The sequence below is a fragment of the Budorcas taxicolor genome, chromosome 1 (genome assembly GCF_023091745.1).
Source record: "Budorcas taxicolor isolate Tak-1 chromosome 1, Takin1.1, whole genome shotgun sequence".
Taxonomy (NCBI): Eukaryota; Metazoa; Chordata; class Mammalia; order Artiodactyla; family Bovidae; genus Budorcas; species Budorcas taxicolor.
The window spans coordinates 209,721,294-209,792,082 of NC_068910.1; the positions used below are offsets into that span (position 1 = coordinate 209,721,294).

The window sequence follows — 70,789 nt, forward strand, 5'->3', positions numbered from 1 at the left end:
CCTATGCACGCTCAGCACCGCTCATCCCAGAGGTGAAGCAAATGTGGGAAAAATGGAGACGAAACGTGGACTCAGGCTCAGGAGGGTGGCCCACTAGACCACTGGACCAGTTTCCACATTCTCCAGCCTCGTGGGGAGCTCGCCAGCCAGACTCCAGGCCGGCGCCATGCCCCACCCCCACCCTGCTATCATTACCACCCCCACCCCCCAGCTCCCACCCTGAGTGAGGAGGGATTTCTCTGGGCAATTTTTGAAGCTGATGTGGCTGGCCCGAGGTCACACAGCAGGGGACAGGGCCGGACCTCTCCAGTCCGACTGTGCCAGCTCCTGGGGTTTTGGACCTTGGGGTAAACTGGCTGGACACCAGCAGCTTCCTAGAGCTGTGGTTCGGTCAGGCTGAGGGTCGAAAGGGCTCAGTGGCCCTCTGCAGATGCTTTGGTCCTGGGACTATCAGGGCAGGAAGCAAGGAGAGGGGCTTGCTGGCCAGGGGCCACAGTGACCCAGGGCTGAGGTCATTCTGCACCTGGCCAATGGAGGGGGCTCCCTCCTTCTTTGGGATCCTCTTTTGTGTACTGGACCATGGATATGGGGGCCTCGCCCTTCTGGAGCCTGGTTGTACCTCCAAGAGACCAGGACAGGGCTGGCCACCCCACAGGGCCTTTACCTTGGGACCCTGGCCCAAATACCAGCAGGGCAGGAGTGACCTTTGTCTGCAGGAATGTTCTGGCAGCCGGGGCCCTAGCGGGTGGGCTCTGGGCCCATGGGAGACGGTGGTGGACGGCCGGGTCCGTCGCTGCCTGGGAAGCCCCTTCCCCCTGGGTCCTGGCTGGGCCTCCCACGGGCCCCCAAGTTCTGTCTAAACCTTGGCTGTCTCCAAGGCAGGCGGCCAAGCTTCTCCCGCAGCCTCAGAGCCCATTAGAGACATTTTATTGCCAGATGTTTTGCTTTTTCCACAGAACCAGAGGCCAGCATGAGGTAGCCGGGGGAAGATTAACCCCTCCAGACCTGCAGCCGGGTCCTATGTCTCAGCCTGTCCTCCAGGTCCTATGTCTACCCTCCCAACCCACTCAGGGCAGGGCGGGGGGCACCCTCCCCAAAGACAAGAAGCACCCCAGCCGAAGCCCCTGGGAACTTTGTGAAACAGACGGCTATGGGTGCTCAACCAGCCTCGGATGGGGTCCCCCGTGGTCCCCCATGCCAGCCCACTCCCCCACTGTCACAGCCGTGCCACAGCGTGACCCGGGGGGGCGACCCTCAGCCACAGGTCCATCAGATGGGCAGTGGTCCCAGGCCCACCCCCCAGGACGCGGGGGCAGCCCCCATACAGAGTCCATCGCAGACAGTCTGGAGGGTCCTTCCCTCTCCTCCCCCTCCCTTCCACAACCTCCTTCTCCCCTTCCCCTCTCTCTCTTTCCTTGCCTTTTCACTGTTTTTTCAAACACAACCACAGCCTCTATCTGATTCCAACCGACCAGAGGACCCGACTCTTGGCTCTTGAGCAACATGACAGAGTAAATCAGGCCAGGCCAACGCATGTCTCTGGGATGCCGGCCAGTCAGACTCATGGGTTTTCTCGGGGCAGCTGGGGTGGGAGGGGTGGGGCAGCCTGGTGACAGCCCCTCGGCACGGTTTCACAGGGAAGCACACGGCCCCATACTCATGATGAACAGGGCAGTACAGAGGGCCGTGAACGTAGGCGAGATGAGGCTGAGCCCCTCCTGCCCAGGGCCCCGTTGGCCAGAGGCTGGGTGTCCAGAGCCTCCCCTGACAAGTGGGGAGCCCTGCTGGGTCTGCACAAAGGGGCTGCTGTCCCTACCCCTGTGCCCCAACACCCCCCACTGCCCACCCTCCTCTTGCGCCTCTCACACCAGGCCTGCATATCCAGTTCCGTTCTCTGCAGCTGGTGGACCTCAGACAGTGAAGGGCCCCATAATTTTCTGAACAATCCCTATTGATTTTTCTGGGGATGTTGCCACATTTTTTCAATTAAAACCCATCGTTTTTCTGTTGGTTTTACAAACATGTCTGTAGGATGTCTTCCTGGTAATGAAATGGCTCTAATTCACACTCCCTTGCGGGTGTGCCCCACCCACTCTGCAGGCTGAGGCCCTGGGGGCCTCCTGTTATCCAGAGTGGCCAGCACGCATCGGCATCAGTGGGCTAGCACAAGCCCCTTGTCAGTTAGGACGTGAGTCACTCCTCGAGGGGTTCCGCCTGCAGGGCAGCGTGACTCAAATGCCCCATCTACCAGCGCTTCCTCCTGGGCAGGCAGCCTGGCCGTAACCGGTCCACATCTCTGAGCCCCAGGAGCCTGGAGGGAGAGGCTGCTCCACGCTGGGGGCGGGGACAGGAGCCGGGCCAGTCTGGTGCCCCCAGTTCCAACCTCTGCTCAGTCGCACCGCCATGGAAACCACATGTGTAGCTGCAGAAAACGTTTTGCTTGATGAATCATGTTCTAAGTTGGGAGGGAATTCACTCGATAGTTGAGGCATTAAAAAGAAATCAAAAGGGTTTTGTTCAACAGATGCTAAGAAGGTTTGAGTCTTTGGTGTTTATAAATGAAGGCAGCTTTCCATCACCCACGCCCAGGAAGGAGCAGGACATTCTGGAAACACCCGCCATCATTGCTCAGGAAGCCAGGCTCCTAGGACACTCTTCACGTCACTCTAGAGTCCCCATCAACCCATCCTCTGGGCCCTTCTGGTCTACAAAGTTCTAGCAGGAGGAATCTGAATTTTTGGAGACTGTGAAAGATGGCTTACCCTGGTGCGGGTCCAAGTGGCCCTGGGTGGGGCCAGACAGTGTACATTCAGCGGTGAGGGCTCAGCAGTGGGCAGCGGCCTGGGTCTGTGTCCGTGGGTTTCTCATCCACCGTATGGCTGAGACACCCCTCCTCACTTTCCCCACCTGGACAATGGGGGTAATCTCTGCCTACCTACCCCAAGTCAGAGGAAGCCTTGAACCAGGAGACATAGGGAAAAGCCCTTTCTGCCTTGAAAAATAGTGTTTGCGATTATAAATGTAGTTTTTCCCAGAAAGCACCATTTCAGACCAAAGAACCAGCATTCAGCAAAGTGGACTTTGCTCCCAAGGGCAGTGCCATCCGACCCATCAGCTGACTGTGGCTGTGGGGACTCTCACCCCAGTATAGGACAGAGGAAGGCCCTCTGGATTCCATCTGTATGGTTGCTTCAGACCAGAAACCTCACTGCACATGGCCTGGACCCTGGGCCTGCACAGAGGCAGGTGGAGGTAGAAGGTAGACAAGAGGGAGTCAGGTGGGGGCTCTGGAGCTGCACAGACCATCCAGGGAGGACTAGCCCCCACGAAGGTCCTGGGCACCGAGAGTGAGAGCCAGGCCTGAAACAGTTGCCTGTGTGTTATGGACATTACACCAACAGTCTTCCCAGAGAACTACCACTTGTTTAGTGGCTTGGGGCACAACATGGGGTCACCCGCTGGCCACCTTCACTGTGTGGACACAGTGCTGTGAGCATGTGGAGAGGAGGTTCTGGGGGATACATTGCCCATGGCAAGGCACGCTGCCTGCCTCATCCTCTGTAGGTGTGAACTTGTTCTAACAGCCGAGGAGCAAAGACCTTGAGGCCTGATGGGTGTCCTCACAGCCCACAAAGCATGTCCACATTCCTCACCTGCCCAGGCCAGATGGTGCTTCACCCATCTGGGAACATCACGCATCTGGGGGTATCACCCATCTAGGGCCATCACCCATCTGGGGGCATCACCCATCTGAGGGCATCACCCATCTGGAAGCACTGCCCACCTGGGGGCATCACCCACCTGGGGGTGTCACCCATGGGGAGCATCACCCATCTAGGGGCCATCACCCATCTGGGGGCATCACCCATCTGGGATGTCACCCATGGGGAGCATCACCCATCTGCGGGGCATCACCACTGATGCACCCATGTGGAGACCATAGTGGGAAGTGGTCTGCTCTGCTCTCCCCTCCTTGCCCCTGTAACCCTCTCACCCTCCATTCATAAAGGCCCTGGGCTGTTGCTTTGCTGTCCTTCCTGGGGGTGACTCTGTGTCTATGGGGCCTCACCCCTAGCTGGGGCAAGCTGGTAGCCCCCCCCCACAAGATCCTGGAGAGGGTCCCACAGCTGGGGTAGGTGGGGAAACGTGCCCTAGGGATCCTGGCACGACCCGGGCCCTGACTGTGGCTGGAGGGGCTGCAGGAAGTCACCTCCATACTTGCTGCCTGAAAGGGTGGGAAGAGAGGGGAAGGAAGATAGCTGAGGAGAAAAGAAGAGTATTAAGCTCAGATGGTAAAGAATCCACCTGCAATGCAGGAGACCCCAGTTCAATTCCTGGGTGGGGAAGATCTCCTGGAGAAAGGACAGGCTACCTACTCCAGTATTCTTGGGCTTCCCCGGTGGCTCAGCTGGTAAAGAATCCGCCTGCAATGCGGGAGACCTGGGTTTGATCCCTAGACTGGGAAGATCCCCTGGAGAAGGGAAAGGCTACCCACTCCAGTATTCTGGCCTGGAGAATTCCATGGACTGTGTGATCCATGGGGTCACCAAGAGTTGGACACGACTGAGCAAAATCACTTCCCTAGAAAAAGGCCTGCCCTGAGCTGTGGTGAAGACGTCCGCAGGGTGGAGGGGGCGCTGTTGCTCCACGGAGGGGAGGGAGGGGGCGGGGAGGTCTGCTGCGCCGCCGCCCCCCACCACCCCCATCAGCACGGCCTGGGCAGCAGGCCCTTCCTGGCTGCACTGCGGCTGCGGCTGCGGACGCCAGCCATTTCCTCCCAGCTTCCACCCACTCCATGGTTGGGTTTTAACCCCAACGACCGCCCTGGTGGACTTCCTCTTGCCTCACACCTACTTTTGAAGGCTTCTGGTGACTCAGGGGTCGGGGAGGCGCAGGAGTCCGTTCGGAGGGTCTCCCGGAGGGTCTCCCGGAGGGCTCCTGTCAGGGCCCGGGGCCCAGTGCTCCAGGCCTGAGACCAGGGAGTGAGTCGCGCGGCCTCTGGGCTCCAAGGGGCACAGGACACTGCAGGCCGCACCCTGGGGCTAGTGACCTGTGCTTCCCTGAAGCAACCACCCAGCATGGGTGCGGAGCTCCTATCACCACCCTGCCCTTCCTGGGGACAGCCCTGTCCCCAAGCCTCCTGTCCCGAAACCTCCTAGCCCCTCTCCAGGGCCTTGACTCCCCCTTGGAGACCTCGGCCGCCTGAACGGGGTCACGGGGTGGTGGGTGGGTCCCTTCAAACCTGCAGGAGGCCTGCTACCTGCCCCACCCCGCCCCTGGTCCCAGTGGATCTCGACCTGTCTGTCGCTCACCTCTCACGGATGCTGGATGCCAGGCACAGTTCAAGGGCGGGGTGGGGGGGGGGGGCGGTGCTTGCATCCTTGGGGCCGAGTATGTCCCTGTAGCACCCCCCTCATGACCCTGGAGGTGGGGGATTCTGGTGCTCCCACCTGGCAGCCTCCCTTGTGGTCCTTGTAGTGCTGTGGGGAAGGCCTGCGCCCTCAAGGCTCCTCTCAGACTTCACATGAGTGACACCCCAACCCTGGGGAGGGGTCAGCAAGGCCCCTGGGGGAGCGAGAGGAAGAGACAGCAGCACCCAGCTGCCTGTCCTCTCTCCTCTCAACAAGTTGGGGACCGCAGAGCCCTGAGCCCCAAACTTCCTCCCTTACACCCTGGCGGACAGTCCCCCAGGGCAGCTGTGCTGTCTGTCTGGCTACCGGGAGCCCTGCAGGGATGGGGCAGGGGCCTGCTGGGCCCTGGGGTGGGGGTGTTGACGCTGCCAAGGCCGGTCCACCTCGTGTGTTCAGAACCACCCAGACTCACGGTTCCTGGTTTTGTACAATATGGTTCGATTTCTTCTCCAAACCTGCAAGAACCTAAGAGTTGCTATCTCTGCAGGTAAAACAGCTCAGACTTGGAGAGGCCATGGCAGGTAACAGCCTCGCATGAGGAGCTGAGGCCCTTTGTTTGACTTGGAAGCTGGGCGCCTGTGGCAGACCCCGAGGCACAGAGAGAAGGGCCCACAGCAGGGCTGGTGAGGCTCGGGCAGGAGAAACCACCCTGGTCAGTCCACAAGTTTCAGAAAGTAGGTACGGGGAGACGCTGGAAGAGACGCTACAGCAGCCACGAAGACGCACGGTCTCCAAAGTTCTCCCAAACTTCTTACGGTTACACGATTTCTACATGTCTTAAACTATAAAACATTTCGGCTGGTATTAGACCAGTGTTAACAGCGTCAGCTCTGGGGAAGATCTAGAATGTTCTCTGGGGCTGGGGTGGGTGTGGCCTCGCCCGGAGCCCACCCCCAGCAGGCCCCAGGGTGGGGCCTTCACACCTGTCCCCAGAAGCAGGGCCTCGGCTCCTCCCTGCGTCTCTGTCTACACACGCTCTCCGGTTTCCCCAGTGGCTCAGCTGGTAAAGAACCTGTCTGCCAATGCAGGAGACTCAGGAGATGCGGGTTGGATCCCTGGGTCAGGAAGATCCCCTGGAGAAGGAAGTGGCAACTCCCTCTAGTATCCTTGCCTGGAAAATCCCACGGACAGAGGGCCTGGGGGGCTACAATCTATGGTGTCACAAAGAGTCGGACAAAACCGAGTACACGCACACACACAAATGTGTGTGTCGTTATTGTTCTGCGCTTCCCTAGAGCAAAAGCGGAAGATCTTTTGTCAATATGTATGTGACTAAACCGTGAAGAGGTATTTATACGACAGCTCGAAAGTCAGACAGATCCACGGAGCTGAAACATTTAAACAAACAGCACCACTTTGTAGAAATTGGTTAGTGAGGGGGAGGTGAAGAGGCCGGTGGATCCCATGCAAAGACTGGAAACGCCCAAAACATGTTTCAGGGAAATTCATCTTGGGTTATGCACTCTTTTTCAGACTTCTTAAACTCAACAGGAGAATTGTAAGCAAATAAAAGTCCTCATAAACCAGGGAGGTAAATCCTCTAGCTGAGGGCTCCAGTGGGAGGGGAGAGGGAGTGACTCACCCAGAGCTGGGAGAGACGCCCCCCACCAGGCTCCTCCTCCACCCTCTCCTCCCTCCACCCCTCCCTCCCTCCTGGGCTGAAACTCCGGAACGAGAGCAGACAGGACTTCTCTCTGCCCGGCCAGCATCACGGTCACTGCAGCCCACCCTGCCCGCGGCCCTTGCTCCATGGTGGCACGAAGGCCGGTGACATGAGGCTGCCCCGCGCTCTGCTGCCCCTGCTGCTGCAGGCCTGCTGGGCCTCCGCGCAGGACGACCCCGTGGCCTCGAGGGCCATCGCCTTCCAGGGTGAGTGGACTTGCCGCGTCTGTTGGGCGAGGCCGGCCTGGACCAGACGCATCCGGTGTGAGGTCCAGGGGACCCCGGCCCCTGGCAGGATGCTCAAGTGCTTAGATGCGGCCCAGCTGGTGGGGGACCCTGGGGAGGAGGATGGGCCTCACCAGGTCTCAGCCCCTGTGTCCCCTGAGTGTCTGTCCTCAGCGGGCACTGCACCAGCTCTGCCTCCATCATCAGCTCCTTCTGATTCCTTCCTGGTGGTCAGTCAGGAAACACAGTCACCTGGTCCTACCCACCCTCTCCTGAAGGTCAAGCCCCTCCCTGGTAGTTTCAAATTCAACTTGGAAACACAATGAGAAACGTCTCCGTGCTCTTTTAGGAGTGTTGGGGCCTGACTGGGTATAAGGGGGTGACTGGCTGGGGAAGGGGCCAGGGGGGCTGGTGGGGGCTCCCCTGGGGAAGGGGGAGTGCAGGGCTGAGCCTCTCCTCCTGTCCCTGGCCCAGACTGCCCTGTGGACCTATTCTTTGTGCTGGACACCTCCGAGAGCGTGGCCTTGAGGCTGAAGCCCTATGGGGCCCTGGTGGACAAGGTCAAGTCCTTCACCAAGCGCTTCATTGACAACCTGAAGGACAGGTAGGACCTTGTCCTCTTCCTTCCGTCCACCATCCTCTTGGAGGGCAGGGGAGACAGGCTGGTGTCTCCCCTGCCACAGCCAGTGGGCAGGGCTGGGCCTCAGTGTCCCCATCTGAGAAGGGCAGTGTTGGCCAGGCCACTCGAGTCCCTTCCCCTGGGGCTGTGTGGTTCAGATGGGCTAGAAAAAGACTGAGTTGAGATGGAGCCGGCTGTTTAGCCAGGAGGGCCGAGGGGGACAGTGCTACAGCCTGGGCTCCCCAAACGCAGTGTTGAACAGCTCCCCTCCCCCACCCTGAGCCGGCTTGGGAAGCTGGCCTGAGGCCCTGTGGGTCTGCCTGGTACCTAGAGGGGGCGCCCCTCACCAGCCACCTGGACACTGACGTCTGCCCAAGTAGACGGTCACAGCCCAAGTCTCAGACCCGAGGTCTCAGTGTCCCCCGTGTCCAGTGTCCTGGACAGAGGGGCCCCAGCCTGGAGTTGGCTTTGGGGGCAACATGCTCCATCCATCCATCCATCCATCCATCCACTCACTCACACATGGAGAAGCCCCTGGCAGCGGGTGTGGCGGAGGACGGGACACGCCTGCAAGGAGGCGGGGCCGGGCCAGGGGGCGGGCTAAGCTCAGAACCAGGCTCCACCCCATCTCCCTCACCCTCACAGGCCCCGCCCCTCCTCCCACTCTGACCCACTGACCGGCTGACACAGGCCCCCAGCCTCCCACCCACCAGAAAGTCTGCAGGGAAGGAGGAACTTCTGCCAAATGCAGGGCACGGTGGGACCGAAACCCCAGACCTCCTGAAATGCCCGGGTTTATGAAGGCCAGGGAAGACCCAGGTGTGGACAAGTTTCATAGAGTGGGCACGGGGCAGCCAGGTGACTCAGCATCCCACTCTGGGGGGCTTTGGCCCCATACCTCATTCACTCCAGTTGTGAACTGGGGGCTCTTCCTGCCTTTGGGTCTGTTGGCGCCCCACGGAGGCCTCTGTCACCTGTCTGCTGATGGGCTGGAGGGGCCTGGCTACCCCCTGAGATCCTCGGCCAAAGTGACCAGGACAGAGAGAAGAAGCCACTCAGATCCAGGGGTCCTATCCCCTCCCTCCCCCGTCCCCTGTCACTGGCTCCACTTCTCTCTATGCAGGGTCTGTCCCCCACTCCATGGCCCTGGGATAGGGTCTCGCTCACGGCTCCTCATCTGAGGCCTTGGAGATCAGGGGATGTGGTGGTCACTAGCTGGCTGGGCCCGCCCTCCTGGCCACCGCCATCTATCCGCCATGTGCCCCCGGCGCGGGGACCAGTGTCTCAGGGCTGCTCACGGGGCCACAGGCTCCTCCCTCTCAGCGTGAGAGGGGACCGGCCGTCTGTCCACCTGTGACCCTGCTGAGCAGGGGAGGAGAGCGGGCCGGGGTGTGCGGAGGCCCGCTCACCATCCCGGGCCCGCAGGTACTACCGCTGTGACCGCAACCTGGTGTGGAATGCGGGCGCGCTGCACTATAGCGACGAGGTGGAGATCATCCGCGGGCTCACGCGCATGCCTAGCGGCCGCGACGCACTCAAGAGCAGCGTGGACGCCGTCAAGTACTTCGGCAAGGGCACCTACACCGACTGCGCCATCAAGAAGGGTCTGGAAGAGCTGCTCGTGGGGTCAGTGCCTGCCTCCCTGTGGCGCCGCCCCCCACCCCCCGATGCCCCGTAGCTCTGCCTGGGGAGCGCCCAGCGCTGCCTGGTCGCTGCCCACTGGCCGGCGGACTTTGGTGCCTGAGGTCCCCAGAGCAAACCTATGCCCCAGGGGGTCATGCTGGTGACCACCGCCCAGCCTGCCCCCTCACTCTCCACCAATCTGTCCCTCCCTCCAGCTATCCACTGTCTCCTCAACCACTGAAGGCAGAGGGGACCTGAAATGTGATCCCACAGAACTTTATTTTCTGTTTTAATATCCTTTCCTATGTTGTTGAGTCGCTCAGTAGTGCCCCACTCTAAACCCCATGGACTGCAGCACTGCCAGTCTCCTCTGTCCTTCACCACCTCCTGGAGCTTGCTCAAACTCATGTCCATTGAGTCAGTGATGCCATCCAACCATCTCATCCTGTCAACCCCTTCTACTCCTGTCTTCAACCTTTCCCAGGATCAGGGTCTTTTCCAGTGAGTCGGCTCTTCGCATCAGGTGGCTAAAATATTGGAGCTTCAGCTTCAACATCAGTCCTTCCAATAAATATTCAGGACTGATTTCCTTTCAGGTAGACTGGTTTGATCTTGCAGTCCAAGGGACTCTCAAGAGTCTTCTCCAACACCACAGTTCAAAAGTATCAGTTCTTCGGCGCTCACCTTTTTTATGGTCCAACTCTTATCCCTTTCTGTAAGCCCACCTTGTGGCCGGATCAGCACAGAGAAACTGGAAACAGTGCTCTGAGAGCCACCCTTGGGTCTGCATCTTCCTCTGGGGTCTCTAGCCCCCTGCCCCTCACCTCCAGCCTCGGGGTCTCAGCGATGTGGTCCCAATGGGGCCCTGGGCTGTGAGGGTCAGCGGTGGCCTGAGGAGGCTGGGCCAGGTGGTCTCACCTCCTCCACACCCTGCAGGGGCTCCCACCTGAAGGAGAATAAGTACCTGGTCGTGGTGACTGACGGGCACCCCCTGGAGGGCTACAAGGAGCCCTGCGGGGGCCTGGAGGACGCTGTGAATGAGGCCAAGCATCTGGGCATCAAAGTCTTCTCCGTGGCCATCACGCCTGACCACCTGGTGGGGCATCCCCCAGGACCTGCAGTGGAGGGAGGGGGTACCCAGGGACTACACTGGGAGAGGGGTACGGACATAGCCCGAGGGACTGGGGCTCCGGGGGAGCAGAGGAGGGGAGGCCCTGGCTTTCTCACTGTCACTGACGTTCATCCTCGCTCTGGTTGCGTCCATGGCAGGAGCCACGTCTGAGCATCATCGCCACGGACCACACGTACCGGCGCAACTTCACAGCAGCTGACTGGGGGCAGAGCCGCGACGCAGAGGAAGTCATCAGCCAGACCATCGACACCATCACGGATATGATCGTGAGCGCTGCCTGCAGGCCCGCCCCCAGCACCCCGCCGAGTCCAGGTGCCAGAAACCCTGTGCCCAGGAATGGAAGCTAATTTGACTTTTCTCTCTCACTTTTCAGAAAAATAATGTGGAGCAAGTGGTAAGCACCTCCCCGCCCCCCTGCCCCCCGCCCTGGCATCACCAGCGCCCGTTCCTCCACCAGCAGCCTGAGCGTGGGCGGCCGGTGTGGCCGTGCCCACACTCCTGACATGCCCCTCTGTCCTCCCGTCCCGCAGTGCTGCTCTTTCGAGTGCCAGGTGAGTGTGGCCCTTGCCAGCCCCCACCCCTGGGCCGCCCCAATAGTGCCCCCACTGACTGTTCTTTTTGTGTCTTGTAGCCTGCCAGAGGACCCCCTGGGCCTCGAGGCGACCCCGGGTACGAGGTAAGTGGCCACATCCTGCCGGTGCTTACCTTGATGAAGGGGGAAGCCTGGGAGAAATATCCTGCAGGCTGGTGCCAGGTCTAGGGGTGCAGCTGGACCCCAGGCAGCTGCCCTCAGCACCCACCGCCCACCTGCTGTGCTGAGCAGGTGTCTCCCCCCATGGGAGAGTGTCTGGGCGTGGTGCCCCACAGCCGACGTGGTGGCCATGCTGCTGTGGAGGGGGGTCCGCTGCCCCAGCCTCCTTCCCGTGGTGGAGGGCATGGCCTTCCTAGAGTGAGTGTCCCTGTGGCTCTGCTCCTGGAAGTGGGCCTGCCGTGGAATGGAGCAAACATGGGCCTGAGGCCGGACTGGAAAACAGAATTTGTTGCTAGTATTCACAATCCAGGAGCTCACTCGTGAAATTCTAGATTTCTGGCTTTTCCTGGAAAGTGTCAAGTCCAGTGGCCATGGACCCATGTGGCCACCTCCCACAGGGGGCTCCCAGGCTGTGTCCACCCTGCCCTCCCACCCATCCCCGGGGGCCCAGCACGGCAGCAAGAACAGGCAGACAGAAAAGAGTCAGGGTTATTTTTGCTGGTGCCAGGCAGTCCCAGGGCTTGGCGGAGTGTGTGGCAGAAACCCTGGGCCTGGCCTCACACCCTGGGCCACAGGAAAGGTGTCTGGAAACCACATAGACGCTGGAGATGGGATGGAATAGCTTCATAGACCTGTTTTTGTTAGCAAGTAGGGGCTTCCGTTCACCAGCTTTTTAGAAATAAATGGAATCTGTCCTCTGACCATGATCTGCTCTCTGTTCTAGGGAGAAAGAGGGAAGCCCGGGCTCCCTGGAGAGAAAGGAGAAGCTGGAGACCCTGTGAGTGCCGGGTACCTGACTGAGGGGTTGGGACGCTGAGAAGCCAGAGGCCAGGGAGCCAGACTGCAGAAACTTCCAGAAGGATGACTGGTTTCATGAGCATCATGTGGCCTGATCCTCAGAGGACACGGCTCCTGTGGGTGATGAGGACTCGGGGGCAGACAGCACAGCTGGCCTTCCAGCACCCCCACTGGGGCAGACCCCCACGCCCCTCAGCCGCCCGCCACAGGCCCACCTGCTCCCAGAGGACAGGTGGCAGGGATCAGCCAGCAGGTGGCCTCTGCTTCAGCCATGGTGGTCTCCGCCCCGGGGGGACCCCGGTGTTTCTCCGTCCTTGGAGCTCCACTGAGAGCCCCCAGGGGTGGGGTTGGGCTTCCGCTGCAGGGCGCTTCTTGGACACAGGTCAGTGGTCAGCAGGCCGGGTCTCTCTAGCTGACCAGGCCTGAGTAGGGTGGGGAGTGAGGGAGCTGGGTGGGGGTTTCCTGCTCCCAGGGCTGTCTAACACGACCCCCTCCTCTGCTGCAGGGAAGACCTGGGGACCTTGGACCCGTCGGCTACCAGGGCATGAAGGTGGGTCTCTCTCCTCCCCAACGCGGCCTTGCCCTGGGCCTCAGGGCATTAGGCCTCCGGCACCCCTCACAGCCCCTTCTTCTCCTCTGTTTGCTGTGTAGGGAGAAAAAGGGAGCCGAGGAGAGAAGGTGAGTGACCTGCGGCTTTGGGACGTGTCCCTGGGGCATGGAGTGGCCCCCGACTCTGGACAAGGACAATGCTGCCTGTTCCTGGCGTGGCGGGGCTGCAATGAGCTGGGGGTGCCTCACCCCACGATGGGGAGACCAAGTCCCTCACCCTCCCTTTCTATCTCCACAGGGCTCCAGGGGACCCAAAGGCTACAAGGTGAGATGCTGGAGGGGCGCAGCCAGTGGAGACACTGTCCTGTGGGGGTACAGTCTGACCTTCGTCTGACCTTTGATTTTTTCACTTCTCAGGGCGAGAAGGGAAAGCGTGGCATGGATGGCGTGGATGGCATGAAGGTCACCCTCAGCTCGGGGAGGGTGGAGGCGGGGCATATATTTCGGGGAAGGGATGGTGGGCCAAGCTGGCTATCCTCAAGGAGGTGGGTGGGTAGGGGTCTCGTGTGTGGCCACCCTGGGCAACTCTGAGGTAGCATGGAAGGCAGGATTCCCATTCTGCTTCTAATTAGAATCTGTTGCTGATTCTTGCCAAGCCTTAGGTCCCAGTGGACCCTAAGCTACCCAGCCAAGCTCAGAGCGTCTTCCACTGGGGAGAACTTTCTTGGGAAATGGTGGATGAGCCAGAGCTGAGAGGCTTGACCCCCAAACCCACCTTCCTCCTTACAGGGGGAGTCAGGGTACCCTGGCCTGCCAGGCTGCAAGGGCTCGCCCGGATTCGACGTAAGTCACTTTCTCTCACCCACATCTTAAGGCTGTAAGCTCTCAGAAGTGAAAATTGCCTCAGCTCTCCTGCTAACGATGCGAAGTCACATGCATGCCTTGTGGCTTGGGGACCTGCCCTGCTGGCTTGTCGCTCGCCAGCAAGTGGCTGCCAGTGGCTGCCGTTTCATACTGTGGTCTGACTCTGCGACCTCTCCCCAGGGTGTCCAAGGACCCCCCGGGCCCAAGGGTGATGCAGGTGCCTTCGGACTGAAAGGAGAGAAGGTCAGTGACTTGAGCCCACAGGGGTGGGCCCGGCTGGGGCTTCATGACCTGCCTAGCATTGAGGAGAAATTCCTTCTGGAAGCAGGTTCTCGGCTTTAGTGTGGGGGCCAGGCCCCACTGCCCTTCCCGGGCTGGCAGGGATGGGCATGGGAACCTCTGCCCAGGAGAGCACTGGGTGCCCAGCTTTGGGTGTTCCCCCCCCGCTCCCCATTGCACTTCCTGCACCTGCCCGTCCATCCAAGGCCTCTCTGGGCACCTCAGGACCGTCCCTGCAGCCTGTAACCCTCCGGTCAGCCCAGGATCGACCTGCTCACGTGAAATGTAAACTCAAGAATAAGCAGGGAGATACTCACACTGCAGCGGGCAGAGCAGTGAGGCCTGAGGATTCGCATTCTGCCTCTAATTCGAATCTGTTGCTGATATTTCTTTGGGTTTTCAGCAACAGGAAATGCTGGAAAAGTTGGAGGAGTAACACGGATTCTGTCCCAAATGCATTCTAGCAACATGGATGTCCTGGAGTGTGGTTGAGGTCTGAGGGTGCCAGCCCCCAGCCTGGTAACCCCAGGCTTCCACTCTCGAGGGCCCGGCTGGCCCCTGCCATGGGCAGTGTTTGAACCCGGGAAGTGGGTTTGGTGCAGAGATGTGGGTGGCTAGGGTCGTCAGGGACCACGGCCTGAAGCCTGGGTGAGGAGGCCAGTGTGGGGCCACGGGCCCCCAGGACAGCTGGGCACGACCTCCTGAAGGCTGACCCTCAGGTCTTTCCAGGGTGAGCCCGGAGCAGACGGGGAGCCTGGGAGGCCAGGGAGCACGGGGCCCCCTGGAGATGAGGTGAGTGTGCATGTTTCCCTGATGCAGTGGGGGTGCCCATGCCTGGGAGGGCCGCAGGATCAGAGGAGACAGTCTGCGCTGTTGTTCTCAGGGTGAGCCCGGAGAGCCCGGTCCCCCAGGAGAGAAGGGAGAAGCCGGCGATGAGGTAGGCGCCCTCCTGCCCGCAACGCCCCAGACTCAGCAGAGATCCTGCTGCTGACGAACTCATGTCGATTCCTCTTACTCCAGGGAAATGCAGGACCAGACGGAGCCCCCGGAGAAAGGGTGAGCGGGTGCTCTGAGCCTCACCAGTCAGTGGCCGGTGTGACTGGTGTGGCCCACGTGGCCCCAGGTGGACAGGGCAGGGCATGAGACGGAGAGACCACACATCCTGGCATCTGCTGGGGGGACAGCCCCGAGCCCAGGCCCCAGGCTCCCACCCCACACCTCACCGCCTCTGCTCCCTCCACACAGGGCGGTCCTGGGGAAAGAGGACCTCGAGGGACCCCAGGTGCGCGGGGCCCAAGAGGAGACCCGGTGAGTCACTGTCCCCAAGCTGGGACCCCCATGCCCTCGGCAGGGGGTTGCAGAGACCGGGCCAGACTGGGGTCAGGCCATCAGAATCAAGGACAGGCCACCATGACCCTCTGGCCCTGAGATGTGGGTGACCCACACACAGGACTCCCATGTCCCAAAGATCCCCCTCTCCTGCCCACTGCCTGTGTGGGACCTCGCCCCCCTCCAGGCCCCAGGCTGCAGAGAAAGGTCAGCAACAGATTTGAATTAGAGGCGGAACAAGAATCCTTAGGCCTCCCTGCTCCACCCACCACGGTGTCAGCATCGCCTTGCTTGTTCTTGAGTTTACATTTTAAAGAGGGGAGTGTGGCCAGTGCCCCCCCAACCCCTGCCAGGGGGTGGGGGGAATGAGCTGCCTCCAGGCCTCGGCAGGGGTATCGGCCCCTCATCATGGCCCCTTGAAAACACGAGTCCCCTGACGGCCAAGCACGTGCCACTTTGGAGGACTGGGGTGAGAAGGAAGCGAGGCCACGCGCAGCAGATGACAGAAGCTGCTGGACCTCAGCCGGTGGCCCCCAGGGCAGCCGGCCTCCTCCGTCTCCTCCTCAGTGGCTTTTCCTCCCCAGGGTGAAGCTGGACCCCAAGGTGACCAGGGACGAGAAGGCCCCGTCGGTGTCCCCGGTGACCCGGTAGGAAGCCTGGCTGGCAGGGGTGGAGGGGTGTGGTGCTGCCAGATGGGAGCAGCTCACAGATGCAGGGGGAGGTCTCTTCACTGCACACCCAGGTGCTTCCTTGTGGGGGTGTGGCCTGGAGACCTGGGGTGTCTGGGGTTGGGGGGACGGTGGCCAGGGGGCTGGTACAGATTGGCAAGGTGGACCAGTGCTCACAGGGGGAGCCCTGTCCCTGGGTGGGCACTGCCAGGATGCAGCCCTGAGCAAAGATCCCTTATGCTGCCCCTCACGCTGCCCTCAGAGTGGGGAGGGTGCCTTGGTGTGGCTAGTGCTGGAAGAGGTCACTGAGGGTGGAAGCCGGGCAGTGAGCCATCAAGACCAGTGGGGGCAGGGCTGGCAGCAGCAGAGGCATGCTGGAGCCTGGGCCCTGGGGACCCCTCCAGCCTGGGGAGCTGGGCGAGGTCTCAGAGGACTGAGCCCAGACAGGCACCACACCGCAGATGAACTGTGTAAACCTCCCTCAGGGTTTGGAGCCCCGGGGGTGAGATGCTGGCAGGAAGTTGACTTGGGAGTGTCAGTCCAAGGAACATTCCAGAATTCCTGGGCGTGACCTTCCAGAGGCCATGCTAGGGGAGGGGAAGACAGTGGAGGCCTGAGGAAGCAGTGGGCTGGGCGGGAGGAGCAGTCAGGGAATAGGCTGGAAGCTGTGAGCGGCTGGATGGGAGGGAGAGCTGAGACTACTCCCCCAGGGAGCATCGTGCCCGACACCCCCCCTCTTCGCCTGCTGGTACTCTCAGCCCGTCTTCTCCAGACCCTGACTGGGTCCTGCCACAGGGCTCGCAAGTGGAGGGCATGTGGGGTGACAGAATGACACAGAGCCGAGGCAGGTTGGGTGGGCTGTCACCACTGAGCAGGCCTCGGCCAGAGGGACAAGGCAGGAGCCTGGCTGTCGGGTTTGTCGAAGCTGCCACACCACATTGATGGGTGGTCTTGGCCAGGCCATGCTGGGGCTCCAGTGGTGTCCTGGCACTCCTGGTGGCCAGTGGGTCCTGGAAGAGGTCTGCAGAACCCACTTGAACTCCAGCCCGCCCTGGGGAAGCACTGGAAGGGGGGCACACAGCCTGGTGCCACCCTCATAGGGCACGGGTGCTGGCAGTTCAGTGGGGAGACAGACCATATGCACGTGAACGCATAGCAAATGGACCAACGTGCGTGGTGAAGATGCATGGCAAGGGAGCTGGGTCCTGCGAGGCCCCGGACTGCACCTGCCACCTCCCGTGGGGTGAGGGCTGCACCCGGAACCCACAAGCCCCTGAGGGCCCCTGAGATGCAGGGTACAGCCTGGGCTGGGCGCCCTTGGCCTGCGATGGGGCCTCTTCCTTGGCGTCCTTGGAAGGCTCTGCTTCCTGCCCCTCATCATTCGCATGGACTGTGTAGATTGTCTGCAGTGCTTTGCTTTAGAGAAAAATACTGTCAAAAATATCGAAATCCATCTGTTGTTCAGTCAGCTCATCCGTCCGTCCGTCCATGTGTTTATCCATCTTCATCTGTCCATCCACTCATCACCTGTGTACAGGTGTCAGTTCAGTCCATCTGACATATGTGTCCATTCAGTTCAGTCGCTTGGTCCTGTCTGACTCTGCAACCCCATGGACTGCAGCACACCAGGCTTCCCTGTCCATCACCAACTCCCGGAGCTTTCTCAAACTCATGTCCATCGAGTCAGTGATGCCATCCAACCATCTCATCCTCTGTCATCCCCTTCTCCTCCTGCCTTCACTCTTTTCCAGCATCAGGGTCTTTTCCAATGAGTCAGCTCTTCGACTCAGGTGGCCAAAGTATTGGAGCTTCATCTTCAGCATCGGTCCTTCCAATGAATATTCAGGACTAATTTCCTTGAGGATGGACTGGTTTGATGTTCTTGCAGTCCAAGGGACTCTTAAGAGTCTTCTCTAACACCACAGTTCAAAAGCATCAATTCTTCAGAGCTCAGCTTTCTTTATAGTCCGGCTCTCACATCCATACATGACTACTGGAAAACCACAGCTTTGACTGGATGGACCTTTGTTGGCAAAGTAATGTTTCTGCTTTTGCATATGCTATCTAGGTTGGTCATAGCTTTTCTTTCAAAGATCAAGCGTCTTTTAATTTCATGGCTGCAGTCACCATCTGCAGTGATTTTGAAGGCCAAAAGAATAAAGTTTCTCACTGTTTCCATTGTTTCCCCATCTATTTGCCATTATCTTAGTTTTCTGAATGTTGAGCTTTAAGCCAACTTTTTCACTCTCCTCTTTCACTTTCATCAAGAAGCTCTTTAATTCTTCTTTGCTTTCTGCCATTGGGTGGTGTCATCTGCGTATCTGAGGTTATTGATATTTCTCCCAGCAATCTTGGTTCCAGCTTGTGCTTCATCTAGCCCGGCATTTTGCATGATGTACTCTGCATAGAAATTAAATAAACAGGGTGACAATATACAGCCTTGATGTTTTGGAACCAGTCTGTTGCTCCATGTCCGTTTTAACTGTTACTTCTTGACCTGCATACAGATTTCTCAGGAGGCAGGTCTGAGATGGTCTGGTATTCCCATCTCTTTCAGAATTTTCCACAGTTTATTGTGATCCACACAGTAAATAAAGCATAGTAAATAAAGCAGAAGTGTATGTTTTTCTGGAGCTCTTTTGCTTTTTGTATAATCCAAAGGATGTTGGCAATTTGATCTCTGGTTCCTCTGCCTTTTCTCAGTCCAGCTTGAACATCTGGAAGTTCTCCATTCATGTACTATTAAAGCCTGGCTAAGACAATTTTGAGCATTACTTTGCTAGTGTGTGAGATGAGTGCAATTGTACAGTAGTTTAAACATTCCTTGGCATTGCCTTTCTTTGGGATTGAAATGAAAACTGACCTTTTCTAGTCCTGTGGCCACTGCTGAGTTTTCCAAATTTGCTGGCATATTGAGTGCAACACTTTCACAGCATCATCTTTGAGGATTTGAAATACCTCAGCTGGAATTCCATCACCTCCACTAGCTTTGTTCATAGTGATGCTTCCTAAGGCCCACTTGACTTCACATTCCAGGATGTCTGGCTCTAGGTGAGTGATCACACCATCATGGTCATCTGGGTCATGGAGATCTTTTTTGTATAATTCTTCTGTGTATTCTTGCCACCTCTTCTTAATATCTTCTGCTTCTGTTAGGTCCATACCATTTCTGTCCTTTATTGTACCCATCTTTGCATGAAATGATCCCTTGGTATCTCCAATTTTCTTGAAGAGATCTCTAGTCTTTCCCATTCTATTGTTTTTCTCTATTTCTTTGCATTGATCACTGAGGAAGGCTTTCTTATCTCTACTTGCTATTCTTTGGAACTCTGCATTCAAATGGGTATATCTTTCTTTTTCTCCTTTGCCTTGAACTTCTCTTCTTTTCTCAGCTATTTGTAAGGCCTCCTCAGACAACCATTTTGCCTTTTTGCTTTTTTTTTTTTTAATGTGTACACATGTGTGTATCTATCCATCTCTCCATCCACCCATCTGTCTAGTCATCTGTCATATATCCATGGATGTATGTATCCATCCATCCATCTGTCTGCCCACCCACTTGCTCATCCATCCATCCTGAAGAACTTCCAAGGCAATATCCAGAATGTAAATTCTTAGCAGCAAAATGTCTTAGCCCCAGTGTTGTGTGTATGAGTTGACATTTGCCAAATAATCCTACCTACCTGCCCATCTGGCCCCCACTCACACTCCCCGAAGAATATAAAACAAGCTGCGCACACACCTCTGCCAAATGAGCTATGATGAGACTCTGGCTCTGCACATTTACTCGTCTCCCGGTTTGACTGTTGGTGTGTTTGTGGGCTGAGTGGTCTCTGCAGGGCTGTTTATGCAGGTGATCACTTCCCGCCAGGGTCTGTGTTCCCTGTGGTGGTGGGGGATGCGGGGCTGCACCCATGGTGCTGACGTTGTTCTCATCTGTCCTGAGCTTGTCTGGGGTGCCGTGCAGTTGAGGTTGTCCTGCTTGTGCACAAAGGTTCACAGATGCACTCACCCCTTCCAGTGTGGTTTTGCTCACCTCTGATTTGTCAGGAGCATAGACTCCAGCAGTAGAAGAGGGGTGGGCTTGCCCTGCGTGGCTTTTTCAGTGAACAGCCAGCCCATTGTCACAACGCACACGAGTGCAGTCTGTCTCAATGATTGAAATGCGGTTCCATCAGGTTTAAAGTCCCTCATCTCTACGTGTCTCTTTCTGGAACGACTGTCACCCGCCCCTGCTCTTTCCGTGTCCACCCCATTCCCACAACTGACTCTTGTGGCCTCAGGCTGAGCAGGCCCTGTTGCCAGGCCACCTCCCCGGCTGTGGCCTTTCCTGGACGGTAACTGAGGAGCTGTGACCGCTCCCGGCCAGTGGTGCTGACACATTCTGCCCAGGTTCTTCCTGAGGCACTGTCAGGAAGTCATTAACTCTAAAGGCACAAACACTGGAAGCAGGACCCGGCACAGGGTCCTGGGTGCATCCCAACTGCGTTAGTTTCCAGAGTAATTGGTCGCTGCAGTAAAAGGAAGCTGCCGAGAGTGTGGGGCAAAGGGAGGCCCCTCCTAGGCCGCAGGAACCCTGGACACTGCTGGGAATAGCTGCCTCCTTTGGGAGGGGGCCCTGTGTCCCCCTAGCCTGTGACCAACTGGGGATGGTCGCCCCTGGACCTGTGGCTCCCAACCCAGGTGGCACTTGGTCACCTGCACATTCAACTTCCCGGCCCCCAGGTCTTCTGCTTCTGAGCTCAGCCCCACCCTCCTGACCCTGTTAGGGGTCCCACAAGCCCCTCCTGACTCCAGACACAACAGGTCGGCTCCGACACCAGGGTCCATGCGGAAGGTCCTGGGAAATGTGTTTTCCCAAATCGCAGGAAAAGGCCACTGAGAAACTGAGGATAGGGTCCCATTCTCCTGTCGTGCACCCGGCCACCAGGCCTCGCCCATCCCGTGTCCCCCTGCAGTGGGCACCCCCGTCCCCCCGCAGTGGGTGCCCCAGGAGCTCCACCCAGTTTGGTGTTTCCATGTCTCAGGTAGTTCCTTGAGTTCCCAGGATGCGCTACTGGGGACCAGGAGGCATCACCACACAGGGCCACTCCCATCCCTTTCCTGTCCCAAGATAGGTCAGGGATCTGTGGAATCCTTGGGGGACCAAGAGCCTGGACGGGAAGGCAGGCGATGGCCCCCAGGGAGCGGCAGGATGGAGCAGCCAGCAAGGGTGGGGTGTGGGGCCGGGGGCCACTGTGGGTCAGAAGGGGCCCATCGGGTGTGTCCTCTCTCTGCAGGGCGAGGCTGGCCCCATTGGGCCAAAAGGATACCGAGGTGATGAGGGACCCCCAGGGACCGAGGTGAGTAGCCCTCCCTGCCACTATCCCAGGAGGGACTAGCCTGACCCCCGTCCCCGCCCCCTACCCAGACTTCTTTGGGAGAACCCACTGGGCTCCTACACATAAATGTTTCATTTCACTTCATGGAATGTGTGACTCTGATGACATTTAGAAAATGCAGAAAAATATTAGAAAGAAAGAGAATTGAAATCTCAGCCCCCTCCCCACCTCAGAGAAAAACAGCATCAACAGTTTGACTTCTTTCTTTCCAAATTCCTTTTTTTCTTTCTTTGCATGTTATGCCTTATGAATTTGACTTGAGAAAGTTTTTTGTTGTTTTTCTCATTATGAACTCAGACCTTAATGATTTTTCAACTTTGCTGATGTGCTGGCGCTGGCCACGCCTGTGGCATGTCTGCTTGCTCCTCCACCCTCTCTGGTTGTGCTCTTGGGTGTGAATCTCCCACAGTGACCCCATGGGTCCCTGTCCCTGTTCTGGTCATCTCTTTCTTGGGTCACTCCCTCGGTGGACATGGGGCAGGTGTAGCTTCTAAGGCCCAAAGGTGGCATGGCCTCCAGGATTTCGGGTTTAAAAACCTTTCTTTGAGTAATTTATGTGCTGCATGAAAACATGTTACCTTATTTAATTCTCTTTGCTCCAGGAGGCCTCGTGCCTCTGAGCCTGTGTGGCTTGCTACCCAGAGACCACTTCATTTTCTCCTCCTTAGGGTCCCAGAGGAGCTCCAGGGCCTGCAGGCCCCCCTGGAGACCCCGGGCTGATGGGTGAGAGGGTGAGTGACACAGAAGGGTACATCCTGGGCGGGAGGTTGCCTGTGGCCCAGAGTCTGGAAGCAGCTGGCCTGGGCGAGTCCTGCAGTAGCTGGACTCCATCTGCTCTCCCAGGGTGAAGACGGCCCCCCCGGGAATGGCACCGAAGGCTTCCCCGGCTTTCCCGTGAGTACCCTGAGTCCTGCCTGACGCCCTCTTAAGCCAGTGGGGCACATGGCTCTCTGGCTGGGGCTGCCCCTCTAGTGTGACTGGTATGACTGGTGTGACTGATGTGACTGTCCCGCCTTTCCCCAGGGCTATCCAGGCAGCAGAGGTCCTCCTGGGATAAATGTGAGTACATGCCATCTGCTCTGTTGGCCATGGGAGGTGCACACGGGCACACACGCTCGTGCAAGTGCATCACTCCTACACCTGAGCACACGTGCAGACACACACAGGCCTGCTCATCGCCAAGGCCCCCACCCGTGACTCTGTCTCCCTAGGCTCTGCTCAGCCCCGGGTGCCCCTGCTGGCTGACGCTCCCCTCGGGATCTGTTCTCTCCATGGCCCACCCCAGAGGCCTGCCCCCTAGAAGCCCAGAGCCACAGCACCCACCCCAACCCTGGGCCGGCTCCCCCTAACTATGTGCTCTCCGTCACCTGCAGGGCACCAAAGGCTACCCTGGCCTCAAGGGGGACGAGGGAGAAGCCGGGGACCCCGGAGATGACGTGAGTGCAAAGCCCACCGCGTTTGGCAACATCCCTGGTCAACCTCAGCCTCGAGGGCCCAGAGCCCACAGACCATGGGGGAGCGTGGCTCCAAGGGTGGCTGAGCCTTCTGGGGCTCAAGGGGGTGGTGGCCAGGCTCATAGCACTTGGTCTGGCCATGCGTGGCAAGCCTACAACACTGCACTGTTTCTTTCCAGAATAATGACATTGCTCCACGAGGTGCCAAAGGAGCAAAGGGCTACCGAGGTCCCGAAGGCCCCCAGGTGGGTCCATGGGCGAGCGGGCACCCTCCCTGAGTCTGGTGTGGTGGGAACCTGGGAGCAAGGCTCTGGAGATGGGCTCCAGGAGGATTGGGGGGACATGCAGTTTCAGGGCCTGAGGGGCTGAGCATGAAGGGGTGGGCAGAAAGGGAGGGCAGGTCTCCAGGCAAGCTGTGAAGGCATGGCAGGGCCTCAGGTGGTGCCTGGGTGAGGCCGGGCACCTTGCCCACCAAGGTGGTGCCATTAGACCCACCGGGACACTCACCTGCGGGGGGTGAGCTCCCACTGACCACCAGGAAGGGACAGTTGGACAGTGGCCACCAGGTGGACGACAGTAGCAGGTTCCCCAGCCTTCAAGGTGCAGAAGCCTCGGCTCCCCCTAGGGCTGGGAGACCCTGCATGAAGGGGGTCAGCCAAGGGCTCCCGTCAGATCTGTGGCCCAGGAATCAGCATGGCCCCAGCATCCATCCTGACAATCCTTCTCCCATCCTTTCTCTGACAGGGACCCCCAGGACACGTGGGACCTCCGGGGCCAGACGTAAGTATTGTGAATATCCTTGTGGACTGACCACTCTGGCCAAGGCTCCTGTCAGGGTGGGGAGCCTGACAGCAGCAGAGATGGCCACAGGGAGACATGTGGAGGTCATGGGGGCACGTGGAGGTCACAGAGGGGCACGTGGAGGTCACAGCAGGGACATGGGGAGGCCATGGGGGCACATGGAGGCCCCAGCATGGACACATGGAGGTCACAGAGGGGCACGTGGAGGTCACAGCAGGGACATGTGGAGGCCACAGGTGGGAGACATGGAGGCCACAGCCACCACACAAGGGCCTTGGGGGCATGTGACAATCACAATGGGGATGTGTGCTGGTCATAAGGGAACATACAAAGCCATGAGGGGGACACGTGATGGCCACAGTGAGACACCTGTGACCACACATCAGAGGCCACATCAGATGTCCATGCCCGGAAGGCAGGGGCCTCACAGGTAGAGCAGGGCACGCCCTGGGAAGGAGTCACCCTGCACAGCCCAGCCCAGCCCCTCTGGGGTCCCAGCTGGAGTCCCAGGGGAGGGGGACCTGGAGGGCTGGCCTCACCCCCCGAGCCCTGGGAAGCCTCTCACCCCCCAATTCCATCTCCTGGGAGTATCTCTTCCCTCATCCCCAGGAATGCGAGATTTTGGACATCATCATGAAAATGTGCTGTGAGTGTCTCCCCCTTGATACCTACCCTGATGAGAAAGAGCGTCCTGCCATATGCTGACTGGGGGGGCTGGGCAGGCAGGAGGGCAGGCATGGGCCCCTCCTGAGAGGAAGTTGTGGGGAGGGGTGAGGATGGCCTTGCTGAGGGGTTGAGTCCCATAAGAAAGTCAGGAGGGGAGAAGGGGGAGCTGGCTGGGGGGTTAGTCTTGACACCATGTGATTGCCGTTTCCTTCTCTTCCCAGCTTGCTGTGGTGAGTCTGACTCTTCACCTTGGGGGGTGGACTCACCCCTCCCCACTGGATTGGCCCTGGGTGCTGGCCTGCCGGTCCTCCCCTGGCCATTCACACAACCAGGGATGGGGGGGCCAGAGTTCTCTCCATGACCCCCAGTCCTTGAGCCCCCACCCCTCTCTGCCCTGCTTTGGAGGGGTCCTGGGAGGGGCTCTGAGGCTTACCACACCCCTGCCGCCTGCAGAGTGCAAGTGTGGGCCCATCGATATCCTCTTCGTGCTGGACAGCTCTGAGAGCATCGGCCTACAGAACTTCGAGATCGCCAAGGACTTCATCGTCAAGGTCATTGACCGACTGAGCAGGGATGAGCTGGTCAAGGTGAGGCAGCCGCCCTGGCCTCATTCGAGGATGAAGGTTCCCAGGGAAGCAGGGGTCTGTCCTGACACCAGAGTGGAAGGGCCGGGTGCTGGGGGCTGCAGGAGAGTTGCCTTGTTTTTCAAAAGCCAAAGCCCCCAGCCCAGCAGAGCACAAGAGCCACCTGGGGGCCTGGGGGCCAGTCCAACCTGGGACGGGAGCGGGTGGAGGCACGACCTGAGCAGGGAGAAGCACCAGCACCCTGGGGATCCCTGAGGGTGCTCCTCATGGTGGCGGCTCTCTCGAGCAGTTTGAGCCTGGGCAGTCGCATGCAGGCGTGGTGCAGTATAGCCACAACCAGATGCAGGAGCACGTGGACCTGAGGGACCCCAACATCAGGAATGCCCAGGACCTCAAGGAGTGAGTGTGGCTGCTTGGTGCCTGACCCCTGACCCTGGCCCTGCCCTGGCCATGACCTTGACCCCTGGCCCCCTAACTCCTGGTTCCCACCCCAATGGTACTGTTGCCCTGCAGGGCCATCAAGAAGCTGCAGTGGATGGGCGGGGGCACCTTCACGGGCGAGGCCCTGCAGTACACCCGGAGCCGGCTGCTGCCGCCCACCCAGAACAACCGCATCGCCCTGGTCATCACCGACGGCCGCTCGGACACCCAGAGGGACACCACCCCACTCAGCGTGCTCTGCGGCCCTGACATCCAGGTGGGGCGGCCTCCATGCCACGCTGTCGCCCTCATGCCCAAGGGCTTGGGGGACTGTCCCCACCAAGGGCTACACCAATGCTGTCCCTCTCCCCAGGTGGTCTCTGTGGGCATCAAGGATGTCTTTGGCTTGGCTGCGGGCTCCGACCAGCTCAATGTCATCTCCTGCCAAGGCCTGGCACCCCAGGGACGGCCGGGCATCTCACTGGTCAAGGAAAACTACGCCGAGCTACTGGACGACGGCTTCCTGAAGAACATCACCGCCCAGATCTGCATAGGTGAGCATGGCAGGTGGGCCTTATGGCTCTGCTCTCCGCTCTCCACTCGCTGTGACCTCTGGCTGTGGCAGCAGACGCCCATGGCCAGCAGCGTGTCCACTCCCCCCTGAGCTGCTCCCCATTCTTACTCTGGAGGCTGTGGCCTGACTCCCTTGTGGCTCGGCATCCACACAGGTGTTCCCCGAGTGCAGGCTGCACCGTGGTCCCCCACTAAACACATGTGCACTGGGGTCTGAGGTTTGGTGCACCTAAATGTGTGGGCAGGGGTGGGCCTTGGAGCCTGACACCCCTCAGAGGTTCCCACATAAGGGACACATTTGCCATGTCCATCTGGGCTTGGCCCAGGATCAGAGCTGAGTCCACACTGCAGCTGCTGGTCAGCAACTGGTGAGTGCTTCAGGCTCAGACTCAGGGCCCCAACTGGCGCAGTGGAGTCAGCATTATCTGGGGCCTCTGGCATGGGGCCTGTGCTGTAGAACACCCTTCCTCCACCCTGCGCTTGGTTTCCCTGCTCTCAGAAGGGCTGGTGCCTGGAGGACCCTTCTGTCACTCAAAGGCCCCCTCTGGAATAAGGGACACGCCTCCTGTAGGGTGGAGACAGTGGTGGCCGTGCCCTCCACCTCAGAAGTGCCAGGCGTCCTCTGCTGGGGGGTTATAGGAGGAACAGCGGTCCCTGTGATTGCTGGGTCATGCTATGGGGTTTTCTCTTTTACAGACAAGAAATGTCCAGATTACACCTGCCCAAGTGAGTACTGGGGGGTGGATGGGGCACTCTCGGGGTGGGGGTGCTGGGTAAGAAGGTCTGGAGGCCGTAGGGAGTGAGGCAGGCCCCAGGGCCTGCGCTGCACGCTCACAGCTGCTCTGCCTGCAGTCACCTTCTCCTCCCCGGCTGACATCACCATCCTCCTGGACGGCTCCGCCAGCGTGGGCAGCCACAACTTTGACATCACCAAACGCTTTGCCAAGCGGCTGGCAGAGCGCTTCCTGACAGCGAGCCGGACAGACCCGGGCCAGGACGTGCGCGTGGCAGTGGTGCAGTACAGTGGCACGGGGCAGCAGCGGCCGGAGCGCGCGGCCCTGCAGTTCCTACAGAACTACACTGTGCTGGCCAACACCGTGGACTCCATGGGCTTCTTCAACGACGCCACCGACGTCATGGACGCCCTGGGCTACGTGACCCGCTTCTACCGCGAGGCCTCACCCGGCGCCGCCAAGAAGAGGCTGCTGCTCTTCTCGGATGGCAACTCGCAGGGCGCCACGCCAGCTGCCATCGAGAAGGCGGTGCAGGAGGCCCAGCGGGCGGGCGTGGAGATCTTCGCGGTGGTGGTGGGCCGCCAGGTGAACGAGCCCCACGTGCGTGTCCTGGTCACGGGCAAGGCAGCTGAGTATGACGTGGCCTTTGGCGAGCGCCACCTGTTCCGCGTGCCCAGCTACCAGGCGCTGCTGCGGGGCGTCTTCTACCAGACGGTGTCCAGGAAGGTGGCGCTGGACTAGTGGCCTGGCCCCTGCCACCGAGACAGAGGCAAGAGAGGACCCAACATTCCTGACCAACCCGACTAGCTAGGATTTTTTAAAGGGAAAGCTTGAAAAGCCGTGATTCGATGCTCTATGCTTTGCCCACCCCCCAACCCCCAGAGCAGAGTATCGGTGCTGGGGATCTGCTGGCCCCCTCCTGCCGCCTGCCTGAACCTGCACCCAAAGTGCCCTCCTCTTGCTGCCTGTCCATGTCCCCTCTCCCCAGTCAGAGCCCCGGCACCTGGTTCTCTGTCCTTTCTAGGGTCAGCTGTTGCTGCCTTCCCTCCCCACCCCCCCCCCCCACCAACACCCAGAGCTTGGCTCCCCTCTGATCCTAGAGTCCTTCAGGAAACCCTCGCTCACCCCAAAGTCAGGTCTCCCAGGGAACTGGCACGGGAGCGTGAGCCCTGGAGAGCTGACCCCCCTCACGAGGTTCTTGTCACTCACGCCTGCCAGCAGAAACCACGACTCCTCCTTGATGGCAAAGCCCAGACCGCAAACCCCAGAGCGAAGGTGCTATCCTGCCCCACCCCACCCCAGGACCAGAGGCCTGGCCGCACCCCCTGGGGCACAGTGAGGCATTCAATCAGAAACAAGCCGAAGTCCTTTCCCCTCAAGGAAGTGATTGGTTCCACATTTTATTGAAGATTTTCTTGGTTCTTTAGTTTTACTTTTACTCCTTTCTGTGTTTTTTCTCAACTGTGTTCATGTGGGCGACTTTTCCAAATAAAGGTTTTCACCCTCCTTTCTGTGGTCGTCATTCCGAGGAGTTAAACCCCCATTGTGCTCGCCCTTTGCAGCGACAGGAGGACTCAGAGGGGCTGAGGCATCCAGGGGCCTGAGCGGTGCCTCCACGGCCAGGCGCCGCCCATCCACATCCCTCTTCCAGGTCTGGAGGAAAATCGGGAACTTGAAGGCCATCCCCAGTACTTGGGGAGGAGCTGGGAGGACGAGCCTGGCACCCTGACTATAGAATCGGAAGCAGTGGGGGCCACTGGGAGATAAGTCCCAGCAAATGGCCTGCATTCCAGCCCCAAAACCACCCCAGGATGTCTGCAGGGGCTGGGCAATCCAGCCTGGATTCAGAGCAGACTGCAGAGAAGCCCCACCCCCTGCCCCACAGCCCCCACCCCTGTCTTCAGGAGAAGCCCCCCGTCTGAGGAAGGGTTAAGGCAGGTAGAGGGCTGTGCGGGGAGGAAAGGGGAGATGTGTGGCGTGGGCTGCAGCTGAAGAAAGAGGAAGGAGTTTGGGCAGGAGTCGCCCAGCGGCCTCCACATGGGCATGGCGGGTTGGGGAAGGGACCCTGGAGTATCCTCGGGCGGGGCCCCTGGGGGTGATGGCGCCCCCCCCCCAGCACCGCACAAGATGGGGCCATGATAGCAGAGCACCAGGCGGTGGGTGTCCTGACTCTGGGGGGGCAGCACCCCTGTGGAACGGGGGGATTCAGTTATCTCCTGGGGGCTCGACTCTGACCAATGCCACACTCAGCTCCGTGGGAACCTGACCGCTGCTGACGGTAAGGGTCCACCGCTCACTGTCACCAGGAGGAGCCCTGGTTAGAGGGGTGACCCCCTCCTCAGCACCCCCAGTGGTGTGACCATGAGCTGGTCACCTTCACCTCAGTGTACTCAGCCATAGCTGGGGTCATAACTTGGAGGCACCCGCCCAAGGGACAAAAAGCGTGCACTTCTCTGTTTGGGGTCCAGGCAGCTGGAGGCTCTGTGTGTGGCCACAGCGGAGAGGCCAGAGGACTGACAGGAAAGGGCAGCTTTAGGGGGTGAGCCTGGTTGGGTAGGGGGTGCCAGGGCTCCAGGAGTCTCTGCAGGACCCCTGCACCCCCACCTTCCACCTCCACAGTCCCCACTGCTTTGACTGCCTCCTAGGGATCCCAGGTCTGCACCTGGATCGGGGGCTTTGGCACAGGCCTGGGGGCTCTCCCCTCCTGGGGAGACCTCCTCCTGATGGACAGTGAGAAATCAGAAACTTCACCTTTAAGAAAGGATGAGCCTTAATTGCTGAATCACCTCTAACTGGACTCCCGGCTGGGACCAGGCTTTGGGATCCTCTTCCCAACACCTCCAGATTAGGATGAGGGTCTTCCTTCATTCTTTAAAACTACGGTGAGGGAACCTGGGGCCCAGCACGCCCATATGTTCTCCATGTGTGTAAAGGAAATGTCCCAGACCCTCGCTTGAAGTCCCGCAAACCAGGGCAAAACCGGTTCCTGTTCCTGTTCCTGTTTGTGGTTGGGCTCCCGTTCTTTCTAGGCTTTGGCTCATGGCTCCAATGCCTGCTCCCCTCGCTCTGTGCACAGTGGGAGCTACAGGGCACCCTGGGGTGCGGCCACCCTCTTTGACCTGACCCATAGCTGTCAGGGGCGACGTCGGCCTCACTCCTCTGAGCCTCGGCTTCAGCTTCCTCCTCCTCCCAGGAAGCCTGGTCCTTGAAGTGGGATCTGGAGGTGCTCAGAGGCCCCCTGCCAGTACCCCCTGGAAGCTGCCCAGGATCCATCAGCCAACGGGAATGGACAGACAGGGCATACACAGCCTCCAGGTCCCTTCACTCTGGCCTAGCCCACAGTCTGTCCAAGTGTGGGGAGGGGGGTGGTCAGACGGCCAGATGTTTGTGAAATCAACCTCGAGGCTGTGGCCTCCACGGGGTCCTCCTGGATGTCCCAGCTGGTTGGCAGAGGGGCCACAGCCTTGACCGCCTTGGGTTGCAGATGAGGTTGCAGCCCCTTTCACTTTCAAACTACAGACACGTCCGTCATCTTGGTGAGTGTTCAAACACGGCCTTCGGAGGCGTTTAGCCCCGTCTGTTGGTCCTTGTTCTTCATGGAGAGTCAGTCGTCTCCACCCTCACTGCTACATCCAGGATCTGGTCTTTGTGGTGAGTTTTTTTTTTTTTTTTTTTTGCTAAGAATGCACAAAAAGGAACACTTTTTCATCTGTGATCTTTCAGGACGGGGGGGCAGGTGGTGGCCATGGGTCAGATGGCTGCTGAGCAGCTCTCTGATGGAGACCCAGGCACCTCCACCCATGTCCAACTGTCTGGTGGTCACTGTCTAAAGGAAGTGATGCCCTCCTAGGGTGGTATTTAAAACTCAGTGACTCCTCTGTCTTTCGGCTCCTGGATGACGACACTTAACGGTTCCCAGAGACTGAGAGGTCCTCCTCCAGTGAAGCCTGGACAGCCGCTCCGCTTGGGGAGCAAGGTGACCCAGAACAAGATGTCACCAGGGGTCAGGAAGGCATGAGGCACAGAGCTGCACCATGAGACGCTGTGGGAAGTGGCACCTCCGTGTTAGAACCCCTGGGTCACTTGCGCTTCCCACACAACCCATCACCCCATCCTGAGCCCTGTGTCCAGCTGCCTGGAGAAAGGACAGAGAACCACAACCCATCCACTCCAATAACTCCACATGTGACACCAGGGAGCAGGTGGCCAGGTGAGCCTCATGCCCATCGTGCTGCGTGAAAGACTCAGGACTCACACGTGTGTGTGACACATGGTCCCATATGCAAAGCTCCAGGGCAGGAAAGCTGATGAGTGGTAATAAGTCAGGCAGTCTCAGCCTCTGCAGATGGGACTGGTGGGAAGGATAATGGAAGTGTTGTTTGTCTGGATGGTGTGGAGGTCACAGGGATATGCATTTGTCACGATTTTCAGAAATGTACATGTACAGATGCTTTAGATTAGGAAAGAGAAGCCAGAATCTCTGCCAGTGGCTCACCATCTCCACGGTCTCCACCAGCTCTCGACTCCTCCTTCCGCTCCCCCAGCACATGTCCACCCACCCCCTTGGAGGGGCTAGGAGCATCCCCCTTGGCAGCCACATGGCCCTTCTTACAGGCAGAGCAGGGTTCCTTTTATTCATACCAACCCCTCCCCTGAATGTGAGTCAGCTGGGATGCCTGCCAGAGTCTCTGCAGGGTGACCAAGGTCCCAATCAGTCAACTCTGAGTGGAAAATTCTCCTGGGTGGATCAGGTCCAAGAGACATCAGAGAGAGTCTTCTAAACTGCCCATGGAGCCACAAGAGGGGACTCTGGCCTGCAACAGCTAGGATCTGAACCCCAAGAACCAATACATCTGAAAGAGGGCCCCAACCTCAGACGAGACGGGCCAGCACCCTGGTTCCAGCATGTGAGCCTGAGCAGGACCAGCAGAGCTGTGCCCAGACCGCTGACCATGGGGCCCATGAGGTGCTCTATTTGTGTTATTTTAATCTGCTGAGCCAACAGAAGTTTGTTATGTGGCTGAACTGGTTCAAAAACCGTACACCCTATCTCCACCTCTTATCCCCGATCCTTCAAAAGTCTCGTTGTAATTTAACAGATGGCGCCCTCGCCACACCCTTCCCTCCTGGAATTAGGCCCTCCAACCTCAGTGGGTGCAGGAGAAGGGGGCACCTTTTTCCCCCCCCATCTTCCTTCTGCAAGTCTCTTGCCAGGGCCCCTGAGACCACCCACCCATCAGGTGCAGCCTGGCTGTCAGACCTGAGCAGGGATGATATTTGCCGAGGACTGCCAAAGCCAAGTGCTTCCTCCCATCTCTGGTGCCCTCCTGGAGGTCTCCAGCTCCCTCTGCAGTTTAGGTTCTCTCCATCAGGGACATCCGGGGTCATCTGAGTGGGCCCGATGTCGTCACAGGGTCACACTGTTTGTGGGGATTTGCTGCAGAGGCCAAGGGACACACTTTCTCCCTGAGACACAGAATCTCTTTCAGGATTGGCCTTGTAGCCCCGTCAGATGCCCTGAACTTTCTTCTCCAGTCAAGCCTGAGAGGATCTCCCAGATGGTCCAAAATGGCACCAGGGTCAACAAATAAGAAACGGATATCCTTGGTAAGAATAAAGTTTGTCACTTAATTTTGCTCCTCAAATCCTTATGGTTACTCCACTTTGGCTTCTAACTTCTTGGGATTCTTGGAAAACAGCTTGGACAAAGTGCATGAGGGTCCTTGGTCTGGGGATGGGCCGAGACAGAGCTCCAAGCTCCCAGTTTTCTCCAGGGAGATGCACATCTGGAGCGAATTTTCTCACTGACTCGGGCATCCTGGAGTCCCAGACCCATAGCGTGGGAACCTAAGTGAGAAGGAGCTGCCAGTTACCTGTGGACCCACCAGTAACTTTACGGTCTGCATCTGAGAAACCCTGGAGGGTGGGAACAGGTGTGACAGAGAGGACAGGCCCCAGCATCAGGCCACGTCCACCTGGCCAGGCTCTAGGCTAGCACCATAGCCCTCTGGTCCGCCCCCACCCACAACCCCACACCCCTGCCTGACCCCACACCCCTCCTCCTTCCTGACCCCACCAGTGGGTCTCTATGGCCCAGAGGAGCTGCTGGGCCATCCCTGAGGCATCCATCCTGCTTTATGGAGAAGCTGTTGGCCGAAGACGAGACCATCTGGTTTACGTAGGAGGTGAGCACAAACTTGGCCAGCAAAGAAGAATGGATCCTTGTGAGAATAAGCCCTCAATAGATCTTAGTTTTTTGAGGAAATGCTTATTAGGGATAAGTAATGATGCTAAAAATAAGGGGTCAAGAGACCACAAGAGACTGTCAACCACCCAAGACCCCCACCCTCACTCCCAGCACTCACGTCTTGCTCCTCAAGGACCAGCTTAAATGCCTGCCCTTCTCATCCCTGATCTAAAGCAGATCCTCCTTGTCCTTTTTAAAATTGATGACAAGTTGAAATTATAGTGGAGCGATCCCAGTTCCAGGGAACAAAAATGGAGTCAGGCAGCCACCAAGGGTCTGCTCTCAGACACATGCCTGCCCCACCAACACTTTCAAATTTCTCGGAACCTCACCAGACCAAAAGCACTCCCAGCCATACTCAGGACAGCAGCTGCAGCTGCAACCTTGAGGTCTCAAGGTTGCCCCTTGAGACTGAGCAATCGTTTCAGACCCCAACCAATCCTCACTTAGCAAGCAGCACCTCTTGCCAGCTGCAATTATAATTCTTGATAAACAACTCATGTAACTCACTGTGGCCCTGTGGTTCTGTCTCTGCAGGCCTTCTCTCCCATTTTGTAATTCAGTGCAACATAGTTCAAGTGTTTCTTGAATCTATGTCCAGGGATGCAGTCCTAACAAACCCCAAATAACCTTTTTTTAAAATTCAATCAGTTCTCCATTTCTGAAATTTTTAACAAAATCATCATTGTGCTTTTCACGCATGAAACACTTCAAACCTAGGACATTGCAAGGACAGTGCAATGGCCACCCTGTACTTCTAGGTTCACCTATGATCATCTTCCAGACCTGCTTAAATGACTTTATGGTTGAAATATTTTACAGTAAATTACAAGCATTTGATGTTTCACACAAATACTTCAATATTCATCTCTAAAAATATAAGAATTGCTTTCTGCATGACATAATACCATTAGCAAGTCAAATTCAAAATAGAACACCACACTAAAAATAGCTCATAAGCATCATCATATACCCAGGCCATATTTAAATTTCCATAATTTTCTGAAATTGTCTTTTACAAGCTGTTTGCCCCTTAAGCTCTGAACAAAGTTTAAGGCTCCTTTCAAGTCCTTTCTGAGAATGGGTGGTAAAGCTACAGTGTTCTAAATTACTTGAAATGATATTTTTCCTTCTTCAGTTTAATAAGATATGCAGTTAGGGTTACTTTATCTTCGCTTGTTCTTTGTATTAGGAACTTTTACTTTGCAATTTAGTTGTTCAAATATTTGAAATATTGACCTGGCTCAAAAGTCAGAGGTCAAAGAGTACCCTGGAGAGGTCACGGTCCCCCTACCTCACTCCCATCAGCTCCCTGCAGGCTCCTATTTCTATTAGTTTCTAGTTAGTTCTTTTGGTATTTTGTTTTGTGACACAATTTCTACACAAAAGAGAGAACATGGAATTCACCCACCTGAACTCTAGTTTTCCCTTAACAACACAGGATGGAGGTTCCTTTATATCGGTGTCCATCCCCTGCAGCAACTGGGTTTTCCATCTTGTGCATTCACCATGGTTCCAAGAAGTATCTCAAACATTTGGGTGGTTTCCAATCCCACGGCTACAAAGAACCCCACACACACACGTGTCATTTCCTCCTCATGAATGAGTGTGCATCCTTAGGACAGATCAAGGGAAGCACATTTGTCGCTTAGTTAGATCCAGCCGAGTCCTTCCATAAGCTGTGTTGTTTTGCATGTGTCCTGAGCCTGGCGTCACATCCCCACCATTGGCTCTGGCCAATCTGATGGCTGAAAGCCAGTGCTTCAGAAAATGGGTACGCATTTCTCTCACTACAAATGATGCTGAGCACTTAATGTGATGAGGCCCCTTGACATCCATTTTTTTCTTAGAAAGGAGTATTCCTGGCTCTTGCCCATTGATTCATTGATCTTGATTTTTTTCTTCTCTGTTTTTGGAAAATCTTTTCCTATTAAGCAAATTAGCCCATTAGCCCTTAGTAACAACTTGCAAGTGTTTTTTTCTCAACCGTCATTGGTCTTTGCCATTTGGTGGGGCGGGGCAGGGAGGAGGGTCAGGAATGTTTCGTATTTAAAATAATTGAATTTATTGATCATTTCCTCTGTTGATATTTAGAACAATTTTAAGACAGGATTTCCCCATGCCCAAGTTATAAAGCAATTCACATGTTTTCTTCTAGTACTTCTAGGGTTTCATGTTTTATATTTGTATCTCTGATCCACTTGGAGTTTATTCTATAGTGGATAGGATAACAGAATCCAAGATGGCTATCATGATTCCCCAATATCATTTATTAAAATGTCCATCTTTCGAAGATAAGGTGTCCATAGGTGTGTGGATTTATCTCTGGGCTTTCTATTTTGTTCCATTGATCTATATTTCTGTCTTTGTGCCAGTACCATACTTTTTTGATGACTGTGGCTTTGTAGTAGAGCCTGACTGAAGTCAGGCAGGTTGATTCCTCCAGTTCCATTCTTCTTTCTCAAGATTGCTTTGGCTATTCGAGGTTTTTGTATTTCCATACAAATTGTGAAATTATTTGTTCTAGCTCTGTGAAAAATACCACTGGTAGCTTGATAGGGATTGCATTGAATCTGTAGATTGCTTTGGGTAGTATACTCATTTTCACTATATTGATTTTTCTGATCCATGAACATGGTATATTTCTCCATCTATTAGTGTCCTCTTTGATTTCTTTCATCAGTGTTTTATAATTTTCTATATATAAGTCTTTAGTTTCTTTAGGTAGGTATAGTCCTAAGTATTTTATTCTTTTCGTTGCAATGGTGAATGGAATTGTTTCCTTAATTTCTTTTTCTACTTTTCTCACTATTAGTGTATAGGAGTGCAAGGGATTTCTGTGTGTTGATTTTATATCCTGCAACTTTACTATATTCATTGATTAGCTCTAGTAATTTTCTGGTGGAGTCTCTAGGGTTTTCTATGTGAGGATCATGTCATCTGCAAACAGTGAGTTTTACTTCTTGTTTTCCAGTTTGGATTCCTTTTATTTCTTTTTCTGCTCTGATTGCTGTGGCCAAAACTTCCAGAACTATGTTGAACAGTAGCGGTGAAAGTGGGCACCCTTGTCTTGTTCCTGACTTTAGGGGAAATGCTTTCAATTTTTCACCATTGAGGACAATGTTTGCTGTGGGATTGTCATATATAGCTTTTATTATGTTGAGGTATGTTCCTTCTATTCTTGCTTTCTGGAGAGTTTTTATCATAAATGGATGTTGAATTTTGTCAAAGGCCTTCTCTGCATCTATTGAGATAATCATATGGCTTTTATTTTTCAATTTGTTACTGTGGTGAATTACATTGACTGATTTGCAGATATTGAAGAATCCTTGCATCCCTGGGATAAAGCCCACTTAGTCATGGTGTATGATCTTTTTAATGTGTTGTTGGATTCTGATTGCTAGAATTTTGTTAAGGATTTTTGCATCTATGTTCATCAGTGATATTGGCCTGTGGTTTTCTTTTTTGAGGCATCTTTGTCAGGTTTTGGTATTAGGGTGATGGTGGCCTCATAGAAGGAGGCAAGAATATACAATGGATTAAAGACAATCTCTTTAACAAGTGGTGCTGGGGAAACTGGTCAACCACTTGTAAAAGAATGAAACTAGATCACTTTCTAACACCATTCACAAAAATAAGCTCAAAATGGATTAAAGATCTAAACGTAAGACCAGAAACTATAAAACTCCTAGAGGAGAACATAGGCAAAACACTCTCCAACATAAATCACAGCAGGATCCTCTATGATCCACCTCCCAGAATACTGGAAATAAAAGCAAAAATAAACAAATGGGATCTAATTAAAATTAAAAGCTTCTACACAACAAAGGAAACTATAAGCAAGGTGAAAAGACAGCCTTCTGAATGGGAGAAAATAACAGCAAGTGAAGCAACGGACAAACAACTAATCTCAAAAATACACAAGCAACTCCTGCAGCTCAAGTCCAGAAAAATAAATGACTCAATCAAAAAATGGGCCAAAGAACTAAATAGACATTTCTCCAAAGAAGACATATGGATGGCTAACAAACACATGAAAAGATGCTCAACATCACTCATTATCAGAGAAATGCAAATCAAAACCACAATGAGGTACCATTTCACACCAGTCAGAATGGCAGTGATCCAAAAGTCTACAAGGAATAAATGCAGGAGAGGGTGTGGAGAAAAGGGAACCCTCTTACACTGTCGGTGGGAATGCAAACTAGTATAGCCACTATGGAGAACAGTGTGGAGATTCCTTTAAAAATTGCAAATAGAACTGCCTTATGACCCAGCAATCCCACTGCTGGGCATACACACCGAGGAAACCAGAATTGAAAGAGACATGTGTACCCCAGTGTTCATCGCAGCACTGTTTATAATAGCCAGGACATGGAAGCAACCTAGATGTCCATCAGCAGATGAATGTTGAAGAAAGCTGTGGTACATATACACAATGGAGTATTACTCAGCCATTAAAAAGAATACATTTGAATCAGTTCTAATGAGGTGGATGAAACTGGAGCCTATTGTACAGAGTGAAGTAAGCCAGAAAGAAAAACACCAATACAGTATACTAATGTATATATATATGGAATTTAGAAAGATGGTAATGATAACCCTCTATGCGAGACAGCAAAAGAGACACAGATGTATAGAACGGACTTTTAGACTCTGTGGGAGAGGGAGAGGGTGGGATGATTTGGGAGAATGGCACTGAAACATGTATACTATCAGGTAAGAAACGAATCGCCAGTCTATGCTCGATACAGGATACAGGATGCTTGGGGCTGGTGCACAGGGATGATCCAGAGAGATGATATGGGGTGGGAGGTGGGAGGAGGGTTCAGGATTGGGATCTCATGTACACCCCTGGTGGATTCATGTCAATGTATGGCAAAACCAATACAGTATTGTAAAGCAAAATAAAGTAAAATTTAAAAAATAAAATAAAATGTCTATCTTTCCCCCAATTTGAGGTGCTGCCTTTATCATGTTTAAATTCCACACATGTATGTGGGCCCACTTCTGGATCTTCCAATCTGTCTTACTGCTCAGTCTATTTATGTACCAGTACTATGCTATAATAGTAATTATGGACACTCTATAGGATTTTTAACATCTATAGGGAAAGCCCCATTCCTCTCTCCATTGCTAATCATTTCCAGCATCTTCCTGACTCTTCTCATGTATTTTTTCATATGAGCTTTAGAGTCAGTTTTTCTAGGACTGTAGGAGAGGAAGAACCTTTTGGTATTTATAAATTAAGACAACCAGACATCATGATAACAAGTGTTCCTGTCCAAGGACATAGTCTGTATTTTCATTTGTTTGTCTAATTCAGTATGTTTCAAAGTAAAACTTACTTCATATAAGTTTTGCATGTATGCATGCATGCTAAATCACTCAGTCGTGTCTGATTCTTTGAGACCTTATGGACTGTAGCCCCGCTCCTCTGTCCATGGGATTCTCTAGGCAAAAACACTGGAATGGGTTGCCATTTCCTTCTCCTTAATTTTTGCATATTTGTTGTTAATTCCTGCCTATGTTATCTGTTTTTACTATTGTTTGGCCATTGTTTCTATGAAGACTACTGATTTCTCTATGTTAAGGTTGCACCCTGTTATGTTAGTGAATTCACTTATTGTTTTAGTAGTTTCTCAGTCTTGATTTTATTGGAACTACAATCTACACTGGAGAATGAAAGTCATTTTACCTCTTGCTTTCCAGTTCCTATGTCTGTGTGTGAGTGTGTCTGTGTGTGTGTCTACTTGTGTGTGTCTGTGCGTGTTTGTGTGCAATTGCATTTGATGATGCTTCCAACAGGATTAAGTAGCCGGGGTGATGGTGATGATTGGTCATGTTTCTGACTTTGGAGGCAATGCCTCAGTGCACCCCATTAAGATACTGTTCTTTTTCTACTTATCCATTAAAGATCATGAAATGAATTTTCTTTAGCATATATGGAGATGGTCATATAATTTTCTGTTTAGCTCCCTTTGAAACATGCAAGGATGGGTGGTGGAGAGGAGTAGTTAGTTAATAAAAGATCATTTTTCTATGTGAATTTGTCTGCTTAGACATTCTGTATTGGCTTAGCTTTGGTAAGCAATAGAAAATTATCTTTTCATCCAGGTTTTCAAGTGCTTTTGTAGTTGTTGTTGAGTCACTAAGTCGTGTCCAACTCTGTGACCCCATAGACAACAGGTTCCCCTGTCCTTCACTGTTTCCCAGTTTGCTCAAATTCTATCCATTGAGTCATCGATGCTATCTAACCATCTTATCTTCTGCCACCCCCTTCTCCTTTTGCTTTCAATCATTCCCAGAATCAGAATCTTCTCCACTGAGTTAGCTGTTCACATCACGTGGACAAATTATTGAAGCTTCAACTTTAGCATCAGTCCTTCCAGTGAATATTCAGAGTTGATTTCCTTTAGGATTGATTGGTTTGATCTCCTTGCTGTCCAAGGGACACTCAAGAATCTTTTCCAGCACCACAGCTCAAAAGCATCAATTCTTCCGTGCTCAGCCTTCTTTATGGTCCAACTCTCACATCCCTATATAATGACTGGCCTAGAACTATTAGCAATCCCTTAAGATTTATTTAATTTGCTTGATGATCATTCCTCCTCATTTTAAGATATTTATTGTGTATATTTATGGTTTTATTTTTTCTGGATTAAATTCGTGAGCAATGTACCTATTTTGTTGGTAATTTTCAGAGAACTGAGTTTTTGCTTATTTCTTTTGTTTTTCTGTTTTTCAACTCAGTCTTTTTCAATAAGACTTTGCCTTATTAATGGCTACTTTCAGTTCATTGAGTAGTTCTTACATTAAATTTTTGAGTTGGACACAATTCATTTATTTTTCTTTATTTTTTTCGTGTTATAAATATAAGGCTACAAGTTTGTCTCTGAGCACTACTTGAGCTACTCTCCCTAGATTCTGATATGTTTTCATGATCACATTTCCTACCATTTCTGGAATTGGTTCATATTTACCCTTTGACATAAGAGTTTTTAAATAAAGTTTTTACATGTATGGGGAAAAAAGTGTTTAACATTTCTGTTTTGATCTCTAGCTTTATCATGTTGTCTACCTTACTTCTGTCTGGAATTGAGCTTTTTATTGTGGCCTAATTTATGGTCCATTTTCATGACTATTCTATGTGCCCTGGAAAGACAAGGTGCTTCTCCCCAGTCAAAGCACAGGTTTCAACAGCTCCATGAGGCCCACCAGGCCACTTGGTCAGGACTTACACCTGGTTCCTCGCTTCTGACCCCTTGGTCTGTATTGAACTGAGAGAAGAGCATTAGATCTCCTAACAGCAGGATTTCTTTCTGTTTCTCCTATTACCTCCTGCAGTTTCTGCTTTGTGACGATAGTTGCTGTCATTTGTGGCATAAGTAGTCACGGCTACAACACAGTTGTCTGGAAGAGGAGGACACACTCTGATGTCTTCTTCTCATTTAATGCTTCTTGGCCCCAAATCTATCCTGTACAAATCAAAATCATGATCCCTGTATTCTTTTACTTAAATCAACTTTACTGAAACACATTTGCATACAGTGAAATGAGCTCATTTTAAGTGCATAGTTAGATAAGTTTTGACAAGTATATACTCCTGCATGGCCCCCACCAGAGTCAGGAACATTTGCAACACCTCCAGTCTCAGTCATCCTCTGATGCCTTATCAGATGCTCAGATCCCCAGGCAGCACTTTATTTCTGACACTATAGATTAGGTTTGTCTCTTTACAGGTGCGTATTGTGGAATCATACAGTACATATCCTTCTTGTCTGACAGTTCTCACTCCACATTACAGCGTTTTTGAGGTCCGTCTGTGTTGTCACCTGCCTCAAGAGTCTGTTCCTTTCTATTGCTGAGCTGAGCCAGTTTCCAATGTATGGTGTTCGTATTACCCTTGACACACTGATAGTAATTGTTTCCAGGTTTGGACCTCTGTAAATGACACTGCTATAAACTTTTCTGTACAGGTCTTGCTTTAAGCCAGTATTTTAATTTTTCTTGGGTAAATACCTAAGAGAGGAATTGCTGGATTGTATGGGAACTATCTGTTTAACTTCTTAACCAGCTGTTCTCCAAAGTCTTTGTACCATTTCATATTTCCATCAGAAATGTATACATCACAGCTACTGCCTCTTTGCCAACACTATTCTGCTCGGAGTGTAGTACTATCTCATTGTGGCTTTAATTTTCCCTGATGACTAATGAAGTTTAATACTTCTCATGTAATTATTGACTAATCACTCCATTGTGGGGTGTCTGTTGCAATTTGTGCCCAATTTTATTGGGTTGCATTTTTGTAGTTCTGTGTACATGTAGCTGTACATTTAGTTCTTTTAATGGTCAGCGTAAAAGTCCTTCATTGACATACTTTGCAGATATTGTCTTCCACTCTATGACTTGCTTAGTCGTCATTTTCTCAATACTGCCTTTTTATCCTATGGACAGAGGAACCTAGTGGGCTACAGTCTCACTAGGTTGCAAAGAGTTGGACACGACTGTAGCAACTTAGCACATGTCTTTTATAAACAGAAGATTTTAATTTTTATAACATCTGATACCCAATTTTATTTTATAGTTATTGCTTTTTGTGTCCTAAAAAGTCTTTGACTAATCTCAAGTCATAAAGATACTCTTGTTTCACTTAAAATTACAGGCCTCTGATCTACCTCAAATTTTCTTTGTGTGTTTGCTGTGTGTGTGTGTGTTTGCTGTGTGTGTGTGTGTGTGTTTGCTGTGTGTGTGTGTGTGTGTGTAGAGGGTCTGTAAAAGGAGAGAACTCAGACAGGGAAAGATGTTGACCCACAAATCTGAATATCAACTCCAGATCCTTGGCTGACATCTGAACTGCATATGTTTAGGAGAGAGTGCAAGAGATCCAAAGAAAAGCAGAAGCTAAAAGAGAGCAAAGACAAGCTGGTGAGCAAAGAAAACTCTTTTCAACTAATGGTGCAGGAAAAACCAAAGATTCATTTTTTTTTTAACCTCCTAGAAGGTATAGACATCGTGGACTTCCTGATATGATAAAGTAAAAAGGATAAAGTAATCAGAATCCAATCAAGGGGAAACATCTAACTACCCCAAGTTGAGAGATAGTCTGCAAAATAACTGGCCTATATTATTCAAAGATGTCATAGTCATGAAACACTGAGGGACAAAGGAACTGCTTCACATTAAAACAGACTAAAGACATGACAACTAAATGCAACATGTGATCCAGGGTTGGATCTTGTTACAGGAAAAAATACTATAAAAGATATTATTGGGACAATCATCAAAATTTGATTATGGTCTCTAGATTAGATGATGGCTTTGTATCAACATTAAATTTCCTAATTTTGATCATTGCACTCTGGTTATGTAAGAGGGTATGTTGTTCTTAGGAAAACACATGGAAATATTTAAGGATAAAAATAATACCAACTATACTCAATAATGGAATTAACTTTTATTTAGAAATTGTAATAAATAACTTTTGCAAATGTACCAATGATCACACAATTCAAATATTTTCAGCAAAGTTTCCATTTGAAATAAATTTACTAATACCACTTAATTTTCCAAGGCAAAGAGGACATGTAAAGGAATATCCCAACAAACATACAACTAACATATTTCAGTGTGTATTTCTGAATCAGTTCAATTTCTACTGTTTTCAGAATATCCAAAGTAACCCAAGATGTTCCAAAAGAAAGATGTGATCACAGAGCCAGTCTCACACAAGGTAAGGACTAAGTTTCTCTTGGGAGAAAAAAAGATAGATATTGCTAAACCGCCCCCCTCGACAATGTTTGCACAAATGAGAGTCCTACTGACGTACTCAGCCAAGACCATTTCTGCACACATTCATTGGCTATGGACATTTGTATGTAAGTCTTTGTGTGGACATACACTTTCATTTCTCTTGGGAAATATATTTGGTTAACTTTTAAAGAAACAGACACACTTTCCAAAGTGGTTGTAACATCTTGCACCCTTACCAACAATGTGTGAGAGTTCTAGGTGCTTCACATCCTCAACAACATTTGTTATAATCACTCTCTTAAATCAGAGCCATTTCAATGTATAGTGGTATCTCATTTTGTATTTCCCTTATGACTGATGATACTGAGAATCTTTCATGTGCTTATTTGTTAACATATATCTTCTTGAGTTGTGACCATGTTTTGGCTATTGTAAATAATGCTGCAGTGAACATATCTTTTCTAATTAGCGCTTTTTTTATTTTTTATTTTTTGCTAAATTGCTGGGTCACATGCTAGTTCTAGTTGTAGTTTTCTGAGGAATCTACACAGTTTTCTTTAGTGGCTGTACGAGTTTACGTTCCCATTAACAGTGTAGGAGATTTCACTTTCCTGCACATCTTCACCAACTCTTATTTGTTGTCTTTTTTAATAGCCATTCTGAGAGATGTGAGATGATATCTCATTGTGATTTTCACTTGCATTCCCCTGATGATGGCTAGTGATGCTGAACACTTTTTCATGGGCCTGTTGGCCATCTGAATGTCTTCTTTGGGAAAAAAAAAATCTATCCTGATCCTCTGCCCAGGTTTTTTATCAGGTTGTTTGTGTTTGTTCATTAGCTATTGTGTTGTATGAGTTCTTTGTATATTTTGGATATTAACTTCTTATCATATATACAGTTTGGAAATATCTTCTCCCATTTTATAAAGTGTTTCTTTTCATTTTGTTGATAGCTTCTTTCACTGTGCAAAACCTTTTTTAGTTTGACATAGTCCCATTTGTCTCTCTTTGCTTTTGGTAGCCATATTATATATAAAACTGGGAATGATGGCAAAGAGACTACTGTCTACAGTTTCTTTTTAGAAGTTTTATGGATTTAGGTCTTACATTTAAGTCTTTAATTTATTGTAAACTTGTTTCTATGCAAGGTGTGAGACAGTAGTCCAGTTTGAGTCTTTTGCATGTAGTTGTCCAGGTTTCCCAACACCATTTACTGAAGAAGTTGTCTTTTCTCCATTGTATACTCTTGCTTCCTTTGTTGTAGATTAATTGCTCATATAAGCATAGGCTCATTTCTGGGCTCTCTATTCTTTTACATTGAACTATGTGCCCTTTTGTGTGTGCCAGTTTTCAGAAAACAAAGATCGTGGCATCTGGTCTCATCACTCCATGGGAAATAGATGGAGAAACAGTGGAAACAGTAACAGACTTTATTTTGGGGGGCTCCAAAATCACTGCAGATGGTGACTGCAGCCATGAAATTAAAAGATGCTTACTCCTTGGAAGAAAAGTTATGACCAACCTAGATAGCATGTTGAAAAGCAGAGATATTACTTTGCCAACTAAGGTCCATCTAGTCAAGGCTATGGTTTTTCCAATGGTCATGTATGGATGTGAGAGTCGGACTGTGAAGAAAGCTGAGCGCTGAAGAATTGATGCTTTTGAACTGTGGTGTTGGAGAAGACTCTTGAGAGTCCCTTGGACTGCAAGGAGATCCAACCAGTCCATTCTGAAGGAGATCAACCCTGGGATTTCTTTGGAAAGAATGATGCTAAAGCTGAAACTCCAGTATTTTGGCCACCTCATGTGAAGAGTTGTCATTGGAAAGACTCTGATGCTGGGAGGGATTGGGAGCAGGAGGAGAAGGGGATGACAGAGGATGAGATGGCTGGATGGCATCACTGACTCCATGGACGTGAGTCTGAGTGAACTGGAGTTTCAGCTTTAGCATCATTTCTTCCAAAGAAATCCCAGGGCTGATCTCCTTCAGAATGGACTGGTCCATTAAATTTGCTGGATACAAAATTAATATACAGAAATTCATTGATGAGCTCAAGTAGATTTTGGTGGTGTCTTGAGGATTTTTCTGTATATAGTATGATGTTATCCACGAACAGAGGCAGAGGTAATTTTCCTCTCCAATTTGGGTTCCTTTTCTTTCTTTTTCTTGTCTGATTGTGGTGGCTAGGACTTCCAGTATGTGATCTTTTGGGATTAGAGTTTTTTTTTGCTCAGCATAACTCTCAAGAGATTCATCTAGGTGTTGTATGTAACAGTAGCCCATTCTTTTTCACTACTGAGTAGCATTACATAGTAGATATAAATGACAGTTTGTTTAACCATTCACTGACTGAAGGACATCCAGATCGTTTCCTGTTTGGGGCTATTACAAGTAAAGCTGCTATATATTTTTGTATACAGGTTCTTTTGTGAGCATTAGTCTTAATTTCTCTGAGGAAAATGCCCAGGAGTGCTATTACTGAGTAGCAGTTGCATGTTTCCCTCTCATAGATCAGAGTCTTCTGGTGAAGGGGCTTACATAACTCAGTGAAGCAATGAGCCAAGCCATGCAGAGCCATCCAAGACGATGGGTCATAGTGAAGAGTTTTGACAAAACGTGGTTCACTGGAGAAGGAAAGGGCAACCCACTTCAGTATTCTTGTCTGGAGACCCCCCACGACAGTATGAAAAGGTAAAAGATATGACACCGGAAGATGAGCGATCCCCCTTTGCCCAGGTCGGAAGGTGTCCAATATGCCACTGGGGAAGAGTAGTTCAGTTCAGTTGCTCAGTCGTGTCCGACTCTTTGCGACCCCATGAATCGCAGCATGCCAGGCCTCCCTATCCATCACCATCTCCCAGAGTTCACTCAGACTCACGTCCATCGAGTCCGTGATGCCATCCAGAGTAGAGTGCATTACTAATGGCACCAGAAAGAATGAAGCAACTGGGCCAAAGCAGAAATGATGCTCAGTCGTGGCTGTGCCTGGTGATGAAAGTAAAATCTGATGCTATAAAGAACAACATTGCATGGGAACCTGGAATGTTAGGTCCATGAATCAAGATAAACTAGATATGGTCAAGCAGGAGACAGCAAGACTGAATATCAACATCTTTAGGAATCAGCGAACTAAAATGGATGGGAATGGACAAATTTAATTCAGATGACCACTACTGTGGGCAAGAATCCCTTAGAAGAAATGGAGTAGCCCTCAAAGACCTCTGAACAACAACAACAAAATCTGCCATCAATATACTCTTCAGTGAAATTTTGTTGCATATCTTTTCCTTATTTCCTAATGGGATTGTTTGATTTTTTTATTGTTCTCTCCCCTTTCTCTCCTCTCTCCCCTCTCTTTAACAGTTCTTCATATATTCTAGATCACTAGTCCTTTGTTTGATATATGGTTTGCAAACATTTTCTTTATAGCTTACCTTTTCATCTTCTTAACAGGAGCTTTCACAGATCAAACATCTTCCATTTTGACAAAGTTCAATTTGTAAATTTTTTCCTACTATTAATAAATATTATGCTTTTGGTATCAAGTCTAAGAACTCTTTGCTTAGTGCTAGATCCTAAACCTTTTCTATTGCTCTAAATATTTTGTATTTCTATGTTTTAAATTTACTTCCACTACCTGTAGCCCACCAGGTTCCTCTGTCCATGAGATTTTCCAGGCAAGAAAATTGGAGTGGGTTGCCATTTCCTACACCAGGGAATTTTCCTGACCCAGAGACTGAACCAGGTCTCCTGCATTGCAGGCAGACTCTTTACCATCTGAGCCACCAAGGAAGGTGAAACTTAGGTGGAGTTTCATTTTTTAACTTTGTTGTCATTCAGTCATTCAGTTGTATCTGACTCACTGCGACTCTATGGACTACAGCACCACCAGGCTTCCCTGTCCTTCACTATCTCCTAGAATTTGCTCAAACTCATGTCCATTGAGTCAGTGATGTCAACCAACCATTTCATCTTCTGGCATCCCCTTCTCCCCCTGCCCTCAATCTTTCCTGGCATCAGGGTCTTTTTCAATGAATCAGATCTTTGCATCAGGTGGCCAAAGTATTAGAGCTCCAGCTTTAGCATCAGTCCTTCCAATGAATGTTCAGGATTGATTTCCTTTAGGATTGACTGGTTGGATCTGCTGGCTGTCCAAGGGACTCTCAAGAGTCTTCTCCAGTGCCACGGTTCAAACAGCAGTTCTTCAGTGCTCAGCCTTCTTTATGGTCCAACTCTCACATCCATACATGACTACTAGAAAAAGCATAGCTTTGACTATATGGACCTTTGTCAGCAAAATGATGTCTCTGCTTTTTAATATGCTGTCTAGGTTGGTCATAGCTTTTCTTCCAAGGAGCAATGGTTTTTCATTTCATGGCTGCAGTCACTGTCTGCAGTGATTTTGGAGCTCAAGAATATGAAATCTGACACTGTTTTCACTTTTTCCCCATCTATATGCCATAAAGTGATGGGACCAGATGCCATGATCTTTGTTTTTGGAATGCTGAGTTTTAAGCCAGCTTTTTCACTCTCCTCTTTCACTCTCTCAAGAAGCTCTTTAGTTCCTCTTCACTTTCTGCCATTAAAATGATATCATCTGCATATCTCAGGCTGTTGATATTTCTCCTGGCAATCTTGATTCTAGCTTGTGGGTCATCCAGCCCAGCATCTCATGATGTACCCTGTATATAAGTTAAATAAGCAGAGTGACAATATACAGCCTTGATGTACTCTTTTCCCAATTTTGAATGAGTCCATTGTTCCATGTCCAGTTCTAATTGTTGCTTGTTGTCCTGCATACAGGCTTCTCAGGAGGCAGGTAAGATGGTCTGTTATTCACATCTCTTGAAGAATATTCCACAGTTTGTTGGGATCCACACATCAAAGGGTTTAGTGAAGTCGGTAAAGCAGAAGTATATGCTTTCTTTGGAATTCACTCACTTTTTCTATGAGCCAGCGGATGTTAGCAATATGATCTCTGGTTCCTCTGCCTTTTCTAAATCCGGCTAGTACATCTGGAATCTCTCAGTTCACGTACCACTGAAGCCTGTCTTGAAGGATTTTGAGCATAATCTTGCTAGCATGTGAAATGAGCGCAACTGTGTGGTAATTTGAACATTCTTTGGCATTGTCTTTCTTTAGGATTAGAATGAAAACTGACCTTTTCAGTCATGGAAAACTGCCGAGTTTCCCAAATTTGCTGGCCTACTGAGTGCAGCAGTTTCACAGCATCATCTTTTAGGATTTAAAATAGCTCAGCTGGAATTCCATCACCTTCACTACCATTGTTTGTAGTAATGCTTCCTAAGGTCCACTTGACTTTATACTTTAGGATGTCTGGCTCTAGGTGAGTGACCACACTATTGTGGGTATCCCAGTCATTAAAACCTGTTTTGTATAGTTCTTCTGTGTATTCTTGCCACTTCTTCTTAATCTCTTCTGCTTCTGTTAGGTCCTTGCCGTTTCTGTCCTTTATTGTGCTTATTTTTGCATAAAATGTTCCCTTGGTATCTCCAATTTTCTTAAAAAGATCTCTAGTCTTTCCCATTCTATTATTTTTCTCTATAGAGAAGAGAAGACTATAAGAAGACTTTCTCATCAGTTGGGTATATCTTTCCTTTTCTCCTTTACCTTTCACTTCTCTTCTTTTCTCAGCTCTTTTTAAGGCCTACTCAGACAACTACTTTGCCTTCTTGCATTTCTTTTTCTTGGGGATGGTTCTGGTCACCACCTTCTATAAAGTGTTATGAACCTCTGTTCATACTTCTTCAGACACTGTTTACCAGATCTAATCCCTTGACTCTGTTCATCACTTCTACTGTATAATCATAAGGGATTTGATTTAGGTCACACCTGAAAGGCACAGTGGTTTTCCCTACTTTCTTCAGTTTAAGCCTGAATTTTGCAATAAGGAGCTGATGATCTGAGCCACAGTCAGCTCCAAGTCTTATTTTTACTGACTGTATAGAGTTTCCCCATCTTCAGCTGCAAAGAATATAGTCAATCTGATTTTGGTATTGAGCATCGGGTGATGTCCATGTGTAGAGTTGTCTCTTGTGTTGTTGGAAGAGGGTGTTTGCTATGACCAGTGTGTTCTCTTGGCAAAACTCTGTTAGCCTTTGTTCTGCTTCAATTTGTACTCGAAGGCCAAACTTGCCTGTTACTCCAGGTATCTCTTGATTTATGAATGTCCAATTGCTCTAGGACTGTTTGTTGAAATGGCAGACTTTCCTCCATTGAATTGCTTTTGCACCTTTCTGAAAAAAGTCTTTGAGCACTTATTCAGCCCTATTCTCTTGCTCCTTGCTCTCTGGGATCCGGATGACATGAGTATCAACTATTTTTGTCATAGTCCCACAGGTCCCCGAGCTTCTTTGTGTGTGTGTGGCTCTCTTTTTTTGTCTTGGCATATTATCTCTCTGTTGCTCATGTTAGGTCATTTCTATGGTTTTACCTTTCCTCTGTTTCTTCCATTCTACTGTTGAACCCATCACTGAGCTTTTACTTTGATTACTGTAGTTTTCACTTCTAAAATTTCCATTTGCTTCTTCTTTACATCTTATTTACATCTTATATTGGGTGAGGCAAGGTATTCAATTTCTTTGTTGAAGCTTTCTATTTTTCATTTGTTTCTAGAATTTTCATCATGACTGATTTAAATTTTGTCAGATAATTCTAACAACTCTGTCATCTCAGAATTTGTATGCATTGTTTGTCTTTTTCAACTTGACATCTTCCTAGTACTTGGTATAATTAGAGATGTCTGATTGAAATCTGGATTTTTTTGTGTTATAAGACAATAGATGTCATTTAAATCTTGTTCTAGTGGCCTTCTTTGACACTGTTCTTACAAGGGGAAGGGGCACTACCTTGCCATGTGGAGACAGAGGTCCAGGTTCCCCATGAAGGCCTCCACTGACACCCAAAGGGAGGTGGGTTCCTTGATGTGCCTCAGTGATGGAGGGAGTTCCAGCTGATACCACACTGAAGGTGGCCTCGTTACCACTGAGCCATGTGTGAGTCCTAACTCTCAGCAGGTGCCTATGACATCATCCCAGTGAGGAGGGGGAGGCATACTTTATTACTGCTGGGTAATGAAATGTGCCAGCTCCGCCATCCTGCTCTCTCAGATCTCTCATTTGTCTTCTCCTTTCTTTATCTTTGGCCACATTTCCATCTGTTGTTTGTGATAAGCCACTCTAGGTGTTCTGTCTTTCAGTCTTTCCCTCTGCTGACAACCCTCTTTTACCCCAGGAGTCATCACCATCGCTGAGACTAGGGCAGGAGGAAAAAGGTGAGTAAAGCTCTGCCTCTCTGAATCCTCATCTCCTTTCCCAGGGCTACTGACTCCCATCTCCTTTAGCCCTACCATTGACAGGATCAGTGGGCATGTTCCCCAATACTCTGACTTCTGTCTTCTCTCTCCACAGCTTCCAGTCAGGGTGGAGGCAGGTGCTGCTTTGCCAAAGGTAACTGATCTCTCTTCCTTCCAATAGTGAAGTCTCCTGCTGTTTGCTTCACATGTTAAACCCCCCTGTTCTTAATATTCTTTGTGTTTGAGGATAGCAATAAAGAAAACTGCTGTCACCAAGCCAGATGTGGCTGAAAACTCTTCCAAGGTGTGGGTTAGTTGCTTTGATCTCTAGCTTATGGATGAGGAAACTGGGGACTTCTTCCAGAGTCACAAGCAGTGAGTTGAAGGGATTATGCATACAGTCTTCTCACTCATGTCATGCTTTTAATTCTTCAATATAGTAGGGACAGAACCAACATTCTCTGATCAAAAATGGAGACTGTTATATTCAGTAGGAGATGTCTTGGAAGAAAGAACACTTTCTTGGAAAGAACTCCTTGACAAGCACTAGGGTAGAAGGGCAAACGAGTTGGCCCCCTCTCTTCTCACTGTGACCAAGGAGGACAGCAATGCTTCAGAAAAGAAAGCAGGTGATGCAGATATTCACCACAAGAGAGAGGAGTTTGTAAAGTCACCAGGGGAAATGTGGGAGGGAAGAAAAATGCTGGAGTTATGTAAGGGGGGAATACAGGGGAGAGCAAAGTGGACTTCAGAAGGTCAGGCACACCCCACTGTTTTATTCAAATCCCCCCTCCATCACCCATGAAACACTTGGTACGGTCTACACAGCTCAGTGAAAACTTGATATGCCGAGATGTAGGGAGTCCTGCATCTGATGGATGTGGTGGTTGTACAGCAGGTCTGGGGACAGTGTACTGACCCATGTCCTGGGGCACAGAGATCAGGAAATGAGAGTCCCCATGGATTAGCAGAAATTCCCCAGCAAGAAGCTTTGGATTTTCACTTACCTGAGGTCAAGTCAGTTGTATCTGGAACTTGGCAGACTTCAAACTCAAATTTGCTAGCATCCAGGCTTTATCCCTTTGGCTGTTGTGCCTGAGGCACTAAGCTTGACACTTACGGGCACAGGATTAGGAGCTGACCACTTGGACTCAGATCTTGGTCGTTGGTGCCTCCATTTGCTCATCTCTGATGTGGGAGCAGTAATAAAAGCCACAGTTGAGTGCTGTCCTGAAGATTACAGTGATCCTTGTAAAGCACCTAGACAGCACCTGGGCATGGTAATTGTGACAGAAAGCATTTAAATCTGCAAATTCGATAAAAATATCTATCCCATGGCTGTGAGATGAAGGGACAGGGGGATTATAACTGCACCTCACACTCCAGAAGTGCTAAACACATACAAGCCCCCACCATACACCATCTTGTCTTTTGCAAGGTCATTCCTAGGTCAGATTCCCACTACTTTTGCTTTAGGGTTGCTTTTCTGTGGGTTCTGCCCGTGTGTTCTGCATCTGTGTTCATCTCTTGCCCGCTGGCTCTAAGCAGGTTTCCTCTCAAGACTCTGTTTGATCTCCACTTCTACCATATGGTCCCCACATGTGACAGGCGAGGCATAGGAGTGGCTGTGATAGTGTTGTTCAGAATTCTCTCCCCGGAGGAGCACATGTGGAATGGCTGGGCTGAGGATGGCAAGCCTCAAACTGCTCGAAGAGACAGAGGGTGTGATATCAGCAAAACATATGACTGACTCCATGTGTCAGGCCACACCACACTGACTCAGAAACCATGTAGATCCAGTGCATAGGTTCACAGAGAACTGGAGCAGCATGTGGACTCCATGGACTTCCCTGTCTTCCAGGCCTTCAGAGCTGAGGTTCTCCGCCGGCTACCAGATGTATAACGGCCAGGGTTGGGAGGAGGCTCTTAAAATCTGTGATGTCAGGCCCCGCCCTGTCCATGGACTAGAGCCTAGGCCCAGCCAGCTCTGGAAGGAGCCTAGCTGATTTTAACGAACAGCCTCTGACCTGGAGGAAAAGCGGCCTTAGCATTCCTCACATGCTCTGGAAGCTACAGAAACCAAATGAAACACTTAGTCCAAACACCACTTGGCGGAAGAAGAGAGCCACTCCCTTTCCCAGCATTCCTGCCATGGGGGATGAGCTCCCTGCCAGCTTTCTGGGGAACTGGGGCTGGAAACGCTGCTACTATATTCACTCTTCCTCACAGACCAGCTTCCCACATGAAAAGCCCTTGGACATCGCGGAGACAAGCGCATCAATGGAGACGAGCTTCAGGAGGGAGGCCTGGGACGCCTCGTAGACACCGATGGGAGTCTGAGGCCAGAGAGTGGTTTGGGAGCCCATGACTTCCCCAGGACCCTGCCCGTGTATCCAGGTCCCAACTTCCCAGCATACCTTAGGGGACCCCATGGGACCCCACGCTGGACCACTGTGCACACACACGCCTGCGTAACACTGAAGCCAGCTCCTCCAGTCCTGTCAGGAGGAGAGCCCATCCCAGAATCCCTTAGCAGCCTCGTCCTCATATCTCATTGGCCAGAGCCGCATCACGTGCATGTCTCTAAGCCAATCAGTTCCAGCTCCATAGAGGACGCGCCTCAGCCTCAGGGGCACCAGGTGACATGCTGAAGCCAAGTAGGCGACTTTGAGGTTCTGCTGAGAGATGTTTCTGAGCCTGTGTGGTCCTGAGCCTGGCCCCAGGGATGGCCTCCTGAACAAAATGGGACTCCCAAAGGAACAGGAAACTGTCGGTGTCGGATACCGAGCTTGTGGGCTTGAAGCACTCTCATTTCCTGGTGGTTTGTCCAGCAGTGATAGCCTTAATTTGAGGCTTCACAATGTACCAGACGCAGTTCTAACAGTTCAGTGTCCATTAAGTGGTGTGACCACCCCCCTCCCCCAAAGCACCTACCTTGAGTGAAAAACTTGAACGTACACACTGGACAGATGAGAAAACTGAGGGCAGAGCCCAGATCTGAAGTCCAGGTTCACGTTGCCTAATTTCAAACCTGTGGTGTTGCTGACTCCACTGATAGTGCCCTGTGGTCAGTCACGTGGTCAGAATCTCTCACATGTCTGCACCTTGCTCCTCACTGGAGATTCACTTAGGAATGAAAACCACAAGCATAATTGTGTCAGCTTTTCTGTGGGCTGTTGCTGGACACCATTCTAAGTGCTCTGATATAGCCACCTTATGAAATGACTCTTATTCTTTCCATATTTACCAGATGAGAAACATGAGTGCTGAACAGGTTAAAGGTACTTATCCAAACTGACATAGCTAAACAGTTGAGGATCCAAGATTTGAATCCAGACTGACTGAATTCAGAGAGCTTCACCATTATCTAGGGTGGGTTTCAGAATGGTTTCTAGGCTGGGTGTGTCATTTATTGGTGGTCAAATCAAGTCTTTCCTAATTTTCCAGTGTTTGGATGGACTCAAAGTGCTTTCTATACCAGGAACTTAAGAAAGGAAAGAGTACCCCCAAGTCTAAATGTAGGAGGTGTTCCTGACTGGAGCAGAGAACAGGAATCTCCATGACAGAGGTTTCTAATTTCCATCTTGATAACATGAATCAGGTGGTGCGGACAGACAACTGGGACTGCAAGACCTAAAGTCCACAAGAGAACATCTTCGCTGTATAGCCTTTTCTGATTGGCTTCTGCCGTTGCTGGTCTGCTTTGCTGCATTGACAGGCAACAAAACTGCTTTCTTTAAAATTCTTTGCTTAAAAGAGCACACAGGAAAATGTATCCCACTCATGCTGATATCAGAGGAAATGGGGACCCCAGGAGAAACATTTCAAGAAAGAGAAGATGATATATGTGGAATCTGAAATACAATACAAATGGGCTTATCAACAAAATAGAAAGAGACTCTCAGAGGTGGAGAACAGACTTGTGGTTGCCAAGGGAGAGGGAAGAGTGAGAGGGATGGACTGGGAGTTTGGGATTACCAGGCGCAAACTATTAAATACAGAATGGATAAACGACAAGATCCTACTGTACGGCACAGAGCACTATATTCAATATCCTGTGATAAACAATAATGGGAAAAAATATAATAAAGAATGTATCAGTTCAGTTCAGTTCAGTTGCTCAGTCATGTCTGACTCTTTGAGACCCCATGAATCACAGCTCGCCAGGCCTCCCTGTCCATCACCATCTCCCCGAGTCACTCAGACTCATGTCCATCAAGGCCGTGATGCCATCCAGCCATCTCATCCTCTGTCGTCCCCTTCTCCTCTTGCTCCCAATCCCTCCCAGCATCAGAGTCTTTTCCAATGAGTCAGCTCTTCACATGAGGTGGCCAAAGTACTGGAGTTCCAGCTTTAGCATCATTCCTTCCAAAGAAATCCCAGGGCTGATCTCCTTCAGAATGGACTGGTTGGCTCTCCTTGCAGTCCAAGGGACTCTCAAGAGTCTTCTCCAACACCACAGTTCAAAAGCATCAAGTCTTTGGCGCTCAGCCTTCTTCACAGTCCAACTCACATCCATACATGACCACTGGAAAAACCATAGCCTTGACTAGACGGACCTTTGTTGGCAAAGTAATGTCTCTGCTTTTGAATATACTATCTAGGTTGGTCATAACTTTCCTTCCAAGGAGTAAGCGTCTTTTAATTTCATGGTTGCAATCACTATCTGCAGTGATTTTGGAGCCCCCCAAAATAAAGTCTGACACTGTTTCCACTGTTTCCCCATCTATTTCCCATCAAGTGATGGGACTAGATGCCATGATCTTCATTTTCTGAATGTTGAGCTTTAGGCCAACTTTTTCACTCTCCACTTTCACTTTCATCAAGAGGCTTTTTAGTTCCTCTTCACTTTCTGCCATAATGGTGGTGTCATCTACATATCTGAGGTTATTGATATTTCTCCCGGGAATCTTGTATACATATATATAAATGAATCACTTTGTTGTATAGTAGAAATTAACACAACATTGTAAATCAAGTAAACTTCAATAAACTAAAATTAAAAAAAAAAAGAATGAATGAAAACACAGCTTGCGAAGTCTGGGCTCTGCATGGGAAAGGCATTGTGTTTCCCTGATGTTTTGGTTCAGGGTGACTGTGTTTCATGAGACAAGGCATCACAATGCTGGACTGGTGGTTGTGGACAAGCTGGAAGAGCTTTGCTGAAAGGCTTGCTCCCTTGAGCTTTATACTGCAGTGTGAGTGCCCTAAGACCAGAAATAATTGCATGTGGGTGCTACAGTGTGGGTCAAAAGTATATAATGCCCTAGTGTTTCCAAAAATTAAAACTTTGAAGATAATGTCAATCATAAGGAAATGGCAAAATGAGCTCTGGAACGTTCATACTGAAGGATATCAGGCAGTCATTAAAAAGAATTGGAGGCCATCATAGAAGTACAAATTAAAATTAATGAAGCTCTACCATACATCTGACTAAATGTCAGAAATCTAAAAAGACTGAAAATACCAAATGTTGGTCAGGATTTAAAACAACTGGAACTGTCATACACTGATGGAATGTAAAATTGTTCTACTACTTGGGAAAACTGGCAGTTTCTGCTAAAGCTATATGTGTACCTTCTTATAATACAAGTCCACCCAAGGTGAAATTAGAAAAAATAGTATATATGCCCACCAAAATAACCTTACAAGAACATTCATTTTGGCTTTGTTCATAACAAGTCAAAACCTGGAAGCACTAGTCCATCAACAGGATAATGAATAAATAAATTGTGGTATAATTCATTGATGAAATATTACACAGCATTAAAAAAAGACACATGACAATATAATGAACTTCACAGACGTTATTTGAGCAAGAGAGGTCAGACACAACACAACGCATACTATATGTCACTAAGTTGAGACCATCTCTTGTGACCCCATGACCGTAGTCCATCAGGCTCCTATGTCCATAGGATTTCCCAGTCAGGAATACTGGAGTGGTTTGCCATTTCCTTCTACAGGGGATCTTCCCAACCCAGGGATCGAACCCAGGTCTCCTGCATTGCAGATGGTCTCTTGAATTGCAGGCATACTATATGCTTTCAATTATGTTAAACAAGAACTGACAAAAACAATCTATCATACTAGAAATCAAAATAATGGTTATCCCTGGGAGGGAGTATTGACTGAGAAGAATCAATGGAAATGTCCTGTATCTTCATCTGAGTGGTGGTCACAAAGCGTAAATGTATATAATATTCACTGGGTTATAACCTTAAGATTTGGGTACTTTGCGTTAAGAAAATTATTTCTCAATAAAAAGGAAAACAAGAGAAGTTAACAGCAATTACCTTAGATATTGTTTTTATTGAATGTGTGTGTGTGTGTGTGTGTGTGCCAAGTTGCATGTAAGTCATTACTTTTGGGGAAAAAGTAAAAGTGTTTAAAACTCTAAAATTATGAGGTAATCCTGTTTGTGTTCACAAGGTAAGATGTCCATGACATACTGTCATGGAAAAAGCATGTAGCAGAATACCAAGTGCAGGAGATTTCTGATTCAAATCCAGATGGGAAGGACTTTCATTCCCATGGGGACAAGAAGGAAAACCAAGACAAAATAAAAATTGTACTTTAATGTAAGAGTAAGAAGAGAGGAGGATAGAGGGAAGCCTTGGGAACTGGATTCTGGAAATAAACTATCGTGAGTTAGCAGAGACACATGGCAGCTCCCTACTTCCATGCAGAGGTCTGGACGAAGTCGGCCTGCCATGGATGAAGACCCTTCATGGTAACAGAGGGTTGTGAGCTGGACTTCGGACAGCAATATGGACTGATGGCACAAACTGGAGAGAGCGACAAGGCGAGGATAGAGGACTCAGCCTGAACAATTCTTCCCCACTCCAAGTTTTGCCATGAAAACAGCATTGGAGGAAGGGTTACTAAGCACAGAAAAATCAAAAAGTCCCATGCTTTCTTTTGTTTAGTGGCATTGAAACTACAAGCAACCCTTCCCAGCACAAACACTAACAAGATCCAGAAGACTATAGCTCAGATTTAGAGATTGGGCTAATTCACAGGTTAACTCAACCTGAAGAAAGACACAGCTTCTCTACCTCAGCTAGGCACTAGGAGAAAGCTGAGAGACTAGTGCCTCACTTTTACAGCACTCAGAGGAAATGGACTGCAATCTCTAAGGAATAAATAGAACAAAATAAAAGCACGTAACTCTTTATTATTCTTTTTTACGCAATGTACAGAATAAAAATAACTGTAAGACATGCAAAAGCAGGGAAATGTGCCCTGTATTTAAGAGAAATTGCATTCTTTAGGAGAGAGCACTGATGGTTCAGTTACTAGAATAAGAATAAACCAAAACAATTATTTCAAATCTGAGCTAACAGATGGTATAATTTAGGAAGCGAATGGAAAACTAAATTTTAAAAAAAGAAGGCTGAAAAATAGACTGGAAGAGAAAACAATCAATGGGTGGACTGGATAATGTAGAAGACAGAATCAGTGAATGTGGGAAAAAAGGTCAATGGAAATTATCCAAATTGGACCAAAGAGAGAAAAACGTTTCATAAAACATCTATGAAGTGCAAGATCCATATCAAGTCATCTGAGATATAAGCATTTTGGAATCCAAGTACAAAAGGAAAGAGAGCTCATAGAAGAAAAATATTTGAAGAATTCTTGGCTAAAATATTCCAATCTTATGAAAAAAAATCCACAAACTGCTGAAGGCCAAATATAAAGAAAAACATCTAAAAATCTGGCAGAGAAAGAATATGCATTACATAGAACAATGACTTTTTAAAATGGCTGGTTTCACTGGAAACATTTGGAGGCAGAAGGCAATGGGGCAACATGCTTACGATGCTGAGAAAAAAAAAAAAACTTCAGCTAGAATTCTTTAACTAGCAAAATTATCCTTCAAAAAAGGAAAGTGAGATAGAGATTTTTCAGATAAACAAAAACTGAAACAAATCAACAAACAAACCTCTGTGCCAATTGAACCTCCCCTACAAGAGATGCTAAAGGTAGGTTTGGGGACTGAAGGGAAATGATACTGAATATAAACATGAATTTACAGCAAATGCTCAGCTGTAACACTGCTGACATTTGGGGCCAAATAATTCTCTGTTGTGATGCAGAACACTGGACCCCAGTTGTGACAAGCAAGAACGTCTACCATGGAATGAAGTCTGCAGAAGAAATGAAGAGCACCACAAAGGGTAAATGACAGGCTGAATGTGTCCCCCCTGCAAATTCATGTATTGAAATTCTAACTCCCAATATGACTGTATGAAGAGGTGAGGCCTTTGGGTGGGGCCCTCATAAATGGGTCTAGGATCCTCTTCGCAGAGAGCCACGTGCCCCATCTGTGACATGAGGACACGGTGAGAAGTCAGCCATCTGCACCAGAAAGGGCCGCCCCACCCCGCAGTACATGGCCCCACACCACATGGTCCAAGTACATGATCTTGGACTTCCAGCCTCCAGAACTGTGAGAAATATATATACTTCTATTGTTTACAAGCCACCTAATCCATGGTACTTTGTTATAGCAGCCCAAGCTGATTGACAGTAAGTATGTAAGTACATATAAAAGAATATTTTTCTGAATTTTTACTTTTTGAAAGTAAACTTAGTTAAGAACAATGATAACAATAGTGAATTTTGTGGTTTGTAGTTCAATTAGAAGTGAAATATAAGACAAAAATAGTACAAATTCAGAAGAGGATAAATAGAAATATATTGTTGCTATGTTTTTATATTACAGTGAAACGATACATATTAATTTAAGGTAGACTGATAAGTGTATGTGAAATTTATAAAACAACCACTAAAAATATATAGTTAAAATCTAATAGAGGAGAAACAGTGGAATACAAAAATTTATCAGAACCGTTACTTTAGAAAAAAGCAGGAAAGGAGAACAAAAATAAATAATAATAGGCAGTAATGCTGTGCTTTACACAGCATTGTATAAGGCAACTGTGTGTTGTGTCTGACTCTTTGCGACCCCATGGACTATATACCCCACCAGGCTCCTCTGTCCATGGGGATTCTCCAGGTAAAATACTGGAGTGGGTTGCCATGCCCTCCTCCAGGGGATCTTCCCAACCCAAGGATCAAATCCAAGTCTCCAGCATTGCAAGTGGATTCTTGACTGTCTGAGCCACCAGGACCTTATCAATAATTAGAGTAATGAAAATGGCCCAAATCCTCCAATTAGAAAGTTGAGATTAGTAAGCCAGATTTTTTAAAAATAAAAGCCAATTAATTATATCCTGTTTGTCAAAGATGTCATAGAGATATAAATAGGTTCAGATTTAAGCAATGAAAAAGTTATACCATGAAAACATGAAAGATAAAAACTGAAGTGACTGTATTCATGAAAACCAGCGTAGATTTCAAGACAGGAAATGTTGGTTGTGACAGAAAAACACTTTATAGTGATAAAAGCATTATTTCATGAAGAAAATATAACAAATCTAAATGCATTTATACCTGAGATAAACCCATTATTATTGTTGGGGATTTAATTCTCTTCTCTTAGACAAAAAAAATATTAGTAAGGATATATAAAGCTTGAACAACTGTCAATTAACTTAACTTCATTGTGTGGATCATGACAAACTGTGGAAAGCTCTTAGAGAGACGGGAATACCAGACCACCTTACCTGTCACCCGAGAAGCCTGTATGCGGGTCAAGAAGCAACAGTCAGAACCCTGCATGGAACAACTGATTGGTTGTTGTTGATCAAGAAAGGAGGATGACAGGGCTGTCTGCTGTCACCCTGTTTGTTTAACCTGTACTCTGAGCACATCATGAGAAATGCCGGACTGGATGAGTTATGAGCTAAATCAAGATAGGCGGGAGAAACATCAACAACCTCAGAGAATCTCATGATACCACTCTGATGGCAGAAAGTGAAGAGGAACTAAAGAGCTTGCTGATTAGGGTGAAGGAGGAGAGTGAAAGAGCTGGATTAAGACTAAAAAAAAATAAAACTGAGATCACAGTATCCAGCCCCATTACTGCATGGCAAGTATAAGGGGGAAGGGTGGAAGTATCCTCTTCAAAATCACTGCAGATAGTGACTGCAGCCATGAAATCAGAAATCAGAAGATGATTGCTTCTTGGCTGGAAAGCGATGACAAACCTAGACAGTGTGTTGAGAAGCAGAGACATTACTCTGCCGACAAAGGTCCATGTAGTCAAGGCTATGGTCTTCCCAGTGGTCATGTACAGTTGCGAGAGCTGGACCGTAAAGAAGGAAGAAAGCCAAAGAATTGATGCTTTTGAACTGTGCTGCTGGATAACACTCCTGAAAGTCCCTTGGACAGCAAGGAGATCAAAACAGTCAATCTTCCTGAATATTCACTGGAAGAACTGATGCTGAAGCTGAAGCTCCATTATTTTGGTCATCTGATGAGCATGGAATACTCATTGGGAAAGTCCCTGATGCTGGGAAAGACTGAGAGCAGAAGGAGAAGAGAGCATCAGAGGATGAGATGGCTGGACGTCTTCACCAGTGCAACGAACATGAACTTGGGCAAACCTCAGGAGATGGTGAGGGACAGGGACGCCTGGCATACTGCAGTCCATGGGGTCACAAAGAGTCGGACACGACTGGGCAGCTGAGCAAAAATAACAGTTGAAAAATTTTTTAACTGTACCTAATGTTTGAAAACTACATATTATTTTCAAGTTCACTTTGAATATACTCCAAAATAAGCTATATAAATTGAGCCATAAAATAATGTCAATAAAAGTAATAGCATTGAGATAATATAGGATATGGAGTTGGTCAGAAATCAATAACAAATATATCTGACTCAGCAGCTTTAACACATTGGAGGCATACTTTGGCAGAGGTAATGACTCCCAGGGATGCTGAGAACATAATATTTGATGGGTCTTTGATTGTGGAAGGTGAGCTTCATCCCACACCTCCTACTCCCAGAGGTCAACTGGAAGGAAAGATGCAACTGGGAAAGACCTGCATTTCTGCACAAGGAAAAAGATCAACAAAATGTTAGTAAACCAGATAGCAATACACAAAGAAAGGGTAATCCATCATGACCAAGTGAGGCTGTCAACACCTAATGCCCACGTGGATGTGAGGGGCTGGCTGTGCACAGACCAGTCATGATATGATGCAATAAACAAGGCTGCAATGAACAAATCTCATGTCCTGAAGCGCCCTCTAGATTGGGTATTTGTGACACACACTATCGTATTTTTCCTCTCTGTTGTGACCTTGCATATTCAGCCCTTAATATGGAGTGTTTGGCACATGGCCTCCAAGCCAGATTGTGACCCCAGTGAGGTTATCACAGAGCTCAGGGAACATTTTCAAAGTGTGAGGCAAGATATGGCATCTCTTACAAACATCTTCATTTCCGGGCAATCTGCTGGATGGAGGCTATCTGACCTGCTGGGGTTTTCACGAGAAGAGATTGGGTCTCTTCCTCTGCGCTGGCCCATGGCTTTCTTAGCTCTGCTGGCAGCAGCCTCAGGTGGGTTGCAACACCAGCAGGATGGAGAATGGGCGCCTGAAGCACGTACATCACAAAGTGAGTTGTTGTATTTTACATCAATTAACTTGTCTTTCCAGAGCCCTTCAGTGCGTATGCTTTGTAGTAAAGGAAATAAATTCAAAGCGTTTTTAAAATCCACATGTGTATTATCCTACTTTTAAGCAATTATGAAGTAGATACGCTTTATTCATGCAGGGACCTTTATCCAGCTGGAGACGGCCCCAGTGTTGGAGAAAATAAACCAGCCTCTGACCAGAGCACAGCAAGTGCCGAAACCTCACTCGTGCTCTGCCTTCTCCAGAGCTTGCGCAGAGGCATCTGAGGAACATTACTTGCTCCTCATTAAACTCGTAGAGTGAGCCAGGGACTGGAGCTGGCTCTCCTTCTTCCATAAATCTTCTTCCCACTCAAACAGGAGGTGGTAGCCAAGAACAGTACCCCCATCTGTTTGGGGATACCCAGAGAAGCCAGGGTGCCCTCGGGTCTTTGGATGCCCTGAGGACAAGGGACCAGAAAGGTTCCCTCCTCCCGCCGCTCGCCCGTCTCCTGCTCTGAATGGTATAGCACTTGGAGTGTTGTTTATGGCACCTAGGTCCCTGGCCTCAGCTACCTGTCCAGCTGCTGTGGGCCCTAAACACCTCCATAGGCCATTTAAGGAACACAGTTCAGATGGCAGCAGTTTGCCCAAGACCACAGCTGTCAGTGTCAGTCTGGATTCCAGCCCAAGTCTGCCCAGTTCCAAAGTCTGTTCTTTTCCTAAGAGCGTCCCATGCCATGCTCCTTGGCACCACACCATTGATGGGATAAGAGAAGAGGGTAGAATCCCTGCCAAGGCACAGAAGGACCTATGTTTAAGTGTGGGTTCTGTCAAATGCGGTCTCTACAAGTTGAACCCCACACTGTTTGTGAGAGAATGTATCAGCTTAGTCTACAGGGAATAGAGTTGTATAAAACTGAAAGAGGCTTCAAGCTCCTGAACTTCTGCAGAAAGGAAGCAAGCCAAGAACACCCAGCTGCAAATGCTGGTCATTTCCTGTGGAAGACAGGGGTGACTTGGGGGCCATCCTGGCTCAGAGAAGAGAGAGGGGAATTTCTCAAGAGACATGGGCAGCAAGTTGGCATGAGATGGATGCCCAGCTGAACTTGAGACCCCTGTGAACCATGAACTGCTGTGTGCCCCTGTGTTATCCCTGTTTGCACAGGAGCATCCACAGAGATGTTGGCATGTTGAGTGTGCAGGGAAGAGTTTGTCCCTTTCCCATAAGCCTGGGGCTTTCCCCCAGGAACCCAAGGGTCTCAGTCATACCTGAACTTGATTAGGGAATAGAGCCTCGACTTTGAACCTGTGCCGGAGAGCACGAGGGAATGAAGCTGTCTGGGGAGGAAGTGCGTCTGTCTGCTCAGGGGAGGAACACAGTAACTTCTGTCTAGAGACAGATGGTGGCGGTTTTTACTCTTCTTCTTTCAGAGATGACCATTTATGACCTTTCTCCTGAATCTATGTGAGCCTGTGACCCCATCCACTAACAGCACAGTGGGAGGGACACGACGGCGCTTCTGAGCCTGGACCTTTATGAAAGGCGGTGCCACTGCCCCCTGGAGCAGGATGCTGGCTCCTGGAGCTCTGAGCCCCAGATGGGCTTCCAGCTTGCAGTGGCCATCTTGTAAAGAGGCCATACTTGTGTGCCTTCCTCAACACTTCCAGTTAGGCTTGTTCTTGGGGCCCCCAGCCCAGAGACCAGGCGTGTGAGTGAAGAAGCTTTCAGCTGATTCCTGCCCTCAGCATTTCAAGTCACAGAGGACTCAGACATCTGGAGCCGAACAAGCTGTTCCTGCTGAATTCTGTCTGAATTACTGACCTGCAGAATCTGGGAGCATGTACAACAACACGTTTCATCATGTTTTGCTAATCAGCGATAGGAAACCATGACAAAAAATGAGAAACCTTTCTATCTAAAGGTCCTCACCAAAAGAAATATTAAATGACACCAGTCAGTCAGTCAGTTCAGTCGCTCAGTCGTGTCTGACTCTTTGCAACCCCATGAATCGCAGCTCGCCAGGCCTCCCTGTCCATCACCAACTCCTGGAGTTCACTCAGACTCACGTCCATCGAGTCAGTGATGCCATCCAGCCATCTCATCCTCTGTCGTCCCCTTCTCCTCCTGCCCCCAATCCCTCCCAGCATCAGAGTCTTTTCCAATGAGTCAACACTTCGCATGAGGTGGCCAAAGTACTGGAGCTTCAGCTTTAGCATCATTCCTTCCAAAGAAATCCCAGGGCTAATCTCCTTCAGAATGGACTGGTTGGATCTCCTTGCAGTCCAAGGGACTCTCAAGAGTCTTCTCCAACACCACAGTTCAAATACTTCAACCAAAATAAAGTGGATTTGAAGAAATGGCATAGGTTATAAGAAAAAGGGTTTACAGTGGCATCTACAGTAAATTACTTTTTTAAAAGTTTAATTTTTAAAAAAGATAACACTAAAATAGACAATAATAATAAGATAGGGCAGAGTTCAGTGAATAGTTAGAGCATGCTAAGGTTTCATATTCTGGAGAAGGATAGAAATCCTGAGTAATTTTAGTTTCTTAGAAATTTTCTAGTGTATAATAAAGATTTAAGATAACCTTGGAAAGAATAGAAATATAAATTTTAGCTTCCAAACTATCAGAGAAATATCAGAAGTCAAGAAAGAGGGAAAGAAGCCCTAATAAATAGAAAATCCAAAATAAGATGTTAGGAAAAAAGCTTACATGTGTCAGTAATTACTGTAACTGCAAATAGATTAAACTCATATTTTAAAGGATAAAGATTAATGGACTATATGAAAATAAAATAATATTCAATTAATGCTGCTTACATGAGACATACCTGGAATGAACCACACTGACAGGTTATAAAAATAAAGAGAAAGAAAAATATACACTAGATAAACACTAACTAAACAGAAAGTCTATATTAATATTAGACAAAACACCATTTTAAAAGCTGTTTCTAGGGTGAAGAAGGACAGAGCAGCCCTGCCCTCTCCGGCTCCCGAGTAACCACAGTCCTCAACCTGTTTGCTTATCATTAGCAAGCAGCTGGGATGAGGCCTTCTTGTGGCCTCTGGAAAACACACCCTCCATGGTGGGCACCTTTGTCTTGCTCCTGACTGCAGTGGAAGTGCTCTGGCTTCACTAGTGAGTTCCATATTAGCTATGAATTTTTGGTAAATATCTTCCCTCAGGTTAAGAACATTTCCTTCTCTTCCTACTTGCTGATATTCTGAGTGACTCTTAAATGTTATTAAGTGCTCTTTTTGTCCCTATTATCAGGATGGTGTGGATTTCCTCTTTAATCAATTCTTGTTGTGATATCAATGAGTTTTACAGTGTTAAACAGGACCATTATTTCTTCTTTAAAGGTCATTGCCTTTTGGAATCAGGGAAGAGTGCATAAAGGCTTGGTTGTATTCACAGTGTTTTATTCTTTAAAGAAAGCAAATGTGACAAAATGCCACCTTATGTTAAGCTTAAGTGGTGGCTCCATGGGTGTTGATAATATTGTTTCTACATTTTGTTTGACATATTCCACCACTTTTTATGTGCAAAGAATGAATATCAGTTTGGATTTTACAGAAATCCAGATTGTTTCAAAGAAAGGCTCAAGAAAATTTCCTGGGACACAGAGGAAAACATGAAGTGAAAAAGTACAAGAGAAAAACTAAGATATATGGAGAACAGATATGAAATATCTTATGTAAAATACCCTTACCTCACACTATACATAAAAATAAACACACATATGCAGTTGGACAGTTAGAGACTGGGTTTATCTGACAGAGAAATAAGTAAGAAGTAGAAACTCAAGAACAAGGAAGACATAAAAGGAAACAGTGGTGAGAAGTAAAAATTTAGCAAGAGGTGAGTTGGGTTTAATAATGCACTGTTTACTTGGTTATAAAATTTAATTCAAGTAAATTTTTCAAAGAAATTATGTGTTTAAACTTCAAATTTACTATGATCAGTTCAGTTCAGCTCAGTTGCTCAGTCATGTCCGACTCTTTGTGACCCCATGAACCGCAGTACGCCAGGCTTCCCTGTCCATCACCAACTCCTGGAGTTCACTCAAATTCATGTCTATTGAGTTGGTGATGCCATCCAGCCAACTCATCCTCCGTCATCCCCTTCTCCTCCTGCCCCCAATCCCTCCCAGCATCAGGGTCTTTTCCAATGAGTCAACTCTTCACATGAGGTGGCCAAAGTACTGGAGTTTCAGCTTTAGCACCATTCCTTCCAATGAACACCCAGGACTGATTTCCTTTAGGATGGACTGGATGGATCTCCTTGCAGTCTCTCAAGAGTCTTCTCCAACACCATAGTTCAGCTTTCTTCACAGTCCAACTCTCACATCCATACATGACCACTGGAAAAACCATAGCCTTGACTAGATGGACCTTTGTTGGCAAAGTAATGTCTCTGCTTTTCAATATGCTATCTAGGTTGGTCATAACTTTCCTTCCAAGGAATAAGCGTCTTCTAATTTCATGGCTCCAATCACCATCTGTGGTGATTTTGGAGCCCAGAAAAATAAAGTCTGACACTTTTTCCACCGTTTCCCCATCTATTTCCCATGAAGTGATGGGACCAGATGCCATGATCTTCGTTTTCTGAATGTTGAGCTTTAAGCCAACTTTTTCACTTTCCTCTTTTACTTTCATGAAGAGGCTTTTTAGCTCCTCTTCACTTTCTGCCATAAGGGTGGTGTCATCTGCATATCTGAGGTTATTGATATTTCTCCTGGCAATCTTGATTATTATCTTGATCTTATTATGATCACTAGTTTTTAAAATTTATGTATAAAATATCAGATCATTTCAACAAAAACTAGGAGATGGGGTGTAATTTCTAGATTTCTTATTTTTCACACCTGAGTTCAAAATATTTGTGCATCCCTTTCTGTGCCCTCTTTGTACTTCTTAGGCATTTTCCCATGACCATTTGGATTTGCTTGTGGAGTGGCACCTAGTTCACCCCGAGAAAAGCAGCAGTTGCTCATGTCACATCCTTGGGTTCTAAGGGCCGAGCACCTTCGCGGTGGCCAGTCCTGTTTCCCTTCACGTCTCCATCTAGTGAGTCCCACCAATTGCCTGGGCACCAGGCTCCTGAGTGGAACCACTAGAGAGATGAGGTTTGACTGGGCACAGAGTCCTTGGAGGAAGGTGGCCAGAGGAAAGGGAACTTATTTAAGTGGAGGATGAGAAGTCCCATCACCTCAGAGAGCACACAGGTGGGGCAGCTTTGCAGAAAAGGAAGGCAGGCTGGATGCCCAAGAGGGAAGTGGCTACAATCCGAAGCCCTCAGTGGCCAGAGGTCCCATCCAAGATCCGGTCTCTGGAGAAGGGAGGATGGAGAGGAGAGCAGGAGAAGATCCGTCCTTGTTCCTCACGGCTTCAGTCCGGGAGGAACATGGTCCACTCCCTTTAGCCGGCAGCTGTAGGCCCTGTGCTTGCTCCAGCTCCTGCCCAGAACGATTTCAAAGTACCTGACCCAGTGGCAGACCTGACGGCTGAGGCGCCTAGCTCCAGGCATGCGCCTTCAGCGCCCTGCCACACCCCCATCTCCACCATATGCCACCTCCCAGCTTGCCTTCCTCCGAGAGTGAAGTAGTCTGGGAGATGGGGAATGTGGTCCTGGCCAGCAGAGCAGACCCTCTCCACAGCGTGGGGTGGGTTGGGGTGGGGTGGGGGTACTTTGCTCAGCCCAACAGAACTGCCCCAGGTGTGCTGGCCTCTCCTCTCAGAGCCTCTGCCCGAGGAGAAGAGCAACCCCTCCTTTCACAAGAAGGTGTGGACCCAGCCTCTGCCCACGGAGACGTGGCCGCTCCAACCCCAGCAGCGGCCCAGCTTGGGCTGGGGAGAGTGTGGCACGGGGGGTGGGAGGGGGCTGGAGCCTGGGAGACCTGTGGCTGCATCACCTGAGCAGGTGAGAGAGTGGGCCGTGCGCACCTGGGGGCCAATCCCAGGGCAGGCCCCAGGGGGCCTTCTGAGTGCTGGTGTGGCCGGCTCTGCTCCCTCCTGGTGGAAAACCATGAGTGGGGTTGAAGGTCACGCTGCAGCCCAGCCAGCCAGTTCACAGCCCCCTGCTGAGGAAGGGGGCCAGATGCCACCCCACATCGAGAAAGGGCAGCGGCCCGCTCTCCCTAGGGGCTCCCACTGCCGGGGGCAGGGGCTCTTGCTCTGTGGGGGCCATCTGCCCGGGAGAGGCATCAACCTCAAGGCCAGTTCAGGGTTGCTGCCACAGGAATGCGCTTCCTTTCAGGAAGGAGAAGGGCCCTACTGGCAGAGGAGGGTAACAGCCCAGAGAAGCCACGCTGGCCCTAGGCCTGGTGGACACAGAGCCCAGCCTGGGCCTGTCCCCACCCCTCACCCCACACCCTGCTCCACCAAAGTCACTGTTAAATGCAGTGACACTGCATGTGTGCTAAGTCGCTTCAGTCGTGTCCAACTCTGTGCGACCCCGTAGACGGCAGCCCACTAGGCTCCCTCGTCCCTGGGATTCTCCAGGCCAGAACACTGGAGTGGGTTGCCATTTCCTTCTCCAATGCATGAAAGTGAAAAGTGAAAGTGAAGTCGCTCAGTCGTGTCTGACTCTTAGTGACCCCATGGACTGTAGCCCACCAGGCTCCTCTGTTCATGGGATTTTCCAGGTAAGAATACCGGAGTGTGGTGCTTTTCCTCCTTCAGGGGACCTTCCCAACCCAGGGATCAAACCCGCGGCATCTCCTACATCTTCTGGCTCGCAAGAGATTTCTTTATCGCTGAGCCACCTGGAAAGCCCAGATAGAGGGGCATTCACAGGAAACCTGTAGAGTAACAGGGCACAAAACATGGAGACTGGGTCTCGAAGATGCCAGGTTGACAGCAGAAGCCAGACTCTATTTACGGAAAGTTCAAGCCCCACGGGTCTGCGGGAATCAGGACATGGGCACCGGGGCGTGGTAGCTGGAGGCCCAGTGCTCTGCTCCGCATCAGGGCACAGCGCACTCGCTCCCCTCCCAGGAACTGGCTGCTGGGTGTGTGCAGTGAGTGCACTTTTCCATGTGTGCCACACAACACTCTCCACACTCATTTCTGGTTAAAAAAAAAAAAAACCAGCGGCTGTGGCTGAAGGTCACGCCCTGGCCCAGTGAACTAATCCACAGGCGCCCTTTGGAATCTGTAGAAGGAAATGGCAACCCACTCCAGTATCCTTGCCTGGAGAATCCCATGGATAGAGGAGCCTGGCGGGCTGCGGTCCACGGGGTCGCAAAGGGTCGGACACAGCTGAGCAACAAACACACATTTGGAATCTGGCTTCCGAATGGACATCTGTGGCTCAGGTGAGTGGCACACGACGTTCCGGTTGGGTGCCTGCCATGGTGACCACAGCAGGCACACCGACCCTCCAGAGAGCCTGCTTGCTCCCGGGCACTGCAGTTCTCAGCATTTTCTCGGCTGAGATGACCCCACATGCACCCGAGGAGGCCGCCACTGTTCTAAGCCCTGTTTCAGGGAGAAAGAAACTGAGGCACGTGAAGGTTGAGCTGCAGCCCCAGCAGGACCAAATGCCACTGTCTACTGCTATGCTGAGGCCGGTAGGGCTCACGAAGCAGGTGGCCACAGGAGCTGCGGTGAGAAGATGGCCTGCGGGGTTCAGGCAGAAGTGACTGCCAGCCTGGGCACCACTCCATGCGTTTTGACCCCATGAAACAGAAAGCAGAGTGGAAGGTGCACAAAATCACAAGCCAAAGTCACTTCCTTGTTCCTTCTCTGGCAGCTGCTTCAATGGCACCGAGGCCCCTGTCATCCTTTGCAGTCTGGGGTGTCTGGGGTCTGCATCAGTCAGAGGGGCTGGGAAACAAATAGCCACAGAACATCAGAAGCTGGAAACAGAGCTTTCATTTTTGTCTCATTTGCTCACTGCAAGTCTGGGGCCCCAGCCTAAGTCAGGCTCACTTGGAAGTCCTCCTGGGCATGTCTCGTTTCCTGCTGCAGAGGGAAAGATACAATGACTCGAGCAGGGCTTTGGGTCGCTTTGCGACCTCGCCCTGCTGCTGTGTGTCAGAGGACACCTAGGGACAGCCCCAAGGTCAACCAGGGGCAGGATGGAGCAGGGCTTGCCCACTCATCATCAGAGCTGCTGCACTGGCCTCTTGCTGCCCATCAGGGGGCAGATGTGCCCCTGGTCAAGGCTATTGGGCCCATTTAAGGCATCCCGTGGCATGGAGGGGAGATGGGAGATGCTCGCCCGCCTGCCTGCACGAGGCCCCCGCTGGGAAATGGGCTCTACAGGGCTGAGGGCTGGCTCCGCCTGCCTCCCTCGTCCCCTACTCCGGCTCACCTCGGGAGGAGCCTGGGCCTCTGTGAATCATCGCTTCTCTGGAACATGTCAGCTGACTCTAAACAAACAGGCTGAAGAGAACACATCTGCAGGAGCATTTCTTCTGAATTAGAAGAAAGGAAATGGGGCCCCAAGCGGAGTGCTGCCAAGTCCCGGCCGGGGTGCACCGAGGGGACTTGGGACATCAGGATTGGGGAGCTCCTTCTCACCACCAGCCACCATCCAGGGTCCCTCATCACCTGCCAGAGACACATCGGGTGGGGAAGGTGGGGGCTCCCAGCAGAAGCTAGGCATGCCCCACCCCCACGCCTCCCCCACGAGATTCCAGCAGTGTCCTGCTCTGGCCTCACAGTCTCATCCAGATGGAGTGTCTGGCGATGAGGGCCTCCTGACTTCCTGGAAGCCGCCCCATTGGCCTTGGAGGTGCAGACGCAGATCAGACCGACACGGGCTCTTGGCGGGTCACCCGCAACGCGGGCCCAGCTGGTGGGCTCAGATCCAGGATTTGCTGGGAAACACAGGCCCTTAGCAGAGGGCGCAGATCCCTTTCCTAGACGACTCAGCATCCATTCCTGGAATAAAGCATCCTCCCCGTGGGCCTCTGACTGCAGGCGCCTGCAGTATGCCGTCTATGTCCCTGCAGGTAACAGGCCCCCACACTATCCTCAGGTGGGGAGAGGACGCCCTTCCAGGGCAAGCTGTGACCTTCCCCAAACCGCTAGCTGTCAGGTGCCCTGGGAAGATCGCAAGTTGCCTCCAGAGGCCAAGGCAGCAGGAGGGGCTGGGAGGCAGGGCAGGGACAGGGAAAAGTGACAAATCTGGACAGACAGGAGCGACCCCGAGGCCCACTAGCCAGGCGTTTCCAGGACTCGATGATGCCTGAAGGCGTCACCTGACTTGGTGGCCATGGGAAGAACAGTGACAGTGCAGACAAAGGGGGTGAGAGCCTCCAAGTGCCGGTCTGAGCATCCACAGCCTGACAACAGCCCTGGGGTGGGGGGCTCTGTCACTGCCTCCTCCGAGGACAGAAACCAAGGCACAGGGTGGCAGGCACACACAGGTGAGCTCCCCTGCCCGGGTGGTCCCACC

The 70,789-nt window shown here is 50.5% G+C and overlaps 1 protein-coding gene across 1 annotated transcript; it reads left to right on the forward strand.

Moving 5' to 3' along the window:
- The first annotated feature begins 7,084 nt into the window (after positions 1-7,084).
- On the forward strand, positions 7,085-28,030 carry COL6A1 (collagen type VI alpha 1 chain). The gene is made up of 35 exons (XM_052653323.1): positions 7,085-7,280; positions 7,773-7,902; positions 9,343-9,543; positions 10,477-10,636; positions 10,810-10,938; positions 11,046-11,066; positions 11,203-11,223; positions 11,304-11,348; positions 12,148-12,201; positions 12,727-12,771; positions 12,873-12,899; positions 13,069-13,095; positions 13,188-13,232; positions 13,560-13,613; positions 13,815-13,877; positions 14,643-14,705; positions 14,797-14,850; positions 14,934-14,969; positions 15,159-15,221; positions 15,827-15,889; positions 21,190-21,252; positions 21,960-22,022; positions 22,135-22,185; positions 22,315-22,350; positions 22,665-22,727; positions 22,925-22,990; positions 23,490-23,525; positions 24,156-24,192; positions 24,434-24,442; positions 24,666-24,799; positions 25,086-25,195; positions 25,310-25,493; positions 25,590-25,770; positions 26,486-26,515; positions 26,642-28,030. Exons 1-35 carry the CDS (start codon positions 7,184-7,186, stop codon positions 27,262-27,264), a joined length of 3,084 nt encoding a protein of 1,027 aa, XP_052509283.1. The 5' UTR covers positions 7,085-7,183; the 3' UTR covers positions 27,265-28,030.
- Positions 28,031-70,789: the final 42,759 nt, after the last annotated feature.

Excerpts from the sequence above, each read along its gene's own strand:
- COL6A1 (XM_052653323.1), top strand. The coding sequence starts at position 7,184 with ATGAGGCTGCCCCGCGCTCTGCTGCCCCTGCTGCTGCAGGCCTGCTGG. Across the intron at positions 7,903-9,342 it reads ATTGACAACCTGAAGGACAG|GTACTACCGCTGTGACCGCA; the intron begins GTAGGACCTTGT and ends CCGGGCCCGCAG. Across the intron at positions 25,771-26,485 it reads CACCGCCCAGATCTGCATAG|ACAAGAAATGTCCAGATTAC; the intron begins GTGAGCATGGCA and ends TCTCTTTTACAG.